The following is a 50,477-nucleotide window of genomic DNA, read 5'->3' on the forward strand; positions in this document are numbered from 1 at the left end:
TAATCATAACTCTTTATTACTAAAGTTCATATTATGTAAGGATGTAGTGAGGGTTTTTCTAATTGAATCATTGTGCTCCTAAGTGTAACATTTAAATTTTACATATGTCACTGGAGATACAAATCAAGAAACTAGATCATCTTGTTTGAAAAATTAATAGCATTGTATTTAAAAGGAACTTTAGGTCCCTATGAACACCTCAGAGTGCAACGCAACATAATAGGCAACAATTCATACACTTATTTTTTCCATGCATTTCAATATGGACAAGAAGGAACAGCCTAAAGTGTAACAAGTTAATGAGACAGCAGGCATATTATCTTGGTTAGCATTCTGTTACCCTGAACCAGTTAAAAATAAGTGTGTTGTACTAATGTAATGACTCATTTCTCCAAAGAAAGAGGTTACCAGGCTGCCTGATTTATTTGTAGCATCACTGACTTCTGACCCATAAAACTATCCCCTGTCTGGTGCTACAGAAAATAACCAAGAAAAGGAGTGGTTGCGTTTAAGTTTGAGCAGGGTTTGTTTTGTAGAAAAATAGATGGTGAAGCTCATTAACATATGACTCCCTAGCCAAAAGCAATCTGATGCAAGAAAGGAGAGCCCTGGGCGAGCGAGGCCTGCTTGGGCTGGCTAGAGATCCAGCCACCCCAAGCAGGCCTTGCTTACGTGGGGCTCTCCTGGGCCACTCCCCCGCAAAGTCAAAAGGCCAGCAAGCCACCCGCTGCCCAAAATCACGTAAGAAGTGGAGAAAAGGTGGTGTGGGCTTCTCCAGGGGTTAATGAAGGCTGCTGGGGGCATGGCAAAGCTCCTGGTGGCTGGCTGGCTGCCCACTTTCCTAATCCAGGGATTGTTATGCAGCTGCACCTACTATTCAATGGACAAGATAGGTGGGGAGGAAGAGGAGGAACCCTCAGAAAGCTTCAGGAGCTGTACCCCTGTGAGCTCCTGCTGAATCTGAGGCCTGAGTTTGAGCGTATGAATGAATGACTGAATGAAAACTTGAAATTTCTAATGAAATTCTGAAATTATTAACGCGTCCAGTCTCAAATAGGAAAAACTGGACATTTTTTTTAAAGCCATCACCTTAATTAAAATAGTAATAATTAACATAGTAATAGTAATTAACATAGTAATAAATGTGTTTTGGTCTGAGAAATGGTTGCAACTAGGGATAGGCATGGACCAGACGACAGATCTAATTTTTCCATAGACTGGGTCCATGAAACTGGTCCATGCCATCCTGCTGACACAGACCTCCCACAACCCCCCCCCCCCCAGGAGGTTTGTAAAGTCCATCTCAGCAGGCCTTGCAAAAGTCGTATAAGGGGAACTCATGCACTGCGTGGCTTTGCAAAAGCCATTTAAAAGGAACATATTCCTTCTAAATGGCTTTGTAAGCCATACGGCATCACAGATCAAAAGGACCATGACCCAGTCCATTAAACATGGAGGTTTGTGGTCCAGGGTGTCTGTAAACCCCACAGACCTTGGAACTCCACAGACTGCCATTTTTCTGGACCATGCCCATCCCTGGTTGCAATATGTATTTCAAAGATACAAATGCTGGTGAACTATTTGTATATTTTACAACATTTATACCATATCTTTTTGCCCTCATAAAGGCCATCAAGGTCAACAACTTAAAACATGCATAATAAAATCATGTCTCAAAAACATATAATACATTAAAATCACAGTAAATGCATATACAAAAATATAAAAACAATTAAAACACTGCGCAGGAAGAAGGGATCACTGAGGGAACACCAAATGAAACACAGAAGATGGCAACAGAAGGGAACAATTGAATCTCCTTCCAGAGTTTTTCCAAACAGAGTTGCAGAGTTTTAGTGCCATGGCTGAGAAGAGGAGAGCCAGTTTGGTGTAGTGGTTAAGTGTGCGGACTCTTATCTGGGAGAACCGGGTTTGATTCCCCACTCCTCCACTTGCACCTGCCGGCATGGCCTTGGGTCAGCCATAGCTCTGGCAGAGGTTGTCCTTAAAAGGGCAGCTGCTGTGAGAGCCCTCTCCAGCCCCACCCACCTCACAGGGTGTTTGTTGTGGGGGAGGAAGGTAAAGGAGATTGTGAGCAGCTCTGAGACTCTTCGGAGTGGAGGGCGGGATATAAATCCAATATCTTCTTCTTCGTAGAATCTCTTGTGAATTGCCAGCTTCCTAATCTCAAAAGGCAGAAGCACCCAAAGCAGGATCTCAAAAGATGGTCACAGTGGCTGGGTTGGTTCTTAAGGGAGCAGACAGTTCTTCAGGTATGTTGGTGCCAAACTATATAGGGCATTTAAGGTCAACACTAGCAATTTGAATTGCGCCCAGAAACAGATTGGGAATCAGTATAGATGCATCAAGACTGGAGTGATATGATCCCTATGATGCACTTCAGTCAACATCCTGGCTACAGCATTCTTAACCAACTGAAGCTTCTAAACTATTTTCAAGGGCAGCCCCACATAGAGTACATTGCAGTAATCTAATCTTGATGTAATCAAGCCATGCACCAGAGTGGGTGTCCTGGTCGGGTGTACTACGCACCAGTAGTACATCCATCTTGTCAGTGTTAAGCTTCAATTTATTCACCCATGTTAACTTTGAAACTGCCTGCAGGTTCTGGGTTTTTAGAGACTCTGTGGGATCAGCCAAAAGAGACTAATAGAACTGTTATCTCCATATTGATGACAATCCAGCCTAAATTTCTGAATGACTTCTTCCAGCAGTTTCATGTAGGTGCTGAAAAGCATAAGATATAACAAAAAGCTATGAGGGACCTAGGCTTGCCAGTCCCCAGATCCCAGCAGGGAATCCCCCAGTTTAGCAAGCTCCTCCCTGCCACCAGCCAGTTGGCTGATGGGGGAAGCCTCACCCCAATAGCCCCTTTTGAATCTCTGCAGGTTTAGAAGAAACTTGCAAACAACTGCTTGAATTTTGGAATGAGTGTGTGCCTTTAAATCTCAGCAGGTCAAAGCTTCATGGGGCAGGGAGGGCAGGCAGAGCCACATGGCTCTTCCTGCTGAGCGTGAGAGAGGAAGTCAGCACAGTCGCTCTGTTTGTTTGGCATTCATTTCAGAAATCATTTGTATGGATAGTAAAGAGTTAACCAGAACCTGATTATGGGGTGGAGGAAAACTTTTGCTTTTCCTATGTTAGTCTGAAGAAGTTGGTTGAAATACAGCAGATTGCTACATTCAGCAACTCCCATAAATTGCCCTAGTGAAATCACAAAAAGTGTGGGATGCAAACGGTTAATTTTGGCTGCTTTGTGAGTGTGTGTGTGTGTGTTTGTGTGCATTTAGTAGAATTGGAGCTGCTGGGAAACTCTTTGAAGGCAAAAAAGAGGAACAGAAAATGAAGACTGTATTTAAAGGAACTGTGCTGCTATTTATTTATTTATTTATTTATTTATTTATTTATTTATTTATTTATTTATTTATTTATTTATTTATTTATTTATTTATTTAAGGGAATGGGAAGATCTCCAGGCTCCACCCCCCAAATTCCCAGGTATTTCCTGAGTTGGACCTGGGAAACCTAGAGGGACCTCACAGGCCAAAGGCTAAGGGATTGATCAGCTGCCCCCCAGCACCACCTTTTGAAACTTTCTGTCCAGGTAGGACTGGAACCACTGCAAAATGGTGCCTCTCAAACTCAGCCCAAAAAGGCAGCCCAGAAGGGTCCCGTGACTGATGGTATTGAAAGCCACTGAGAGGTCCAAGGTGACCATACTTTTTAATTCCATAACCAGGGCTTTTTTTTCCTGGGGAACACATTTATTTATTTTAGTAAATTTCTATTGCGCCCATTCCCCGTAGGGCTCAGGGTGGAGCACAACATGTAATAGAACAATAAAGTACTATAAAAACATTTTATAAACAGACAACTCAACAGCACTCAGATTACCATGACATCACATATTGCCCAGCCTAGCCATCTCACATCATGATATCTCATAGGGATGGCAGTTTTTATTACAATTCCTAGCACAGATGATAGTGCTGGCCAGGGAGGCCAACCAGATCAAGAATAGACGCCCGCAGTCTCAGCTAAAAGCTTAGCGGAGCAGCTCCGTTTTATGGGCCCTATGGAAGGCTAATAAGCCAGGTAGGGCCCAGATCTCAATAGGGAGCTGATTCCACGAGGTTGGGGCCAAGACTGAAAAAGCCCTGGCCCTAGTTGAGGTGAAGCGGGTGTCTCTTGGGCCAGCTGTTGGAAGGCTGAATGTAACGACCTCCTGGGCATATATGAAAAGAGACTGTCCCGCAGGTATGTTGGTCCCAGGCCACGTAAGGCTTTAAATGTTAGCACTAGAACCTTGAAGCAGATCCAGTACTCGATGGGCAGCTAGTGCAGACTGTGGAGCGCTGGTCGAATGCCCACCCATAAAGGTGGTGCAGTCAGAAGACTGTGGAGCGCTGGTCGAATGCCCACCCATAAAGGTGGTGCAGTCAGAAGGCAAGCTGCCGCATCCTGCACCCGTTGCAGTTTCCAGATCAGTCTCAAGGGTAAGCCAGCATAGAGCGAGTTACAGTAGTCTAGTCTGGAAGTGACCATTGCATGGATCACTGTAGCCAGGTCCTGGGGGGATAGATATGGTGCTAGCTGCCTGATCTGCCGAAGATAACAAAAGGCAGACCTGGCAACCATCGTGATCTGGGCCTCCATGGAAAGGGAAGCATCCAAGGTCACTCCCAAGCTCCTCACTTGTTGGGCTGGCACCAATGTGGCACTGTTCAAAGCTGGGAGCTCAATGCTCATACTCACTCCATCCCGACTCAGGTACAGGACCTCCATCTTAGCTGCATTCAGCTTCAGCCGGCTCTGTTGTAACCACCCAGCCATGGTTCCCAATGCCTCAGACAACTGGTCAGGGGCAGGACTGGCCGGCCACTCATCAACAGATAGACCTGGGTGTCATCAGCGTACTGGTGGCAACCCAGCCCAAAACCTCGGGCAATCTGGGCAAGGGGGCGCGTATAGATGTTAAATAATATTGGCGAGAATGGCTCCCTGCAGCACTCCACATATAAGTGGATGCCCCGTCCCCAGAGAAAGGAGGAAAACCATTGTAAGGCCACCCCCCCGAACTCTGGCAACAGCGAGGCGGTATGTCATAAGGTCGTAATCGACTGTGTCAAATGCTGCTGACAGATCAAGAAGTATCAGCAGCACTGACCTGCCTTGATCCAGATGCCGTTTTAAGTAATCTGTGAGAGTAACTAGGGCAGTCTCCATCCCATGACCCAGGCAAAAGCCGGACTGGAATGGGTCCAAGGCGGATGTCTCATCTAGGAAAACCTGTAACTGCTCCGCCACTGCTTTCTCAACTACCATATCCAGAAACGGTAAATTCAAAACTGGGTAGTAGTTGGCCAAGACCCCAGGGTCTAATGATGGTTTTTTCAAAAGCGGACAAACCACTGCCTCTTTCAATTTCTCTGGGAAGGTCTCTGTTGAAAGGGACAAGTTGACAATATCACTCAGAGAATCCCTGATACCATCCTAACTGGTTTTCACCAGCCAGGATGGACAGGGATCCAGGGGGCAAGTGGTAGGTTTCACTGCAGCCAGGATCCTGTCCACATCCTCCAGTAAGAGCCCTATAATATAGTGGGTTCTATGCATGGCAGAGTCCCGGAGTGAATAATAACAAGCTTTTTGATAGGAATCACATAGTACAGGTTACAATACAAGACTGAGGATGGGACCTACCGGCCCAACTTATATACATCTCTGGATTCCCGCGCTAGGACATCATTGGGCCATTCAAACCGGTGGAGGTTTGTGATTGGTCTAGGGCCGCAGGGATTTGGATCCTGCAGCCCTTTGTTCCCAAGTCCCCAAGCTCAGTCTGCCTGGCTCCAATGAGCCCAGTGGGAGTATCCTAAGTCTTCTCTTGAGTCCACATACAAAACATCCCTCCCCCCCTTAGTTTGCAAGCCCTAGTGAACATAGTCCTTAAGGTACGTGGGCTTGCGGTGCTTTTGCGTCGACCGCCTGAGCACTGGAGCTGGTGGCGATGCGGGTACTGCATCAGGCGTTCCTGGTTGAGGTCTTGTTACCGAGGGGGATTTCGTCAGCTGGACAGAATCCTCCTCAGTCTCTGGAGCTGAGGGTGGTCCCATCTGTTCTGCTGGTGCTGGCATCGGTGTAGCTGCGGGCTCTTCCACTTCCTCCGGCTCAGGAGTTGTTTCACCTAGATCAGGCACCGGGATGGTTGCGTTCTTGTTCTCATCCTTGTCTTTTCCCTCGGGGTGCCTCTCGCGCATGTACTTGGTCAATGTGCCGCCTTATTGTGAATCCCCCCTCTGAGATGGCTTCGTACATGATGGCTCCTAGTACACAGGATACTCATGCTGGTATCCAGGCTGGCCCTCCCCCAATGTTTTTGGCAAACACCAAGTTCCCTGTGTCGAACCCCCGAGGGGGCCTGAACCACCTTTGGTACCTCTTGCAGGTCGGGCGTGTGGTCTGGGTGTATGCAATCCAGGAGGGTTGTCAGCCGCCAGCCCATGAGAAGCTCTGCTGGGCTGCGACCTGCGACCATACTGGGGGTGGAATGTTGCGCTAGGAGGCACTCGGCGAGGCGCGATTCCCATTCCCCATATATGATGCGGCGGAGCATTTCCTTCATAGCTCGCACCATTCTTTCCGCGTGGCCAATTGTGGCTGGGCGGAAGGGGGCTGACCTTATGTGTTTTATTAAATTCCAGCCACAGAAATCCTGAAACTCGGCTGAGGTGAAGGCCGTCCCATTATCGGACACTGTGTCTTGGGAGGCCATGTGTGGCAAAAACCCTGCGGAGCGCCCCTAAAGCCACTCGAGAAGAGGTGGAGGCCACTGGCACTACCTCTAACCATTTGGAGTCCACAATAAGGAAGAATATATGCCTCTGGAAGGGCCTTGCGAAGTCGAGGTGCAGGTGGGACCAGGGGTTGCGAGTGGACTCCCACTGTTGGGCTGGGGCGCGAGGTACCGTCGAACGTGTCTCCTGGCATGGCTGACATCAGGCCACCCAGGATTCAATGGCGTCGTCAATTCCTGGCCACCAAATATAGCTGCGGGCCAGCGCTTTCATGCGAACAATCCCCAGATGGGTTTCGTGCAGCGCTGTTAGGACTCGTTGCTGCAGTACCAGGGACACCACCACCCTACTTCCCCACAACATGCATCCCTTATGCACCGACAGTTCATCCTGGTGGGATGCAAACACCGAAAATTCTGCGCCCACCCGTCCTTCTGGCCACCCCTTTCACATCCAGTCCTGAACTCGGGAGAGGGTTTTGTCTTTGGAAGAGCAGCGGGCAATGTCCTTTGCATGTACCGGGTGGCCCAGGAGGGTTTCCAGTGACATGATCTGGAACACCGGGGCCGGGTCTGGGTCCATGGAAGGCAGCAGCAGGCAGCTCAGAACATCAGCATGACCCATTGCTTTCCCTGGGCGGTACCTAAGGTCATACTGATAACCTGCCAGGAAAATGGACCACCTCAACACCCGCAGTGAAAGCATATGGGGTGTTTGTTGGTTGGGGGCAAATCCTGCCCCCTTGAAACGCTGTAACACCATTCAGAGGCAGTTGCCGATTTCGTCTTTGGTGGCTGCCACAATCAGCACATCGTCGAAGAACGGCTGGACCCCGGTGATGCCTTTAAGAAGGGAGTCCATCAAGTTCTGAAACACTCCCAGGGCCACGCTGACCCTGAACTGCAAGCGTCTAACTCTGAAGACCCCCCCCCCCCGGTGTGTTACGATAGTTTGCGCTTCTGCTGAGGCTGCGTCCACAAGGAGCTGTTGGTATGCTTGTGCCAAATCCAGTTTTCCAAAGACTTTTGCTCCTGCTAGGGATGCTAACACATGGCTCACCACCAGGACGGGGTATGCATGGCCTTGCAGTGCCTTATTAATTGTGCATTTATAGTCAGCACAGATGCATACGTTGCCATTGGGTTTGATCGGGGTTACTATGGGAGTCTTCCACTTTGCATTAGCGACTGGTTCCAGAACCTGAGCCACGAGGCATCCCAGCTCCTCTTCGATTATGGGCCTCAGAGCTAGTGGCACACGCCTGGCCTTCAACCGTATGGGTTGCACGCTGGGGTCCAGTTGTAATGATATGGGGGCCCCAGTGTATGTCCCCAGAGTCCCGTTGAAAACCCCGGTGAACTCTCCGCATACTTTTTGAAAATCCCTTTGGACGGGGGTGTAATGGATCCCCATCACTTGAATGCCCAGGGCCTGGAACTAGGACCGACCCAGAAGACTGAAGAGATCGCCCTCCACCACGATGAGGGGAAGCTCTCCCTTGAACTTTCCATACCTAATTTGGACCAGGCCCACTCCCCAGACTGCAACCTCCCGCTTTTGAAAGTCCCGGACAATGAATGAGGTTGGTTTTAACTGATCTCCCCCCCCCCCCGCCACGACCAGGGCACATCTCCCTGAATGTGCGGGCCGATATGACCGTCTGGCCTACCCCGGAGTCTACATTTTTCAGGGCTTCCCTTCCATGAACACAGTCACATAATATATATCCAGGGAGGGAATGGGCAACTGGCATACCTGGGTCCCCGAAATGGTGAGTGCCTGGAAGTCATCCACTACTGCAACCTCGTGGCGGCAGCCACTCTGTTGGTGAGGAAGTTTTCCTTGGCGCAGCACCACCAACCAGCACACCCGAGCTATGTGCCCGGCCTTCCCGCATGTATGGCAGGTCGTGTTCCTGAACTTGCACGCATGCCACTCGTGTGGCTCCCCACAGCTGGCACAGGTCTTGGGGGTGGTCGATTCTGTTGTTCGTGGCCTAGGATTTTGTTGGGTCACCTGATGCAGCTTGAGGGTGCCGTCCCTGTCTGAGTTGTCTGATTTTGCGGCAGGTTGCAGCTGGTGGGCGCTGGTCCCTGGGTGGCGGGCTTTCTCTTTGTGCACATCCTCGGTGGTGGTGGCTATTTGTAAGGCCTTCTCCAAGGTCAGCTTTGATTCCATTGCAATTTTCCGACGTGCCTTCCCGTCCCTGAGGCTGTGAGTGAACTTTACGAGCAGGTTCTCCTCCAATTGTGTGCCATACTCCGCCTTCCTGCCCAAGTCTTGTAGGCAGGCTAGGAAGGTCGCTACGGTCTCGTTTGGCTCCTGGAAGCTGTCGAGGAACTATAGCTTCTAGGTGAGGAGAGTAGGCTTCAGGATGAAATGGCCAGTCAGCACCTCGATGATCTTGTTAAAGGAAGACGCCTCGAGTGTCTCTGGCGCGACCAGGCCCTCTGCTAGCTGTAGTGTGGTGATGCTGCAGTTGCTCAGCAGGATGGCCTTCTTGATTTCGTGTTCATCATCCTTGATTCGCTGTGCCACGAGGTGGTACTTGAGTCTTTTGACCCAGGCTTCCCAGGCCTCGGGCTGTGCCATGTCGAACTCCAGAATGGAGTTTTGCGATCTGGATGTGGCGGCCATGATTGGGCTGGGCGGCGGTGCCTGTTGTGCGGCGGTGCTGGAGCTCAGTGTGCTTGGCGGTGCCGGGGTGTCCTGGACCTCGCTCATCTGGATCCCATCCTCGGTTCTATGCACGGCAGAGTCCCGGAGTGAGTGATAACAAGCTTTTTAATAGGAATCACATAGTACAGGTTACAATACAAGACTGAGGATGGGACCTACCGGCCCAACTTATATACATCTCTGGATTCCCACGCTAGGACATCATTGGGCCATTCAAACCGGTGGAGGTTTGTGATTGGTCTAGGGCCGCAGGGATTTGGATCCTGCAGCCCTTTGTTCCCAAGTCCCCAAGCTCAGTCTGCCTGGCTCCAATGAGCCCAGTGGGAGTATCCTAAGTCTTCTCTTGAGTCCACATTCATAACAAGCCCGCTGAAGCAGTCCAGTATAGGACTAGAAGATGGCCAAGGGGCTTCCAGCTCGTGTACTGTATCAATTGTGGTGGGTAGGTCCTGGCGGAGAGTCAGGATTTTATCTGCGAAATATGTTGCAAAAGCCTCAGAGCCAATATCCAATTCTCTACCATTTTGATTGCCTGATGGCAAGACTGTTGATGACCGAATTACTCTAAAAAGTTGGGCTGGGCGTGACTTCGCAGACTCTATGGAGGCCGCATAGAACTCTTTCTTAGTGGACTTCATAACCCTTCATAGACCTTCATAAATGTTCTATAAGTGTGGCAATGTTCTTCGTCATGAGCACATTGCCACACTTGCTCTAACCGTCAAAGTTGCCATTTCATCCTCAGCAGCTCCGTGGTATACTACAGGGCAACTTTGGTGTGACAATGAAGAGGGCGCTGGGGAGCGATGTCATCGATGGCAGTGGAGAACCAGGAGTACCAGTCCTCCACTAACTCATTCAATGACCCACCAGGGGCATTGGATTCTGCAGGGCCTCCTGAAACCACTCTGGGTCCATTTGGCTCTGCGAGCGAGCATAAATCTGCTCACCGCCTAAACAGGAGGGAAGTTTCAGGTCTAACCGGGCTTTCAGGGCATAATGATCTGACCATGGAACTGGCTCCACCATCACCAGATCTGGTAATATACCTGCTCCAAAGATCAAATCCAGCGTGTGACCGGTCTGATGCGTGGGAGCCGATACAAATTGGCTGAGTCCTAGTGTCTCCATGGATGACACCAGGTCCTGTGCCTGCTGAGATGCTGCGTCATCAACATGGACGTTGAAATCCCCCAGAGCTAATAGCCTGGGGAAGTCCAATGCCTAGGTGGACACAGTATCCAGCAGGGCAGGCAGGCTTTCTGGTGGTGCAGTAGGCGGTCAGTACACCACCCAGATTGCCAAACTCTCCTCAGCTTCCCACACTAGGCCAACACACTCAATGCCAGCAATGTTTGGGACAGGAAGCACCCTGAAAGAAAAAGAATCCCGGACAAACACAGCAAGCACAGTGGAATGGAGTTCTGGAACCTCTTTGTAGAAACAAAATTCTCAAAAAATGTTTAAATGTTCATGAGGGGCACCCATATGTTTCTCATTCATTTCCCTCTTGAAAGTTCCAGCACCTCTTTTTCCAGAAAAAAAGCCCTGCCCATAAGCATGCCTACAATTAGTTTGGAAATGATCTAATGCCAATGTACTAAAATGTGTTGAAGAAATAATACTGGGAAAGGATGGATATATCTAAGGAAAGAGCTTTATGTGACTCAGACAATCTGGGTCCAGTTTCATACAATTTTGATACAATTTGGAGCTCAACTACACTATAATCTGCCCTGGATCTGCTCTGTATAATCCACTCTGTGTATTTAACATATGACAGAAGTTAGTTTGCTGTTTGGAGCCTCTTTTCACTATGCAAACTATTGAGGTAAGCCAAGTTTTACTGCCTTCAGATATAAATCCTTTTTAAGTCGATTTGACTTACAAGGACCTGTCAACTGTGGTCTCCTAAAATCTGTAAAATAATTGAAATCTGTATAATAAATGTAATTACTTATTTACAACCTTTATATTCCACCTTTCTATGTGTATTTACAGAAAGCAACATGAGCCAACTGGAGGGCAAAAGGGGGAATGTGCGCTATATACATAGAGAATGTGTGAGTCATACAGACTTTGGTTTGCCTTCCTGAATAACACCTAGAGCAACTGCTCATGACATTTGCCTTCTTTGTAGTCATCAAGAGGAATCAGCCCTAAATAGTCTGGGCCCAAGATGCTATCTGAAGGATTGTCTCCTCCCTCATGATCCATCTACTAACTAAAATTTTCTTTAGAGTTCCTTCTCTGGGTACCTTGTCAATAGAGATTAAACTGATGGTAAACAGGGTGACAGATGTTTCCACTGTGTGTACTGCACCTCTGGAACACTTTTCTCTGAGAGATCAACCTGGAATCTTCAATGCTGGCATTAAAAATGTAAGTTTGGTTTTTTAATGATTTTATCAAGTTTTGTGTAGTTTTGATCAATTTGCTTCTGTCTCCTGAGATCTATTTTTGCTATTATTGGGCAATTTCTGTTAAGTTACATCATTTATACCCTACCTTTCTCCCTAGTGGAGACCCAGATTGGCTGACATCATTCTCCTCTCTTCCATTTATCTTTTCAACAACTCTGTGAAAAAGGATAGGCTGATGGTGTGTGACTGGACTGAGGTCACCCAGCAATTATCCATGCCAGAGTGGGTTCAAACCTAGGTCTCCCAGATCCTGTTCTGACATTCTAACCACTACATTTTGCTGGCTCTAATGCCCTGTCACTTATTTGCTAAAGTTGGTGTGTGTGTGTGTGTTTTGCTGATTATTTTGTTAAAATCATTTGTGTGTGTGTGGGGGGGTGCTATAGGCCACTTTGTACAGTTACATTTGAATTTCTATTGGCATATTATGTTTCAATACAGCAAGCAAGTAATGTGATAGTACTTTTATATCCTGCCTTTCATCTCAGGATAGCACACATGAGGTGGCCAGTTCATCCAGGTACTGACCAGACCAAGACCTGATTAACTCCAGGAAGTTTGCTGAATAATTTGTCTCGCAATCATACCCTCAGACTCAGGGCCAGTGAGAAAAAAGGCCAGGAGAATCATTTGGCCTTGACCTAGGATTTCCAATTTTAGATGAGACCTGGAGTTCTCCTGGAATTACAACTGATTTCCAGAAATCTATTCCATTGAAGGAAGTGTCAGCTTTGGAGAATAGACTCTGTGGCATCACATCTCCATTGAGCTCCCTCTTCTTCCCAAACTACAACTTTCTCAATCTCCAACCCCAAATCTCCAGAAATGTCTTGAGCCAGAGGTGGCAACAAATGCTCCTTCTAAACTGTGGAGTCTTGTGAGCCAAAATTCCACTTTGCGAGCTACTTGCATTAAAGTAGTGAGCAAGTGATTTGGCTACTGTATTAATTAGTTTGCTCTAGGACCACCCTGCCTGAGCTAAGACAAAGATGTGTGAGCCAGGGGCTAAAAAACTGTGAGCTAGCTCACACTAACTCAGATTAGAAGGAACACTGGTGACAACCCTGCCTGAACCTCAGACTCAAAGGAGGCCTCAAATTTAGACATTTATTGGTGAGGCATTTAATAAGCTTTGTAACTTTTTATGTACACCATTCCCCCACCCCCATATTCATTATGCCTAGGGGCTCATAAAATATAATGGCTGATGGCAAGGCATACCCAGTTTTTCTTCTAATACCTGTATTTTAATAATAACAGTAGACCGATTAAACAAGGTAAGAGCAAACAGCCTCTGTTTTGCACACATAAGTTAAATACTATTACAGCTAAGATAATATCTGGTTGCTGGAACTTCCACAAAAACTACAGGGCTAGTTTCAGGAGGAGTTGTAAACTGTGCTGTGAGTTACACATTAGTCATGAAATGGATGTATATATAAAGTAATGTAACATACACTGATATGGCATTTGAGGGGTGTGCAAACTAAAGCCACACCCATTCCAGGAAGCAGGACATAGCAAGAAAAGAAGCAACATCATGCAGTTGCTTCATCTCCAAGTTTTGGAACAATGTTCCTTTCTTCCTTTTCCTTAATTTATTTTCCCTTGTAAAAATACAAAACATTAAAAGTGTTTAAGAGATTCAGAAACAGCATATCATGGAAAACCATGGCCCTGGCACATACTATTTTCTTTTGGCAAATTTTCCATGTTAAGCAATAAATGCTAATCCATCTACAATTTTGAGCTGAGCTCGAATACTTCCCTTATAAAATCAGTTGAAATGCCAAGAAATCCCACAACTAAAGGATATTTTTGCCCCTCTTCTGTAACAGAAGGTTCTTCACCTCTTATGTTCCATTGTTTCGCAAGTGCTAAAAACAGCAAACATCTCAGAAGATTTTGAAACACTTATTAATTAGTAAGCCTCCCATATGGACTTTCTCATGAGTAGGTAGGCACAGAGGCATGCTCTCTGTCACGTGTACTGTTTCCTTGAGTATTTGATTGCTGGAGGGAACAAGAAGCCACACCCCCCTCACTAGGTTCATTATATAGTTAGTCAACGGATAGCTTGTGTTAAATTTGCCTCAGAAAACACAACTCTTAACATCAGGCAGCAAAGCATGAAATGTAAGTATACAAATTATGTATGGGTTTTGTTTTCATTTTGTTTTGTTTTTGGTCTCAGGTTTTTAAAATCTACATACTTTCCTCTTTTAATTAACAAATACAGGGGAGAAAGCAATCATTTTTTTTCCAATATGCAAAGGTTGGTTGGGTCCCCCCCTCAAAGAAATTAAGGTATTCAAAATATTAAGGGTTTTCCCCTTCCAAATAAATTAAGATATTCAACATATATATATATATATATTTTCTTCCCTTATTTTCAAAGAGTTCTCATCATTCTTTTTGAGAGAGACATAAATGTACAGTTGCTTCCATTTATGGGCTAAAGACAGAGCTATGCCTTGCCTATTGAGGGTCCCAGGTTCAGTCACTGGCATCCCTAGTGAAAGGAGGCCAGGCAGCAAGTGCTGGGCAAGGCGCAGAAAGTCAGGCAAATAGACTGAACCAATGGTCTGGTTCAGTATATGGCAGCTTCGGTGTTTCACATATGATATGCCATTGGTGCAAATGCCACTGTTTCTGCTTGACGTTCCTTTCTAGGCTAAATTTGTGGCTATTTTTATGTTACATGCATTTGCATACGACTTCAGAATTTTACTGAGCCAGAAAATGTGCAGCCTTCTTGTAGATGCAGATATGTCTGTAACTTACAGGATAGTGTTATTTGATACAGCTGTTGAGGAGAGACGGGTGACAGAAGCATTTCCTCGAGCTGCAGACCAATTGATGAAGTAATGGTATTGTCATTTCCTTAATATTTAAATATTTTATGTATTTTAGGGGTGCCAAACTACAGGTGGGGCCTAGAGTTTTCCTGGAATTATAACCTCTCCAGACAACAGGGATCAGTTCCCCTGGAAAAAAAAATGGAAGCTTCAGAGGACAAACTATGGTATACCATAGATTCTAGCTGAAATTATTTTCCAAATTCTGCCCTTCACAAGCACTTCCATCCAAACATCCAGGAATTTCCCAGACTGGAGATGGCAACCCAAAGTTTAATGCCTTTTGGTTAATGCAAATGCTGACTTTGACTATGATATGCACTTATCCCTGCTGTATAAAGGCCAAACTTTTTTAAAGTGTTGAGATGTATAGATCTGTAGAAACTTGTAAATCACCTGAATGGAGAAACTGTATGTTTTACAATGGCATTTTCAATGGAATGTTCAGCCTGTGAAAGGCCTTTTCCCACAGAAAAGCATGGATATAGAGATGTCTCTGTGCAGCGCTATAACTAGTACTTTTTAGAACTGAATGTGCACAGACAAAAGACTAACTAAATGTGGGACAATGGTGGTGTCATCGTTAGAGGGCCAGACTATGACTAGTGAGTCATGGATTCAGATCCACATCCATTCCCAAAAGTCACCACTGGTCAATCTTCAGTAGGGTTGTCAGCGCTGGGTTGGGAAATTCCTGGGGTTTTGGGGGGTGGAACTTGGGGAGGCAAGGTATCTCAACTGGTTATAATGTCAATGAGTTAACTCTGACAAATACCCATTTTTTTCCTGGGAACTGATCTGTCATCTGGAGATCAGTTGTAATGCCAGACCCCTCCTGAAGGTTGGAAACCAAAATCTTGGGCCTCTCTCTTTCTTCTCAGACTAAGCTCCCCCCTCCCCCCCCCCCCAGATTGTATGCCATATTAAGCTCCTTGAACAAAGGGTATGATAGAACTGAGGACTTGCTGTGCTTTGCTAACTTGCCCAAATACCATGTGAACTACTTCCATAGATAAATAAAACACTGCCTATAATATTTGACCTGCATGTTATTTCGCTAAATGAGGAATATGTAGCTGTGAGCTCACCAGTATTTTCATTGCTATATGGAGAGAGTTGGATATAGGTTTAATACGTGTAGTAAATAAATAATATGATTTGGTAGGTTAATGTTATTAAAGAAAACTGACATCTAATTAGATAGAAGTTCTGGGTATTTTATTCAGAGTTTAGCTGCTGAGTTTGGCTGAAACCCCCACTCCACAGAACACGTTTCAGTTATGTTCAAGTAAGAAAAAGTTTTTCAAATGGAAATTTTATGGGGGAATTGAATTATCTTAGTGTCTGTACTGTCCAGGGATTAATATTCAGTGATACTTTCAGTCACTAATGTGAGTGGAAATTAATTTCAGAAAACCCATATCCCCTAAATTTAGGACCCCAAATTAGGAAACGTACACACTTCCCACAGATTTGTTTTCTGTATTAAATCTCCCACAAACACAGAATCCCTAGGGTAAAATTAGTTGATCAGCTGATGATAACAGATACAATATTTTCTCAACAGGATGACATGCTGGAAATGATGATGCAGTAGCTGCTGTTATTGGTTTACAAATTTTACTTTGGTTGATATTTTTCTTTCTGTCTAAGAATATTTGGTCTGAAAATACAAATTCTTTTTAAAGCATAGGCCGTTTTCGCACTCACGTTTTACTGGCGCCACGACCATCCTGACGCCGGCGAATCTGCATGGATTTCGCACCAGAAGCTCCGGCGCTCCCAGAAGCGCCGGCTACTTCCGTCGCTAAGCCAGCGCAAACGGAAATCGCAAAGATGCAGGAAAACGTTTGCGCTGGCTTAGCGACGGAAAGCGCCGGCGCTTCTGGGAGCGCCGGCGCTTCTGTTGCGAAATCCATGCAGATTCGCCGGCGTCAGGAGGGTCGTGGCGCCAGTAAAACGTGAGTGCGAAAACACCCATAGATTCCATTATGTTTTCATGTTGTTTTAACCAGGAAAAGGATGGTTTGGTGTTACAAGAAAATACTCAGATTATGTGTAGAAAGACTATAGGATTTTGGAAAGTAAATTTTAAATCCTCAAACTAGACTGCATGCAAGGATATCTTGTGATCACTTTTCTGGCTAGTAAACAATTTATTTGTTATTTTAATATTATACAGATCAGTTTGATCATTTCACCTATCTGATTTTTTTAATGTTTATTGTATAAGAATTTATAGGTGTATATGTTAAAAGCACTAGGAACTACGAATTCAAGTCACAACTGGGGTGTAGATTTGATCAGGAATCTATGCTTAATCTTCATGCAGGCCTTGAATTCAGCAGGAGCTCACAGGAGCTCCTGAACCTTTCTGATGGCCCCCTCCACCTCCCCACCTACCTTGTCCATTGAATAGTGGGTGCAGCTGCATAACAATCCTGGATTAGGAGAGGGCCAGCCAGCCAGCCACCAGGAGTTTTGCCACACCCCCAGCAGCCCTCATTAACCCCTGGAGAAGCCCATGCCACCCTTTCTTCACTTATGTGATTTTTGGGTGCCAGGTGGTTTGCTGGCCTTTTGACTGTGGGTGGGGGCAGCCAAGGAGAGCCCCAGGTGAGTGAGGCCTGCTTGGGCTGGCTGGATCTCTAGCCAGCCCAAGCAGGCCTCGCTCACCTGGGGCTCTCCTATCTTGTGTCGGGTTGCTTTTGGTTTGTGGGGGGGCAGCAGCATATGCTAATGAGTTATGCTAATGAGCTTCACCACCTATTTTTTTTCAAAACGTTCCCTATCTTCATGTAAATATTTTCCTCTCTGCCCCACTTTCTTTATGGCAACCCAGGAAAGTAAGACTGTTCTCCTAAATACCTATATTTTATAGAAATTAAGAGAAATCATTGTGGGGGTTCAGTAGTAATGGGGAAAAAATCCTAAATACTTCCAAGAACATTACAGATAGAAGATAAAAGGACTGCATCTGCACAGCTGGTTTGCTTTATTTTGGCTTCCAAGCTGAAATGTAGGATTGTCAGGTCCATCTCAAGAAATATCTGGAAACTTTGGAGGTGGAGCCAGGAGCAAGCTTGTGACAATATAAAGGCCTTCCCTCAACTTGGAAATAATGAAGTATAGAGCACCTATTTGGGGCTCAAATAATTGAACCCCCTAGTCCAATCTTTTTAAAACTTGGGGAGTATTTTGAGGAGAGGCACCAGATGCTATGCTGAAAACTTGGTGCCTCTGCCTCAAAAGATAGCCGCCCCCAAGAGCCTCCAATACCCATGGATTGATTCTCCATTATACCCTATGGGAAGCAATCTCCATAGAGTATAATGGAGTGCCCAGCAGACATTTCCCTCCTCCCTCCACTTTCTGATGACCCTGAAGCAGGGAGAGGGGCTGCAAACCAGGGGATCCCCTGCCTCCCAACTGGGGATTGGCAACCCTACCATGTGTTCTTTTGAGGATTCACATAATATTGTCCTGCAGCCATCTACTTTCCTTGTTTTTCCTGACTTTGCTCTGATCTTTCTAGGAAGATTACAAGTCAAATGCATGTGCAGCTGTTGGATAGAAAAGTGTACACATTTTACTGCCCATTATCCATCACAAGAGCCCCATGGCGCAGAGTGGTAAAGCTGCAGTACTGCAGTCGGAGCCCTCTGCTCACGACCTGAGTTTGATCCCAGCGGAAGCTGGTTCAGGTAGCCGGCTCGAGGTTGGCTTCCATCCTTCCGAGGTCAATAAAATGAGTACCCAGCTTGCTGGGGGGAAAGTGTAATGATCGGGGAAGGCAATGACAAACCACCCCATAAAAAGGTCTGCCATGAAAATGTTGTGAAAGCAGCGTCACCCCAGAGTCGAAAATGACTGGTGCTTGCACAGGGGACCTTTCCTTTATCCATCACAGCTTTCATTTCCTTCTCTGTTTTCATTTATTTATTCATATATTTATACCCTGCTTTTCTTCCCAGGAGGGGCCTAAAGCAACATGCATCATTTCCCTGTCCTCTATTTTATGCTCATAATAATAATAATAATACTGCGAGGTAAAGCAGCCTGAGTAACTGGCCCAATATCACCCTGTCAGGTTCTCTGGCAAACTAGGGATTCAAACCTGGGTTTTCAAGATCCCTAGCCCAATACTCTAAACACTAGCATACCACCAGAGGACTTAAAAAAAGCAGCGACTATTTTGTCTCTAAAGCATTGTATCCCTATAGTAATATAGCAACCACTGATTTTTTAAAAAAGAACTGGCAAAAAACTCTATGGTGTCTGTGTGGAGGGGAATAATAGATGTATGATCAAGGAAAGTGTGTAGGAAATCCTTGTGTTGATGCTCCATTGCTACTAAGAATGCCTCTATATTTGCAGTGGCAATGACAGAAACATTGCTGTGCAGATACATCTTAAAAATGAAATACACAAACTAGGTGAGACAACTATCCATGCGTGGCACTGCATCTAACAGTGGTCTGACTAACCTCGCATGCCAGTCACAAAAACAGCTTTACTCACAGGCAAAATGGGATCTCTATGTACTTAGAGATTCCACAGGTATACAAAAAAATACAACTTTCTGATTAAAATTAACCCAAACAACCCACCTACCCCACCCCCCTTAAAAACTGGCCATAATTACCTCAAACTGTGCTCAGAAGGGAACAGAAGAAAGGGGGAGGAAGAGAAACCGGCCTGATCAAACCCCTTCAGAATGTATAGAGTGCTTGAGAGCAAGAGTGGCAGGATTTCCAGTTTTCATGGGCTCCTCATTTGTAGTGGTTTTTTATGGGCTCCCATTTTGCAGTAACTTCTTTAGGGGAAAAACATACCACATAAGACCATTACATGTAGCTATTTGGTGTCAATTTTGAACCCCATTTGGACCTCCTTGACTTCCTAATGATGACAAAACCCTGACTTGTCACTCATTTTTATTTACTTTATGTCATCTGTAGTCTGCCTTTCCCACTTGGACTCAAGGCACACAGTGAGTCAGTATAATTAACTGGATGGGGTTGTAGAACAAATCAGAAATCTAAAAACAAACTGAAGCAAAGTCTCAACATGACATATTAAATTATACAAAAATTACATACACAGTCCCTAATAATTTATCTAAGTAACTTTGGGAATCATTTAATATATTATAACTCTATTAGAAAAATGTAGAAAAGTTCTCTTGAGTAATTCCAATCTGTTGCATGCTGGGGGCCAAAGGAAACATAATCTTGGGCAACTGTCATTAAGATCTACCAGTTGTACCTGAGGAAGTCTTTAATCCTCTCTCTCTCTCCCCCCCCCCCCACTCTTTTCTCTGGCTCCTAGCTCCAGATTGGTCCCCACAATCCAACCCCATGCTTTCTCCTGCTTTCATACACACAACACCTGATGAAGAGAACTAAAAAGTTTAGGCTGATATAAATTTTGTAACTCTTTACAGTACCATTGGGCACCTATTTCATTAATTTCCTATAGTTGCTCTTGGCCACCCCCATATATCGCTTGCCCCACTGCATGTATGTTCCTGGCAAGGCTTCATTGCCACCACCACAAGGAAAGATTTATGGCTAAGGAAGTAAAGCCCTGGACTGAGAGTCCTTCTAATTTTACTCATCCATTCATCTTGCAGTAGCATAAGAATTAGCAATAACTAATGCTGAATTCTATTACCCAAGAGGATCCATCCCTGCTATGATTATTATAGTTACACAGTACAGGTAAAATGTACTTATGTGGTGTTGTAATTCTATGACTGTCTCTGTTAAATATCCATGGTGTATGAAGTGTGAATCTTACTCCTTCAACACATGGATCACAGGGGCCATTTGAATGTTAATGGATGCAGACATTCCAAGAGGACCAGTCATATGCTTTATGTTAGAGTAAACATAGCCATTAAATTATAATAGTACTCTAGAGGGAGGAGGCAGGTGAATTGCCAGGAATAGCAAACCTGAATCATCCAGGATGTTCCTGAAGCTTCACATGACCAATGATAAGCTTGCATCAGGACCTTACACAAAATCATCCCCCAAAAAGGGCTCAAAAGGAAATGCCTTCCTGTCCACAATCAAAAGTAAGAATCAGCAGAAAGCCAGGAGAAGGGATGATATAAATCAGCTGCTGTCCAAAGGGTTTAGGGTGGACTGAGATGGCTGAATGGCAGAGGAGGAACTCCAGGTGGATCTGCAGTTTGTATTTAGGTTTGTGCCTCACTAAGATCTTCTACAAAGGCAACTCCAGTTTAATGTTATTGTAGAAACTATTTCTTTCTTCCATAGGACATATATACATTGCATGATCTTTAAAGATAGGCTTTTGTAATTTGATAGGTAGCAAGTTGGTCCTGATTTATATTAATAGTAATGGCCATGGATCTACAACTGGATAAACTGGAATATAACATAATTAACTTTGATGGTGCTGTGTATAAAGAAGTGAAGTTGATGTTCTGAAGATGTGAATAATTGTATTTGAAAAAATCAGCAATAAGAGAAAGTGTGTTAGCATGTAAAATGTGTTAGCTTTTTGTCTAATTACAGCAAGAGCCAGTTCTCTAGGGGCAGTGTGGGGTGCTAATGGACAAAGACCTCCATGGCTGCTTCCACTACATTTCTGTTCCTAGAGCACTGCAGAAATCAGGTATTTCTCCTCACAGAACAAAGAAAAGGCACAGCTTTTCTTTTCTGCTTCTGATGTCATAACATGCATGAAGAATCAGTTATACATCTATTATACTAGATGCTGGTCAAACAGTACATTGACAGTGATTCTCAAGTGGCAGCACCAATTTTACAAGTAAACAGACCCATGTTGTTTTCATTACAGTTGACATAGTAATAATGCTGTACCTCAAGGTCAGCAGAGCTTGGGACAGGAGCGGAAAATGGTCTACGAATGTGATTGCTTGTTACAGGTGGAAAGATAAAGCTCGCAAAGGTCAAATGCAAGATACCCTTGGAGATCTGCAAAGTGTTGAATGTGATGTTCTCTCTCTTTGTTTTTGCAGTGTGAGTGGCATTATAAAATGAATGTCAGTGACACAGAAGCAAGCTCTGTGCTGAAGAATTTGCTCCAAATTTATTTGCAACAAAGGGATAGAAAAAGTGTCCGGTGCTGTAATTACACAAATCCCTATGTTCAGGAGCAGGAAAATATCATGGCGTCTCTATTCATCCTGATTATTGTTGGGTTTTTTGGCTTTCTCCTCTTTGCTTTGATGCTCAGCAATATTGTTTTCAAGAAGCAGGAAAATTACATGGACTGTCTTTATCATGAGACATGGCAGACAGCTGGAAGAAAACTATCACATGAAGAAAAATTGACTGTCCTCTCAAAGACTGTTACTTCAGAGCTAAGAGATATTGACCAGTGTCAAAAGACTGTTAGCTTCAGCACAGTACCCAAAGCTCCAAACACAGAGTCAGTCCTGAAACCTGTATGAAAACACACTCCATGTGTAGTCTGATGGCCTGTTATGAACTGTAGATATTTCTGTTGCTTACAGATTTATGGAACTGAAAGCCTGGAACAGTTCTCTGTGAAACTTAGATTCTGCAAGTCAAGCTTCCTACTCACCGCTGAAGATAACTGTTCTGTTCTGAACAGTGCAAATATATTCCCATTCCAGCCCTGTGCTTTCTGGTGAGAGACCAGTAATCGAGTCCAGACTTGCAGGATCCTTTTTATATTCTTCTGAGCCTTCTTAAATGTACTGTGTATGTAGTTAATGGAAAAAGAAAATTGTCTCCTTCCTTATATTTTTATACTGTGCCATTATGGAGGCCACCATTTTTTCTAGCCATTACCTGGACATGCTGGGCATTAACATGTATGGCTTATTTATTTATTATTGTTTAGCACTAATGTTTATGCTCCATGTGTCAGAATAAAGAGAGATAAGCTCTCCTAAGAGGAGGTCTGCACTGTCTTGGGGAAAGTGAAAGAGCAGAGATAACATGTAGTTGACACAAACTAAAGCCCATATTAACCTTTGAGCAGAATTACACACAAGAAAATGAGAGGTGTTTCGTTGCTTCTGCTTCACATAATGGGCTAGTGGTGGCAGAGATGGGAATCATGATGCAGATCTAAAAGAGCCTCCAGTGGAATTGTGTTTGCCTCCATAATTCACTTGAGTTTAAATCCTGACTAGCACACTTCCCTCCCTCAGAGGCAAGATTTTCCTTCTTTTTTCTCTCTCCCTTTCTGACTGAGCAGCCCTATTAATCAGTTTTCTTCTTTTCTGAAGAACTATGGCAGTCCCACCCTGTTACAGTATGAAATTTTGCTGCTGGCTCAGCCCAGGAACCTGAGGGAAGGGTCAAAATTCCCCATCAATTTAAACCACTGAAATGGCACTCAAGGCTTTTTAAAGTTTAAAAATAATAAAATATTTTATTCAACATAGAGGGGAAAGTTCGGGTAAAATCAGGGGCCACAAGTCTGAGATAATTCACTATAGGCACTGACTACAGTTCATATGTTTCAGGTAACTGAGAGTTGCTTAAGATTTTCACAGTGACTTAGAATTTTTAAGTTGAGAAGCTTTTGTTTCAGTGTTTTCCAACACTCTAGTATACCTTCTTGAGCATATTTGGCTCTTTTGGTTTCCAGAAGGCAGGGATACTCTGTCCAGTACCTAAACTCCTTACATAAACACACCAGTACTCTTCTTGAGTTTTACTGACTCTTCAGAATTTTAAAAGGCAGTTTCTAAACACATCTGACCAGGGATCACTCCACTCCTCAGTGCTATCTCCCTTTTCCACTAGAAGATCTATCCCCTTTTTTGGCCTGAATTAGTCTTCTCCAATCTACCCACTCCTGCTGCCAACCTTCCCAGTTCTCCGCTTATGTTAAACTGCTCTCAGTCAGGGCTAAACACAAACCCTGTACTAAAGCATTGTGTCAGGGCTAGACACTTCTCAGTCAGGGCTGAATTCAGAGTCCCCTCTCCTCTGCATTCAGCTCTCAAGTTTTTCTCTGTTCAACTGATGCTAACCAATCAGATCTCTTGGAGCAGCTCAAGGCTTCCTGGCTCTGTGAGGAATTAACCATTCACAGTCCATTACATGTTTACACAGCCCTTCTGAACTTCTAAAAGTGCAGTCCATCACTGGTTGCTTCCATACATGAATTAACTAGGGGAAATTATGGCCCTGATACCTTTGCTGGTCATACAAAGCCACCACCAAAATACTAGGGGGAGATCACAAAATACTACTTAACTACATGGAAAAGTTTTGCCCTACTTCTCTTATTTATCCCAAGACACTGAGGAGTTTATAGATATAACTTTTTTTAGCACAAGGGATGTTTCAGGCTTTAAATCTCAGAACAATGACTGTATACATATATAGATATTTTCCCCTGAACCATGTTATTAAAAGTAAATAATATTAAAAGCCTGCTTCCAACTTCCACCCTACTCCCTCAACTTTCTGTCACACTCTAGAACAGGGGTGGCCAAACTTGCTTAATGTAAGAGCCACACAGAATAAATGTCGGATGTTTGAGAGCTGCAAGACTTGAACATCAGATGTTTGAGAGAGGAAGGAAGGTAGATAGATAGATAGATGATGGGGGAGGAGGAAGAGAGAGGTATTAAAAAGCAAGTTTAAATGTATTCTCCAAGCCAGCCAATGGGGTTGCAGAGGCTTCAAGAGCCACACAATGTGTGTGAAAACCACATGTAGCTCCGGAGCCAGTTTGGCCACCCCTACTCTAGAATTACCATGAAACAGCACCCTGGGGATGCTGTACAAATAGGGACTAGAGGCATTTAAACACTCACCACTTTGGCTCACGTTCTGCTCGCTAATTGCAATTGGGGAACTGCTGTTTCATTGAACAGTTCAACAGTTCATAAGCAGCGTAAACCTGTTCATCAGGTTACTTTTAACATATTCAAAAAGTACAGTACAGTGCAATTAGCAACGTTTAACACATGCACATTGTAACATATCACATGCACAGACCTCTCACTACTACATGCTGCTTGGCAGCCAGTTTTTAAAATGAGTGAGGAAGCCTGTCAACCAGCCAGTGATCTTAACTAGGGATTTTGTTTTTTATAAGTTCGACTGTGCTCATTTATAGGTTTTCTGTGCTCATTTAAGTTTGCATTTTCAACAATATTTCATGTGTATGCATTTCACAGCCATATGGGAATCCTATCTCCTCCTTCCATGACACTGGGAGTGTCAATTTCACCAATTGCACAGATTCAAAAACAACCCAAAAGGTCTGGCACTTCAACCAGCAGCTATTGTGCAGTCATAAGGCTGTTGTTGGCAGAAGCTTGAGTGAGATGATGGTGAGGAGAGGAAATGTGAGGCTTAGCTCAGAAATAAATGTGACTCTTGAATACTGGATGTGTTCACCTGCCAAACATGTTCACCACAGAGTTAGAGGAATCTTTAACAGCAGCTATCATGTTTCTCAGCAACTTTTATTGAGTCCTGTGCAAAGTCAAATGGGTTCTACAGAAGATGAAGGGTAGGGCTGAACAATGTATAGGTACCTCTTCTGTCCATCAAAGTTGATGGGACTTTGCCCGGTCTTTATATTAAGTTGTATGGGTGGTATATTTTCCAGACTCCAGCTTTTAACTATAAGTACATTACCATGGTTTGCTCACATGATCATTCAAATCTGTGGCAGCTAGTTTTCCCAGACTTACTTTCATCTATAATAACCACTGATAAGATACGTGTGTGCACATATTGATATGATATACTGAACAGGATTGGCTTTCTGGTCCCAATCAGCAAGGTCAAGCCAGTGCAGTTGGAGAGCAGAAGTCAATGTACTGAATTCTTCTTTTGGAATGATATCATGGCCTAATATGATTATAAGATAGCACAGGCTGACTCAAAATCATGGCTGTCCACAAAAATGGACCCTCCATGGCAAAAATGTAGAGAGTCCTAAGGTGACAATATAAAGTTTTAGAGGATTAAGGAAAAAAAGATTATAGAAGATCTGACCTCTTTCTTACTTGGACATTCCTACCTGGGGAAAGCCCCATGTGAACTAATGGGCTATAAAATGTGGTATCACAGTATAAATAGGGAAGAGAGACGTTAAACACTGCTTGATTACTACTCCTTTCACAACACAAGTTTCCTGAGGCTACTATTCATTTTTTTAAAATGCCATGGCTTTGTTGCACAGGTGTAACATGCTCTTTGCTTCTACAGATTATGTTCTATGGGACTCGTTAAGAACACTATATAAATGCGAGGTATTAAACAGTACAGTTGCTGCTCAAAGATTTTGAAAAGGCACAGCAAGATATCCACTTTACACCCAATCTTTAATGAATACATGTGTTTCAAACAGTCGAAGTTCAATCATGGGTGCCTGCCTGTCCATACTGTAGGATCCAGGTTCAGTCCCTAATGTAGGCAGACAAAGGATCACAACTGGCAGTGTTAGGAAAGACCAGCCCCTGAGACTAAGGAGACCTGCTGCCAGTCAAACCTGTCAACGGTGAGATGAATCAACGATCTAGCAGTATAACTAAACTTCACATGTTCATATGCAACACCATATCCACGCTAATTTTTCCAAACTTTGACCCATTCTGTACATTTCTGGTTTCATGTACAATATCTACAGAGAAATGTATAAATGAATACAACCTAGATATAAAGAATATATTCTTTCAGCAACAAGCATTGCAGAAATAGGAATTATTCTAATTCACAGGGAAACAAAATGTTCAAAGAACTTCAAGTTGTGTAGGTGGCAAACCTTGTTTTCTATTATTCCTATTTTAACAGGGAGCAGAAGGGAAATAACCACTCTCATTTTGTCAAAATGCTTGCGCAAGGACTTTTAATAGGTGGCTTCTGTCTTCTGCAGTTTTCATGCTTCCGCTTGAGCAAGCTCTTGTGCAATCTGAAGATCATCTTGGAATTTAGTTTCACTTTTCTTGCACAATACTGTACTCCGAATTATGAGAAATAGCTTCTCTGTGAACAAGATGCAACGCTGGCATCCAGAATGGATACTCTGGATCCACTTCCATGTCAGGTGAAGGCTCACCATAGAATTAGAAATAGCAGTTGTACATATAGAGGGTGGGCAGTAAATTAGCATGCAAAATAGTGAAGATACTTTTTAACACAGTAAAAGAATAACAAGCTTGGTTTTATGGCCATCATTTGCCTGGACTTTGGTGTAATGATTAAGAGTGGTGGACTCTAATCTGGAGAACTGGGTTTGATTCCCTACTTCTCCACACATGCAGCCAGCTGGGAAACTTTGGGTCAGTCACAGTTCTCTCAAAGCTCTTCTCTCAAGAGCAGTTCTGTCAGAGCTCTCTGAGCCCCACCTACCTCACAGAGCGTCTGCTGTGGGAAGAGGATAGGAAGGATATTATAAGCCGCTTTGAGAATCTGAGTGAAGGGCAGGGTATAAATCCAACTCTTCTTTGACTGCTATTTCTAATTCCATTTCTTTGTCTAATGAAGAGTGCTTGCACACAATAGCTCACCTTGAATAAAACTTTGTTGGTCTTACAGGTGTCACTGGACTCTAACTTTGTTCTATTGCTTCAGGCCAACACAGCTGCCTACCTATATCTTATTCAGCTTTTGTTTAGGATGTGACTGAATACAGTGTGCAGTGAAGTCCATTGTGAGGTCATCACTGGTCCTTCACATCATCAGAACATTACATGTACTCAGGGCTTTTTTTGTAGCAGGAACTCCTTTGCATATTAGGCCACACAACCTTGATGTAGCCAATCCTCCAAGAGCTTACAAGTCTCTTCTTACAAGGCCTACTGTAACCTCTTGGAGGATTGGCTACTTCAGGGTTATGTGGCCTAATATGCAAACGAGTTCCTGCTATTAAAAAAGCCCTGCATGTACTTCAATGTATTCAAAGGTCCAAGATGCATCGCATTGTGAATCCATTGTTAAAAAACATCATGCACCGGAGTTACCTTGACCCTACTTTGAAAAAACAGTGTCTTCAATATCTAAAGACACTAAGAACTCTGCAATTCAATGGTTACAATACCATATTTTTAGGAGAAACTGACATTTTGGAAAGCCTAATAACAGGGGAAAAGGTTCCTCAAGAAGGAAATCTCAACTGGCCCATATGGACAATTGTACATGCTGCTAGCAGTCAAGGATGGGTGCCATGGAAATACAGAGTGATTCTAAGAGATGATTTATCTTTAACCCATCAAGAAGATGTCTTCCAGGAGTTCTGTGACTTCTTGTCTGTCACCTATGGAAAGTGTGCCATTGTGGTCAGGGAGAAAAGACTTCCGAGAATGAAAAATGAAGAGTCCAGTCAAGAGGGGGAGATAAGTGAGCCTCAGCCTCACTTATCCAGTATCAAGTGCTGCCTAGAGACCGCCAAGGCCACAGGTCATGAACTTCTCTCAGTGCCTTTCCCTTACAACTACCTCCACCCTATGGAAACTGCCTGGTCATCTTTAAAATGGTTTATCATCAGTAACAGAAAGGATTATTCTCTCAAGTCTGTAGAAAGGACCTACTCATACCAGTGCATCCTTTTCAGTGACTTGATTGGAAAAGGAATAGAGAAAATGAGCCCAAGCAAATGGAAGGTAGCAGTTAACAAAGTGCGGCGATGGGAAAACTACTACCTGGACAAGTTTTCCTAAGTATTGCTCTAGACATTTTTTAATGATCTCTGACTGAGCATTAGCATGTCAGCAGACTAAATCCAAAGGGCTAGTTGGTTTCTGTGTTGCTATTTGAAAGCACAAGCAATAATAAAAGGAACCAAGTTAATATGGCTCTGTTGCTGGGTTTACAAATGCTATTTAAATAGATGGATTTAATTTAACACAGCTATGATGAAAGGACACATCAACAAACAGGAGGCAAAAGGTAGCAAATATAACCAACTAAAATGAGGAGAAGGAGAAATAAAAAGAGAAAGCGAAAGTGGGGGGTGGGGGAGTAGAGAGTGGGTAGCATGGCCAACACACCAGTTTCAAATAGCTCTAAATTGGTGGCATAATGAATCTAGACATCATAGGCTAAAAAACAATCTATAGGATTATGGCTTGGAGAGACAGCATGTCTGAAGTTGTCTGCTTCTGATTCTCTGGCCATTTTCTTTTTATTCTTCTAGCCCTAGTTAATAGTCACTTCTCAGAAAATGTCATCTTTTCCAAAAGAATGAATGATAGTCGATGTAGGTAAGTAGGGGCTGTGGCTCAGTGGCAGGGTATCTGCTTGGCATGCGGAAGCTCCGAAGTTCATTCCCCAGCATCTTCAGTTTAAATGACAAGATATTAGGTGATGTGAAAGACCTCTGCCTGAGATTCCAGAAGAGACACAGCCAGTCTGACTAAACAATATTGAATCTGACAGACCAGCAGTCTGATTCAATGTAAGGCAGCTTCATATGTTCAGATATAGTTGTAAAAAACAAGATTTATGGTCAAAAAAGTCTTCCATTTCAAAATCTCAGCTCCATCATGAACTCACTATGTAAGCCTTGGCTAGGCCACATTATATATTATACAGAGGATATTGGACTGGATCTACTCATGGGTAATATAAATGTATGGGGGGCACCACTGTAGTATGGGTGGAGGTTTTGGCCTGGGGCATTGATGTAGATGGAGAACATCAGAGCAATGATAGCGGACTAGACTGACAATGATAGCGGACTAGTCTAGCATTTTGTTTCATACAGTGGCCAACCAGTTGCTCATGGAAGGCCCACATGTAGGGCACAGAGTTTATTCCCATGCCACTGTCCCAACAAAAATCCCATCTATACCTCCTGAGGTGCAATTCATTCCAAACAGAGGGGGAAAAGACAGGTATAATATGTGTGGCTATTAAGAACATAAGAGAAGCCATGTTGGATCAGGCCAGTGGCCCATCCAGTCCAACACTCTGTGTTACACAGTGGCCAAAAAACCCAGGTGCCATCAGGAGGCCCATCAGTGGGGCCAGGACACTAGAAGTCCTCACGCTGTTGCACCTCCCAAGCACCAAGAATACATAGTATCGCTTGCCCCTGAAAGAGTGTTCCAATAATACACTGTGGCTAAAAGCCACTAATGGACCTCTGTTCCATATGTTTATCCAATCCCCTCTTGAAGCTGGCTATGCCTGTAGACGCCACCAGCTCCTGTGGCAGTGAATTCCATGTGTTAGTCACCCTTTGGGTGAAGAAGTACTTCCTTTTATTCATTCTCACCCGACTGCTCAGCAATTTCATTGAGTGTCCACGAGTTCAGTTTCAGTTTGCTTTATGACCAAATACACAGCACAATGCAGGCCAACAACAACCACATAAAAATTGTAAAAATCAAGTTGGACCTAAATAGGTGAAACATAAGATATTTAAAAAATAAATGTGAAAATAAAATATAGGACATTAGTATGAGTAATGAAATATGAAAAATAATACAGTAGTGGTCAAACATCTTCTAGCTTAATAAATATAGTACATATAATAAAAAATGTAAAAATTATACAGCTCCAGAAAAAATATTAACTAGAATACACTGGTTAAAATTACAATCTGTTACCTTGACATTAACTTGTAAGAACCATAAAATGCAATTTGATTGCATGGGAACAAAATTTGGCAACTTTATGCATGGTCTCTGTATTTATATCAGTTTCAGTAGCATTTGTGATGGTATACAGAGTACTCTGGCATTTAAGAAAAGATAAAATACAAGCTTGGAAATATTCAAAAAACAGTCAATTCAAGACCCCTTCTTTACATAATCCTCACGAATTCTTCTAGCTGCCGCCATAAATTTGGCACAATTAATTGTGAATTGGGGGTTAAAATCTGATAACAGCGTATTTCTGATTTTGAAATCAGAAAACCCGAGACATCCCTCCAACAAAGAATAAATGTACCTGGCTCGTATGCCAGGGTATAGGCCACACCCAAACAAAACATGCTCAATAGTTTCAACTTTATCTGCACCACAAGGACAAACACGCTCAGCCATAGGCACCTTTCTAAAGCGGCCCTCAAGCCAGGGCCATTATCTGGAGAGATTCAGGTGAAAAGCCAAGCGTAGACAATTTCTGATGGATGGCTCTAACCCAAGAGGAACAATAACTATCCTTTAAAATCAATGATGTGATATTCGTGGGGCAATGGCTGAGATTAAGCCAAGTGGTGATTGAAAGTAGGCTCACCCTAGCCTCTATCCTTAGCAAGCCAGTTTCCAAGCGTAGTACTGCATTGGAAACGCTGGTTGGAAAGTGGAAAATGGCTCTCAAGAATTTGGACTGAATTTTCTCAAGGGGATCAAAACTTGATAAGGATGGACCCAACATAGTTCCATAAGTGAGTTGGGGTATTGTTTTGGCCAAGCAGAGTTTTAATGCAACTGGTATAAAATGCCCCCCTTTCGTGAGAAAAAATCTAATGGTGGCCTGGGTCGATTTGCGACCAGAATTGCCAGCATATTCATGGTGAGCCTTCTTTGACCCTGAGGACTGAATCAATATCCCCAAATATTTGTAAATTGTTACCTGTTGTAGACTGTGGCCATTTATATTCCATCTCCTTAGCCTGGGTTCTAGGCCAAAAGCCATTACTTTTGTTTTCTGATAATTAATCTCTAAGAGGTTATGATCACAATAAAGACCAAATTGAGCTAATGCCCTTCTAAGGCCTACTGGTGTTCTAGACAGCAAGTTTGTGTCATCTGCAAAGAGTAACGCTACCAGTTGCCTATCTGCCAGGGAAGGGGGATGAGTATCGACTAGATGGAAGTTGATGATCATATCATTAATAAAGATGGCAAAAAGGGAAGGGGCCAGCATGCAGCCTTGCTTGACTCCTTTTAAAGTTGGAATAGGGTCAGTAAGGAGACCTTGCTTATTGTACCTGACCCTAATAGACGTGTTGGTATATAATGCGGGATCAGGAATAAAAGTCTCCTGTCAATTGAGGTGGCTCTTAACTTCTCCCATAATTTCCCTCTGGGAATGGAGTCAAAAACAGATTTTAAGTCAATAAAGGCTGCATAAAGAGAAACCGTTCTACTGGTTGCGTATTTTTCTATCAAATGTGACAAAATCAAATTATATCCCAACGTGGATCGTCCTTCCCTAAACCCAGCCTGCTCATCTACCAAATACCTTTCTTGAATCAGCCAGCACTGCAATTTCTCTAGAAGATGGCTAGCGTATAGTTTGCCCAGAATACTCAAGAGGCTGATTGGCCTATAATTGGCTGGATTATCCTTCTGCCCGGACTTGAAAAAAGGAATGATGATAGCCTCTCTCCAGGCCTCAGGTAAATCCCTGTCAAATCTATATATGTAAACAATGGGGGCAAGAGAGAGAACGACCACAAGTTCTTGTATTGTGAGAAAGGGAGAAAAGTACTTTCTCTACCTTCTCTATCCCATGCATAATTTTGTAAACCTCTATCATGTCACCCCTCAGTTGACGTTTCTCCAAGCTAAAGAACCCCAAGCGTTTTAACCTTTCTTCAAAGGGAAAGTGTTCCAACTCTTTAATCATTCTAGTTCCCCTTTTCTGCCCTTTTTCCAATGTTATAATATCTTTTTTAAGGTGTGATGACCAGAATTGTACACAGTACTCTAAATGAGGCCGCACCATTGATTTATACAGGGGCATTATGATACTGGCTGATTTGTTTTCAATTCCCTTCCTAATAATTCCCAGCATAGCATTGGCCCTTTTTTATTGCAGTCGCATACTGTCTCGACATTTTCAGTGAGTTATCCACCACAACCCCAAGATCTCTCTCTTGGTCAGTCTCCTCCAGTTCACACCCCATCAACTTATATTTATAGTTAGGATTTTTGGCCCCAATGTGCATTACCTTGCACTTGGCCACGTTGAACCTCATTTGCCATGTTGATGCCCACTCACCCAACTTCAACAGATCCTTTGGACTGCTTCACAATCCTCTCTGGTTTTCACCACCCTGAACAATTTAATGTCATCTGCAAACTTAGCCACTTCACTGGTAACTCCCAACTCCAAATCATTAATGAACAAGTTAAAACTTTCCTTTCAAGTTATTACTTCCTTTCTGTTGGCTAATAACTGTGGGAAGGTAATTTCTATATGTGAAACAGTGCAGGTTGTGATCTTCCTTCCCCCGTACCACAGCCAAATCTAATTCCCACAATACACAAGAATGGCTTTGCTAAAGGGCCCTTTCCCCTCTGTGCAGAGGGAGAAAGAAAGAGCAGGTTCACTGTGTCTCCTGCTCAGCTCTCACCCACCCATCTTATGCGGTGGCTTTTGTCCACCTCACAAGAGAAGTGGTTTCCTACCTTGCTCTTTGCACTTGGTGGAAGACACTAGTTCCTGGGTGGGTGGATGCTGCCAATCCACCCCTGCCTACTGATGTTTATAAGCATAAATTATGTACTACGGAATTCAGTCACAAACCCACAGTATAATCAGTTTGACTTTTAAGTCCCAGGTATAACATCAGGAGGAGGAGGAGGACAATAACGATACAATAAAGAACTGAGACAACGTACATGGAGCTTTGAGAATTTGAGTGAAACAATAGATAAATGTTCTTTTTGTGCCAAGTCCAAGTCTAAAAAAAATTTTTTTTTCCTCAATGAATAAAAGTCAACCAACAAATGTAGTTAAGGGACAGCTGCTGTTTCATTCTGACATTCAGTTTCCATAGCATTTGATTTTGTACTTCTAATAATAGAATGGTGCCAAGTAATATCTTGGCTTGCCAGCAGAGATTACATCTGAATAAGGTAGAATCCAATGTAATTCTTGTTGAATTTAATAGCTGCAATTTCTCTTGAAAGCCACCTGCAGCTGACTGTCTCAGCCTGATCCAACAAGCTACAGATGTAACACAGGATGAGGAATTTAGAATACAGAACTCAATTATAGATCCAGAATGATCACATAAGAACAGGACCACTGGATCTGAACAAAAATCTTACCTATTCCAGTATTCTCTTTCTCACAGGATCACCATGCCAGAAAAACCAAAAGCAGGAAAGGAAGCAAGACACTTTTCCTGCTATTGCCACTGGTGCATAGAGGTGCCCTTTCTCTGGATATGGGGATATCATTTAGCCGTCATGGCTAAAATACTGTTCCTAGAACCATGAATTTTTCTAGCTCATGTTAAAAGCATATAACAGCAGGATTACTTGTTACCTTTAGTTCTGTGATTATTTAAAGCTGGAAATCACTCTTTAACCCTTTTCTCCCTTATTGCTTTCTCACTGAAAATGCCAACTTGAGCCGCTTTTACTGCCCCTGTGGAAAATGCAAGGGTACCCTACATTTCTACCTCTCCCCTCTACTACTCTCGCCTTTCAAAAAACTCCACACCATTGAGTTTAGGTGTTACATTTTGTTATGTACTGGAATTTATGTTTGGCAGGAAGTTTTCTCACTCCCGGGCAGCAGCAGGAGTGCTAGAGACGCAATGATACATTTTGAGATCTGGACACTAAACAGTAACCAATGAGCAGTCTTGGTGCAAAACTTGACTGCCGTGATTTCGTATGGGAATCTGGAAGTTAGTTTTTTTTGCATGCATATAAGAGGATTCGCAGCCTTGCCATTTTGTCTTAGTATGTAGTTACCAATAAAGTATTTAACACAGTTTCACCTTGGTCTTCCTCCAAGAAGCTCAAGGCAGTGTGCATCCCCTACCCTATTTTTATTCTTCCACAACTGTACAATGTACAGTAGACTGAAAGAGAGCTTGACCTGCTTATAGTTACCTGCAAGCATTGGAGCAGAGTGGGGATTAGTACCCAGCTTTCTCTTGTTGTAGTCCAAAACTTTTAACAACTGGCTTAATTATTTTGGCTGCTCTTCTCTACACCCTTTCCCGCACTGTGATATATTCTTCTTGATACAGGGTGACCAGAACTGTAGACAGTATTCCAGATGTTGCCACAGCATATGTGTGCATTACAATACTGACCATTTTATTGCAATTTTTTTCAATAAATGTAGGTTAACTATGCTGACATCCTCGGGGACTTTCTAATCTACATTCTTCATTCAACATTAATTTATTATAAATTTACAATTTCTAGGCATTTTGAATAGACAGGACTCCATTATTCACACCATGCAACTGAAGTATGGTTTGGCTTATGAGAGCTGAAATAAACCATGAGTCTTGAATGTGCCACTGGACTTCCGTTTTATTCTTCTATCTCCTATTAATCAGAGGACAGGAGATACATTTTGATACCCAAGCTATCTGTAGATTCAAACTGATCCCAAGAGTACCAGGAAAGCATACTAGCTTAGTTGCATCCCAGGAAACACCCCAATGTCCCTGCATTTACATGACACCTTCATCCAGAAGGACAAATGCCCAGTTGAATGATGCTTGTTAAGAAGTCTCACCATTTTGAGAGGAATTAATCTTCTCTTCAGCATCTGCTTTTATTAATTAGCACATGACTTAGAACTGCCAGTTTCAAAGCTAGGTTTCCTACCGGCCAGTCCTCACACTACAGGAGATGTTACATCCAACCTTCTTGTAACAGTCTGGGCAAAAAGTCCAAAGAAGACAAATCACTTAAAAAGTGTAACTTTGAAAAAGAGGGCTTTTTCCTGTGTGGGGATAAGGTCAGAACTACCAGCAAAATGATGTCCAGTCCTATTATTCTGACCCTATGATACTGATTCTTCACATCGTAACTTTCTGAAAATATGTAAGGATGGTGTAATAAACTATTTTCAATGCTCAGCCAAAGTATAGATATAAGAATTATATTCCTCGTGTCTGTTTCCTAAACATAGATAAAATCAAAAATGCTACCAAGCATATAATCATATTTTACCACTATGTGGACAGGCATTATTTGGCTTTTCTGTTTTCAGCCATGTTTGCTTCCACAATTACTGTTCTTGTGTCTCTAAAGTTGTGGGGGTTTTTGTCACAAACCAAAGAAATGTTCATCATTGTGCTATAGGGAATTGAATGCTGCACAACTACTATGGTGATACAGAATGCTGATTCTGTGAGCTCATGAGATTGAGGGCAGGAAAGGTTGCATCAGTGCTTAGTTCTCATGGCTCTTTCTTATACACCCAGCAGAATGCTGATTGCCACTTCGGGTTCAGGCAGCAATTTTTCTCCAGCCCAGGGGTTACTAGGTGAGTATGGGGTATTTGTGAATTTCCTGCATTGTGCAGGGGGTGGACTAGATGATCCTGGAGGCCCCTTCCAACACTATGATTCTATGATACTAGAGAGAGCCATAATTTTAATATGCAATATATAAAACATGCTATAGAAAACTGAGAGATGTAGTTCTAATACCATAATATTGAAAGACTGAACCTCCCAACCCTAAAATAATTCCCAATTGATGTTCTTTTAAAAAAAAATGCTAGGAAGGAGAATATCCTTGACTTCCCCAAACAAAAAAGTATTGGCAAATTGTTCTTAGAATTTTCTGATACATTGTCAAAAACTACTTTTCTAGAGCAGAACCATTGCTTTCTGAGACACTGTAGTGGCTGCAGTGCTGGCCAAGGAGAATTGAGTTCAAATTCTCCTTGACCATAAGCCATACTGAGTGACATCAGGCTGAGGGCCCGGAAAAAGAAAGGATAGCACATGGGCTGCTCCCCCACCCCACCCCGCTCCATTACACACACAATGATGCTCTAGCAATCCCTCACATCTCTATGGCAAAGACTGTAGGGATTGGTGGTCTTCCTAAAGCATCATTATAGCATGTGACATCACTTCTGAAATTTTACCTGGAAAAGATATGACATCCACAACTGGATGCAGCAGTGGGGGACTGCCAACTACAGCCTGATGGCCAATTGACACATTACATTTGTGTAAAAATGGGATTATTTCTGTCTGGTGCATGTCAATTTTGTGAGGTGTGGGTCATTAAAATGTGCATGTTTACATATATGCCATAGTGAACACAGTATGTCACCTAATTCAGAATGCAGCAATTAGAACAAGCTAGGAAAAAAATAACATTTTATAGTAAAGTGCAAGTTTCCCTCTTTTGCATTGCCAGCATGTTTCTGAGCAAAATGTTTTTGACTATAAAGCCCTAAATGACCTTATGTTTCCCCATTTAAACCTGGCAACCAGTTAAGTCCCTCTTCCTTCAAAGATTAAGATGAAGGGGTGAGGGAGATGTCACAGGAAATAATCCTAAGAAGCTCGACTCAGAAGTAACTTTCATTTTATTTAATGAGAAAGTGTTCTTGGGATTGCAGCAATGATGTGGTGCTTTGTAGTATGCCAGATCTTCAACTTTCTCCTTGGACAGATTTCCCTGCTGCCATGCCCTTTACTATGGTTTATGTACCACGTGAAATCCATTCTGTATTCCAGAGCTTCTTAGAACCTCTATTGATTGGTTTTGTTGTTGTTGTTTTGAAACAAATCCTATAAGGCAATTTTGTTCACACTACATCACATTCCAAGTTTAGAATTTAGGCTTCATAAGAACATAAGAGAAGCCATGTTGGATCAGGCCAATGGCCCATCCAGTCCAACACTCTGTCACACAGTGGCCAATATACACACACACACACACATATACACACACACTGTGGCTAATAGCCACTGATGGACCTCTGCTCCATATTTTTATCTGACCCCCTCTTGAAGCTGGCTATGCTTGTAGCCGCCACCACCTCCTGTGGCAGTGAATTCCACATGTTAATCACCCTTTGGGTGAAGAAGTACTTCCTTCTATCCATTTTAACCTGACTGCTCAGCAATTTCATTGAATGCCCACGAGTTCTTGTATTGTGAGAAAGGGAGAAAAGGACTTCTTTCTGTACTTTCTCCATCCCATGCATAATCTTGTAAACCTCTATCATGTCACCCTGCAGTCGACGTTTCTCCAAGCTAAAGAGCCCCAAGCGTTTTAACCTTTCTTCATAGGGAAAGTGTTCCAAACCTTTAATCATTCTAGTTGCCCTTTTCTGCACTTTTTTCAATGCTATAATATCCTTTTTGAGGTATGGTGACCAGAATTGTACACAGTATTTCAAATGGCTTCGGGCCCTGGCCATGCCTCACACTGAATAAACATGGTGTGTGTATGTGCGTTTGTGTGTGTGTTAAAATCCTAATTTTCACCCACATCACCTGGAGAGGTTTCATGCTAATAGTGCTGGTAATTCCTTTCTCCACCAGATATGCACTTTAAAAAACAAACAGAACACCTCCTTTTATTTTCCATTGCTTAGTAATCCTGGAAAGTTACACCCGAAATTATAATGCTCCATTTCTGAGAATTATAGAGACAAGTATTAATTATTCTAATTAATGGTATGATCATATGCATGCTTACTCAAAAGTAAGCTCCATCGACTTCAGTGACACTGACTCCCAAGTATTCACGCAGCCTTCCAGTTTGCCTGTGTGCATGTTAACTCAGAACAGGGATGCACAACCCAAATAACTTCTGTCACAGAAAGGGCTTTTCTTAGGGTTGCCAATCCTCAGTTGGGGGCAGGGGATCGCCTGGTTTGGAGCCCCTTGTTTTTCCTTATCAGTTTTCTTGTTAACCCATTCTGTGTTTGCCACTGTTCTCCCTCACTCCACAGTATGTGCTTTCCCTTCTGCACCACTCCAAGTCTGACTCCTCAAATCTCAGTTACTCCTCTTTTGCTATTTCCCTACCATTCCCCCAATAAAAATGCCAAACCACCTGTTTTTTTAATTATCTCTTCCAAAGTACTGAAGGGAATTTATGCTTTTGAATGCCTATTGTTTGGAAGGTTTAGCAGCAGGGGTCATTTTGTAGAAAAATAGGTGGTGGAGCTCATTAGCATATGTTGTCCCCCCCCCACCAGCCAAAAGCAACCCAATGCAAGAAAAGAGAGCCCTGGGTGAGCAAGGCCTGCTTGGGCTGGCTAGAGATCCTGCCAACCCAAGCAGGCCTCGCTCACCTGGGGCTGTACTGGGCCGCCCCTCCCCCACAGTCAAAAAGCCAGCCAGTCACCCCCCACCCAGAATCACATAAGAAGTGAAGAAAGGGTGGCATGGGCTTCTCCAGGGGTTAATGAGGGCTGCTGGGGGTGTGGCAAAGCTCTTGGTGGCTGGCTGGCTGCCAGCTCTCCTAATCCAGGGATTGTTATGTAGCTGTACCTACTAGTCAATGGATAAGGTAGGTGAGGAGGAGGAGGGAAGCTGTCAGAAAGGTTCAGGAGCTGTGCTACTGTGAGCTCCTGCTGAATCTGAGGCCTGTTTAGCGGTATTCCTTATGCTAATAGATTTTGTGGATGTGATACTGAGTTGACTACATAGATCATATTCTTTTGGATTGCCCTGAATTTTCAGATTTGAGAACTGAACTGATTTTTCCTTTTCTTAAGCATGACTCTCTCTCTCTCTCTCTTTAAGCTAGGCCTTCTTGGTTACTAAAAGATAAGACACAAAACTTTTCATGCAGCTAAATTTTTGGTGGCTGTAGCAAAATCACATTGTACCTGAGGTAGTAAATCTTAGGCTTCCATTTTAGCATGTGATGGCTCACTGTTTTCATGACAAAAGTCATAATGAAAACAGTAATAATGATTTCTCTACCACAATTCTCTGTAACCCCATCCTGTTTGGGGAGCAAATGCAGTTCAATCATTCAGAGGGTCCCAAGTTCAGTCCCTGACACCTCCAGTTCAAATGAGGATAAATAGGTGAAGTGAAAAACCTCTACCAGTGACTTGAAGAGCTGCTTCCAGTAAGAAGCAACAATGCTGACCTTAACAAAACAATGGTATGACTCTGTATAAGTCTATTTCATATGTATCCTTTATCCTCCGTTTATAAACACAGGTGTCTTGCAACCATGTTTCTGTCCCTCCCCCTCCATTCTTCAGTTTCTGCCACTTCACAGTTCTCTCTGTACTTTCCTCACCCACAGGCCATTGCCAAGCTATTCCCTTTCTCTTAGGCCCCCACAGCTTCTCCATCTCTAATATCCTTTCTATATCTCACCCCTCACTTGTGTCTCCATTTCTCAGTTATCCCCTTTTTCTTACCCTCCCCAGAGGATTTATCTATTTTCTTTCTTACTCCATAGGTCTCCTTACAGGCAACAGCACCTCCATTTTCTCGTTGCTCCGCCAGGACCTTCCCGCCGCATTGGATACAGTACAAGAACCCGAGGCTCCGTGCCTGTCTTCTGATTTTATCTTGGACCACTTTGACGCACTTAGCCTAGGGGAAGTCGACGGAATTCTCTCCACTGTGCGCCCTACAACTTGTGATCTTGACCCATGCCCCTCCTGGCTAATTAAATCTTGCCTGAGGGAGCTCAGATATCCTGTACGGGATATCATAAATAGATCCCTCTTGGAAGGGCAATTTCCAACATCTTTGAAAGAGGCGATGGTCCGCCCTCTCTTGAAAAAAAGTACAGCAGACCCGGCCAAATTGGCGAATTACCGACCGGTCTCGAACTTACCATTTCTAGGTAAAGTTATTGAGAGGGCAGTGGCGCTACAGTTACAGAGTTTTTTGGATGACACTTCCGCCTTAGATCCCCACCAGTTCGGCTTTCGTCCGGGCCATGGGACGGAGACAGTGCTGGTCGCCTTGGTGGATGACCTCCAGCGGCATCTGGATCGAGGCGGTGCGGCGGTACTAATGCTGTTAGATCTGTCGGCTGCGTTCGACACGGTCGACCATCGGCTACTGGCCCGCCGGCTTGCCGACACAGGGATTAGGGGGTCGGCCTTACAGTGGCTCTCCTCCTTCCTTGATGGATGGGGACAAAGGGTGGCAATTGGGAGAGAGCTGTCCCGGAGGCACCCACTAGTGTGTGGGGTGCCACAAGGTGCAGTTCTCTCTCCGATGTTATTTAACATCTACATGCGCCCCCTTGCCCAGATTGCCCGGAGGTTTGGGCTTGGGTGCCACCAATACGCAGATGACACCCAGCTCTATCTACTAATGGACGGCCAACCTGACTGCGTCCCAGAAAACCTGGACCTAGCATTGCAAGCCGTGGCAGGTTGGCTCAGGCTAAGTGGGCTGAAGTTGAATCCAACAAAGACAGAGGTCCTTTGCTTGGGCCGCAGTGCCCTGGGAAGGGAAATCCCCCTTCCGGCTTTTGACGGTGTGCTGCTGAAAGCGGCCCATAGGGTCAAGAGCCTGGGGGTTCTTCTGGAGCCTTCATTATCAATGGAGGCGCAGATAGCGGCCACTGCCAAGTCCGTGTTCTTTCATCTTCGACGGGCGAAGCAGTTGGCCCCCTTCCTAGAGCGCCGGGACCTAGCAACGGTGATCCATGCTACGGTCATCTCAAGACTGGATTACTGTAACACCCTCTACATGGGGCTGCCCTTGTGCCGAACTCGGCGGCTGCAGTTGGTGCAGAACACGGCGGCTAGGCTGCTGTTGGGGCTCCCGAGATGGGAGCACATACGGCGGAGTCTGTGTGGGCTGCACTGGCTGCCAGTGGTGTACCAAGTCCGTTACAAAGTGCTGGTTATTACCTTTAAAGCCCTATATGGCCGAGGACCTGCCTACTTGAGGGACCGTCTTTCCCCATATGAACCCCACAGAGCACTGAGGTCAGCTGGAAAGAACCAGCTGAATATCCCTGGGCTAAGGGAGGCCAGATTGAAGACCACCCAGGATCGGGCCTTCTCCATTGTAGCCCCACTGCTGTGGAATCAACTCCCGGAGGAGGTACGGGCCCTGCAATGTTTAGATCAATTTCGCAGGGCCTGTAAGACCTACCTCTTCAAAATAGCCTTCACCTAATACCGAGCTAAGAAAGCTTCGCTGGACATGTTTTAGCCATTGAATTTTATTAAGATCTAAGTTATAGCACCACAATGTTAGTTTTAATACAGTTGTTAATGGTTTAATGATGATTTTATTATTGTAATTGTAATTACTATATATGGTTTTATTGTATATTACATGTTGTGAGCTGCCCTGAACCTGCCCTAGCGGGGGGGCAGGATATAAATAAAAAGTATTATTATTATTATTATTATTATTATTAGTTTCTCTGTGTGCCCCATATTCTTCTCTGTTCTCTTTAAATCACTATCACCAGTCTTTCATCCCATCTACCCTCTTTGCAGTCATTCCCTATCCATACCACTCTGTATCCTCATCTTGCAGTCCCTCCCTTTCTTCAGTGAATAGTTTAATGTTCTTTTTCAGCATCAACATCCCTATCCTTATCTGTATTCTTCTTTACTCAGTTTGACAGCAACAACAGATAACATTTTTTTTCTTTCCCAAAAGTTTGCACACTATGTGATAGCGGTTGGCTATGCAGACTGGCTAGAAATGGCCAGGGGTAAAAAACAGTCACTTCCACTGTCTTCCTTTTAAGAGAAATACAGATATAGTGATGCACTTACAATTTTGTTGAGTTTTCCTAACCTTAGATGTTTCTATAAAGCTTGAATGGAATGGGAATTTAGGAGGTAGGAGGTGTAAGTCAGCTGCAGACTTCATGATGGGCAGTCTTAACTCAGACGTCAATCCTATCACGATTAACATAGCTTACTCCCGAGCATGTGCAGGTCTGCAGCCACCTGCATTTTTCATAGCTAGTATGACTTCCATCACACCCAACTTTACCAACAAAGGCAACTCACTGAATTTCCACAGGATGGCAGCATGAGATGCAACTATGTCTTAAACAGCTGTGGGAAAACAGGTCAGATGCAGAAGGTTCTGCTTTAATGATTGCTTCAAAGCAGCTGTGTGGGGCTACTGATTTGTTGAGGAAGGAGATAAGCAGAGAGGAGGTTAATCCTCTCACTCTCATGTTAGTCCCCCAGTCTATTATTGACTTTGCAAGGGGGTGGGAGAGAAATGAGCATCCCAATGCAGCTGTTTTGAACTAAAAAAAAAAGTTCACATCTACTTTGGCAATATCCCCCAAGTTTAAAAAATGGGCCTCCCTGGTTGTAACTAAAGATGTGCTAGACTAGCAGGCATCAATATTTTCCTCTTAATATGATGCCTTCTGGCCAATGGCTATAGATATGAAAGAGCAGTATAGGACAAATATAGAAGGGGGGCAAAGCAGTTCCCTGATTTTCCTATCAATCCCACCACATTTCTCTAGGAAGATCTAACATAGTCTAGAATACTTCAGTTTACTTTAACACTACTGTTACTAGCTTGGGATTCCCCAGCTGTCACAGATGTTAACTAGTTTAAAAATACTATTACAAAACAAATGTTATATTATTTCATTTCACCTGCCATTTGCAGCCATTTGTGATGCTGATGTTTACCACTTGTTTTCTTCTTCATAAGCTTGTGCCTGTATGGATGCCTAGAAAAGATTCGCTATATACATCTCACTAAGTGAGCTCTAGTCCACCAAAGCTTATGCTTCTAGAAAATAAGGCTGCTGCCAATTGCTCAGAGAAAAAAATGTCCTGTCACTTCAAAAGAAGCTGGATAGGAAGCTAATTTACCAGACAATGACATTTACTATGACAAGCTTCAGCAGCCCACTTCCATTAGGACAATACAATTTTCCCCAAACCTTTTGGCAATCCTAGAATAAAAACATGCTGGTGTTTAAAGTGCCTCAATAGTCCTGTTTATTATTACAACTGTTACATGTTTTGGTTATTGTTATGAGTTTTTAAAACCTTGACTACACTTTCCCACTGAGGTAAAGAACTAGCCTGTGTTGCCCCTCACAGAATTATTTATTTTATATCCTGCCCTCCCCGCCAAAGGCAGGCTCAGGGCAGCTCCCAGGTTAGGGTCAAACAATGACCAAACAAGATAAAACAATAATAAAAATAAGACATAAAACAATTATTAAAACATCAATCTCAATAGGTGCTAGTGCGATAATTCATACAATTAGAATTTCAGTTATAGCAGATGGCAAGTTGGTCAGTATTAGGTGTTTCAAAGAAGACCCAGGGACGTCACAGCATGGTAAGAGAAATCCAGAGTAATGTTTAGGTTTATGGGCCTAATCCGTTGCTATAGATGTTACCATTATGAGAAAGCATGGTGGAAGAGTGCCATTTTACAAGCCCTGCGGAACTGTAGAAGCTCTCGCAGGGCCCTAACCTCCGGCAGCTCATTCCACCAGCTAGGTGCAGCAACGGAAAAGGCCTTGGCTCTAATTGATTTAAGCCTGGCTTCTCTGACGCTGGGGACTGTCAACAGGTTTTGAGACCCGGAGCGAAGTGATCGCTGGGGCATATATGAGGAAAGGCGGTCCCTAAGGTATACAGGACCCTGGCCATATAGGGCTTTAAAGGTTAAGACCAGCACCTTGAAGCGAATCCGGTACATTATTGGTAGCCAGTACAGTGCTTTCAGCGCAGGCTGAATGTATTCCCATAAAGGAACTCCCATTAACAGCCTGGCAGTAGCATTCTACACTAGCTGGAGTCGCCGGATTTGGGACAAGGGCAGTCCCATGTAGAGGGCATTACAGTAATCCAGCCTCGAGGTGACCGTAGCATGGATTAGTTGCCAAGTCGTCGCTTTCAAGAAAGGGGACCAACTGTGTTACCATCTGCAGATGGTAGAAAGCTGACTTGGCAGTGGCAGCTACTTGGGCCTCCATTGTTAGAGAGGAATCCAAGAGTACCCCTAAGCTTTTAACTTTGGGCGCTGGCATAAGCTGCGCTCCATTGAGGGTTGGTAAACGGACCTCCGGTCCCAGACCATGACGGCTTAGTTACAGGGCCTCCGTCTTCGTCAGATTTAATTTTAGACTACTCAGCTTGAGCCACCCTGCCACAGCTTGTAATGCTGTGAACAGATCATTCGGGGTGGAGTTGGACTGGCCACCCATCAACAGACAGAGCTGGGTGTCATCTGCATACTGGTGACAACCCAGCCCATGCCTCTGGGCAACCTTGGTGAGAGGGCGCATATAGATGTTAAATAACATCGGGCAAAGAACTGCTCTATTTGGACCTGGCTGGAGAAAGTCCCAAATAGTTCATCCCCAACCATCACCCTCTGTCCCAAACCCTGGAGAAAGGAGGAAAGCCACCTCAAGGCCAACCCCTGGATCCCAGTGTTAGCGAGGTGACGAGTCAGTAGCAGATGATCGACTGTGTCAAACACCGCCAACAGGTCTAATAACATCACCACTGCCAAGCTACCTCTATCCAGGTGCCTCTGGAGGTCATCTGTGAGGATGACCAGAACCACCTCTGTCCCATGACCAAGACGAAAGCTGGATTGATGTGGGTTAAGCATGGAAAAATCATCCAGAAAACTCTGAAGCTGCACTGCCACTGCCCTTTCAATAATCTTTCAATAATGGCAGGCTAGACACCGGCCAGTAATTTGCCAATTCAGCCTGGTCCAGAGATGGCTTTTTTAGAAAGGGACAAACCACAGCCTCCTTAAGAGGCTGGGGGAAGGCTCTTTGAAAAAGGGACCTGTTGACAATTTCCTGCAGGGGAACCAGTAGCTCCTCCCGGCTGGCTTTTATTAACTAGGATGGGCACGGGTCCAACCTACAGGTAGTTGAGCGTGCAGTGGAGAGTACTCTGTCAACTTCCTCCAGCCTGAGTGGAGTGAAATAATCCAAAATCTGACTAGCTCAGGGCCTCGAGTTCATTTACTGTTTCCATAGCGGCCGGGAGGTCGCAGTGAAGTGACAAGACTTTATCTGTGAAGAAGCTCGCAAAGGCCTCACAGCCAATGTCCAATTCTCTAGCATTTGGTATACCCAACGGTTGTGTAGTTAAAGACTGAATTGTCCTAAACAATTGTGCTGGGCACAAGTTCACAGACGCAATCATAGCTGTAAGATATATTGTCTTAGCAGCCTTGACTGCCACCTCATAGGTTCTCATATACGACCTATAAGCTGTTCTTGTCACTTCATCGCAGGCTTGCCGCCACTGTCTCTCTAGCTGTCTGAGCCTCTGTTTCATCTGGTATATGCCAGGGCGCAAGCTTTGTACGGGGGCATAGAGGATGCGTGGGAGCAATCTCATCGATGGCCGTGGCGAGACTGTTATGCCAGGTCTCCACTAGCTCTTCTAGAGAATCACCAGGGGGCCAAAGATTCTGGAGAGCCATCTGAAACCGCATAGGGTTCATTTGGCTCTGCGGGCGAGCTAAAATACACTTGCCACCCACACAGGGTTGGAGCAGAATATTCAAATGGGCCTTCACGGCATAGTGGTCCAACTACGGCACTGCATCAGAAGTAATGCAGTCCACTGTCATCCCCACCGCAAAGATCAAATCCAGAGCGTGACCAGCCTGATGAGTGGGAGTTGTTACATATTGAGAGAGTCCCAGCACCGCCATGGATGACACCAGGTCCAATGCCAATGTGGAGCCCATGTCATTGGCATGGACACTGAAGTTCCCCAAGACCAAAAGTCTAGGGTGCTCCAATGCCCAGTCTGCTATGGCCTCCATAAAGGCTGGCAGGGCATTGGCTGGTGCAGAGGGCAGTCAATTCACCAGCCAAATAGCAAAACTCTCTCGCGCCTCAACCACCATGCCAGCACATTCAATATCGGTGATCTTTGAAGCTGGGAGTGCCCGGAAGAAGTAAGCCTCCCGGATGAACATCACTACTCCTCCCCTCTCTCCGCTATTCCATAACTGAAGGACTGAGAACCCAGGAGGAGCTACTTGGGAGAGAGCAACTGTCTCTCCATCTTGCACCCAAGTCTCAGTCACACAAGCCAGGTCCATATTCTGCTCTAGCAGGAAATCCTGCAAGACAGGGATCTTATTATTAATGGACCTGGCATTGCACAACACCAGTGTCGGAGGCGGATGTTCCAACTTGGCCCCACTGCTTGCAACCGTTGGGATGAGATGCAGGCTGGAAGGAGGTTGAGCAGTCTGGCATCTCAGCTTCCTTCCCTTATATAAATGCCTGTTCTCACTGCTGTACTTTCCCCTTCCCAGGAGTACTGGAATCCTCAATTATTAATTATTGCCTTTGATCTTTGATTGGGGAAAATTAGCTGCAAAGGCAGAGCACAGCAAGAGATGGGCTAAAGCAGTACCTATTATCTATGTTTATGGAGACAGTCCCAAATAGATTCTCTAATTGGGGCTAACAACCAGGCCAGTTAATAAAATAAAATGGATTTTATTTATAAAAGAGAAATAATAAAATCTAAACATACATGCACACAAATGAAATAACACTCAAGATATTGAACTACAGTGAGGAACAGGTTCTATAGAGCAGTGTTTCCCATTTGCAGGGTTGTGACCCAGTACCAGACCACAGAAGCCTCACTACTGGATCACAAGAAAGGCCAAAGCTAGCCCCACCCCCAGCAAAGCATGACCTCTGCTCTGCTTCTTTCCTTCCTCCGTCTCTGCCGTGCAGAGAAAAGCTAGCCTTGAAGACTGACACAGGCTGCAAAGCCTGAGCTCTGTTTGGCTTCCTTCCTTCCTTTCCCTATTTGTGTTGTGCAGGGAAAAGCTATCCTTGAAGACTGACACAGGCTGCAAAGTCTGAGATCTGTTTGGCTTCCTTCCTTCCCCCGTCCCTGTATTATGCAGAGAGGAGCTGGGCTGCCTCTCCTCCCCCCCCTCCCAGTGTTTGAGATAAAAGCTGGCATCCACTGGCACTTTAGACCCATGAAGTGTTCTTCAAGGTATGAGCTTTCATATTTTTTGGGGGGGAGATTTCCCCAGAAGGCCTGGGCGGCAAAGAAGTGGTGTATGTCTTTTTCAGCCAGTAGGGGTAGGGAATGGGCATTCCAGTAGCTGTTTTTTTTTACCAAATGACCTGTGGGCAGAATTGTTGCTGGCTGGGGTCATCTGATGGTGAGTAAAGTTTTTTTTTTCTTTGTCCCCCCCCCCCTTCTTTCTTTCTTTCCTTCCTTCCCTGCAAGTGGTGCTCTGTCTGTTTTCTTGGTGCTGGAGGGGGGGAAGCAACAGTGGGAGGGCTTCTAGTGCCGTGGCCCCACTGGTGGACATTCTGGTGCTTTTGGGGGCATTGTATGAGAGAATTTTGGACTAGATGGTCCACTGGCCTGATCCAACATGGCTTCTCTTATGTTCTTTCTTTCCATGTCCTTCTTTTCCTTTCCTTCTTTCCTTCCATTTTTACTGGATGAAACTTTTCTGTTTTTCATTCTGTTGTTGCATAGCAGCTCTGCCAGTGAACAGTTGGCACCCCCAGTTGTAGCCAGCTGGCCTTTCTATGAGATTTCTGTGTGAGTGAATGAGAGTGAGAGTTGTGAGGCAGACAGAGATTATTGGAGATTACTGCTGCATATCTCAACAGCACTGGAAGTGATGGTACTATGAACTTGGCACCATTTTACTAGTCCTGCTTTTAACAGCTGTCTGACGCCAATATTAAACTCCTCCTGGAGATAGTAAAAAGGATAAAAGTTCACTGGCTAAATATCTGCACAACAGGTTGCTTTTAAAGGCATGGGAAACACAGCCAGTAAAAAGCTGCAAGCCCCTCATAAATATCCTTTTTGGGATAACTGCAGAAAAGCTTGTATGAACTTCATATAACTTGAAATTAATTCATTAATTGCAGTTCAATTCTCTGCTACCTTTCACAGCAATTTCCCAGTGTTTCGGCCAAGGAAAAGTATGAAAAATAGCTGTCAAAAGATTTCCTTGAAACCAAGCAAGCTTGGTTGTAGCTTGTGCTGGCATTCCTGATGGCAATGGCAACAGCACTCCCAACTGCATACACTGGCCAGTGCTGTTGAGGAAGGAGTGTGTAGGTGGTGCAGGCAATTGAACATGGGCATTAGGAGTGCTTGCAAGCTGGAGAAGAACACATAAACAGAAAGGTGCATGCAGGTGTGGGGGTGGAAAGAGAGGACCCTAGGAATGTATGAAAAAGTTGCAGACCACCCACTTTCCACCCCCATTTTGGCTCAGCATGAGTTTCAGAGAGATTTTTCTGAAAATGAAGTTACTTCAGAAGAAGAGGCATGTTTGGGGGAGTGCCCTGGAAATGACATCACAGGAAAAGGTGGAGTTTTGGTTCAGTGTGCCCTGGAAGTGACATCACTTGGCCCTTGACCTGGAAGTGACACCACAGGAAACGACATAATTCCTGTCTCCCAGCTTCACCCCCAAAGTCTCCTGGCTCCACCCCCGAATTTTAGTGGGGCACAAAGGAGAAGTGTAAAAATAATTAGGCCATGGGAAAGAAAAGTTTGGGAAACCCTGCTATAGAGGGAGGGGAAAGTAGTGGTAATACTATACCAGGTCTTGGAGAATGGTTCAGCCTGAAGATAGACAAAAGAAGGGGAGCATGTAGAACAATCAGCGTCATACATATGAGAAGCTTGACGTGGATCAGAGTGCTGCTTTGTGAGTGGTCAGCAGAACACAGATCATGGCAAAAATGGGATGTATTTATACCCAAAAATGTATCCTGAAGGTATGTTATTATGGATGGACTAAGATGACAAAAACTTGATGGTCCTCAGGAGATCCTGACAAAGACAAGGTCTGTGTTCTTCCAGGTGTTACATGAAAAGAAGGATGTATCTTAATAGGTATGATGGCAAATTCTGTAAGGTGGTAGTAGCTGGATGGTGCTGCCTAGGTAATGATAGCCTGGCATGAAGAGGAGAATGCAGATTTTAGAAGATTTACTTAAAGTAATTACTTGGAGGAGGAATGCACTAGGAATTCTATAGTACAGCAGAAGGGAAATTGGTTATGTTAATGTAGACAAATATTAGAATAGGTGTGTCCACACCAGAGGTGATAGCTAGAGGGAGAAAATACCATTAATAACAGACCATAATTCAATCATACCATTGTGCTAGAGGCAGGATCTTTATCTGTGTACCTTGCCCTGACAATAGGTAGCCTCTTAGCCCATCAGATACTGGGATTTTTGGATTATGGCAACTGCCCATCCTTTGTTTCTCAGAACAGAGAGAAGAATGGAACAGGGAGGAGGACCATAGAGGAATATTGCAACCAGCTTGTCACTGTGAACTAGTTTCTCAGGCACAGAAATGGCTCCTAGCAGACCCATCATTAATGCTAAGCCAGGCATTTATGAGACCACTGCTGTGGAGGCTATGGATCTCTCTGGGTATCGGGGTGTCTCTACTCATGGAGAAAGACCACCATAGGCTGGAGGGAAGGCACCCAGGCAACACCTGGGTATAGAATAAATAAGTCAGCCAACATAATTGTCTTGGAACCATTCAATTCCTTAAATCTTCAGAGAAGGTGATCCATCCCTAACATCCTAGGCAGTTATACATCCATTATCTGATAAGAACATTTGTTTTCAACTCAATCAACCTAAAGTAACATGCCCTGCAAAGATGTTTAAAAGAAAATCAAAAGGTCACATTCAAGCCAATGGTCATTTTGCACTTACATGTTACCAGGAAGATCAAAACACATGTGCTTACCTCTTCAACTGAAACATGCAAGAGAGAGCAAAATACATGTGCTTTCCTCTCCAACTGAAACAAGCAAGATGTGGGGGGGAAATCAGGTTTTTGCCCTAACTTTTTACAGAGTTGAGGTTGGTAGATAAAGTTCCATTTCAAAGCCAAATCACAAAATACTTCCAGTGGTGAGGAATGTCTGCGTTTTCAACAATGTAAGATTCTGTTTGTCTTTTCTATACCACTGAAAACTAAACTGCATCTAAAGAAGCCCAACCAACCAATAATTAACCGTGAAGGCCCACTGAAACCAACAAAACAAGATGAGTCGTAACCAACTTGTCCCATTGTTTCAATGAGACATTATGGTTATAT

At 44.0% G+C, this 50,477-nt stretch overlaps 1 protein-coding gene across 1 annotated transcript; it reads left to right on the forward strand.

Moving 5' to 3' along the window:
- The first annotated feature begins 27,673 nt into the window (after positions 1-27,673).
- On the forward strand, positions 27,674-28,549 carry C3H21orf140 (chromosome 3 C21orf140 homolog). The gene has a single exon (XM_060235135.1). It carries the CDS (start codon positions 27,692-27,694, stop codon positions 28,436-28,438), a length of 747 nt encoding a protein of 248 aa, XP_060091118.1. The 5' UTR covers positions 27,674-27,691; the 3' UTR covers positions 28,439-28,549.
- The last annotated feature ends 21,928 nt before the right edge of the window (positions 28,550-50,477 follow it).

The sequence above is a fragment of the Heteronotia binoei genome, chromosome 3 (assembly GCF_032191835.1).
Source record: "Heteronotia binoei isolate CCM8104 ecotype False Entrance Well chromosome 3, APGP_CSIRO_Hbin_v1, whole genome shotgun sequence".
NCBI lineage: Eukaryota > Metazoa > Chordata > Lepidosauria > Squamata > Gekkonidae > Heteronotia > Heteronotia binoei.

Excerpts from the sequence above, each read along its gene's own strand:
- C3H21orf140 (XM_060235135.1), top strand. The coding sequence starts at position 27,692 with ATGCATCGCATTGTGAATCCATTGTTAAAAAACATCATGCACCGGAGT.